Here is a 72,089-nt window from a genome sequence, read left to right as displayed (position 1 = left end):
TATCAATGTGTATACACATATAATTCTAATATCTGGACATAGAAAATAAAAAAGACCAGAGAAAAATCCAAGCTTTTAATAGCAATGTCTCTGTGTCATGATGTTACTTTCCTTCTTTCATTCTGATTTTCTATGGGGAACATATCTAACTTTCAAAATCAGGAGAAAATTTATTTCAAAAATACTCATAACAACAAGAGCCCTGGGTTTGAGTCTCCACTCTTAACAAAAGTTTGATCTCGGGAAACCTCAGTCAGGTCTTCATAGCCCCTTCACTAGATACAGGGACAAGGACACCTGCCCTGACTCCCTATAGAAGAAGTAATGGGATAATGTACTTGTGAAGTTTTGCACCTGTTGCGATATTTCCCCTGGGTGCTTCGGGGTGTGAGATGGACCCACTGTGTAAGGCGACGGGCATTTGCCCAACGGTTGCGTAATTTGCAAATCCACAAGGAGATGACAGTTGGGTAACTGGAACCTGTGCCTTTGGACTGGCACATGGATGGCTGTCACCACCCAGTGAGGTGAGGCTCGGGCTTTGGGAATGCAGGAGGAGAGCCACCATGTGGAGAGAAGTGGGAGGAATGTCACAGAACAGGGACATCACCTCTCATTTCCCCAAGACCAAATGCAGAGGAAACAGGTGGCCTCCCAGCACTGGCTCCCAGCAGGGGTGAGAAAGACACAAATGCAAACACGAAGTTCTTGGGAGAGACAGCATTTTTGGTACTGAATAACTCAACTTGGTGGACTCTTTCTGCGGTCTCTTGGTAAGAATCCAGTGATTATGGGCATCCTTTTGGGGTTCTTTCTCTTCAGTCTTTTGCTTGTTGAATGCAACTTCAAAGAAGAGCTGCTCTGGCTCTGAGGAAGGACAGCAGCTTATTCAACTTATTCCATAAACATTTATCGAGCATGTGCAATTGGTGAGGCACTATGCTAGGAGCGGAGGATAATGTGGATGAACAAGGCACTGTCCCTGATTTCAAATAGCACACCATCTAGTCATGATGACCTCCCCGTCGTCAGTTCCTTAACCTCCCCTAGAACTGCCCACTTCCTGCCTCCTTGCTGTGTCCCCACCACCCCATTCCAGCATTTATCCCACTGAACTGTCCTCAGGCGCCTTGGAGCCCATCTCAGTTAGCCTGTAATCCCTTGAGGACACGGACGCCATTGTGAACCTGCATTTACAGCTCCGGTCTGCTATGTATGGTGCTCACGGAAGCAGCAAGGGAACAAATGACTTAATTGCCTGAATAATTTCACAAGCAAATGCCAGTAAAACAGGGAAGATTATCTAGAAAATAAATGTCCAGCAAGGCTTCACACTTTGCAAACTGAATAGAGACGTCCACTACTTTTGCGCGTGTGTCCTTCCTACAGGAAACAGACAGGAGGTGAAAGGGGACGGGGAATAGGGAGCTGTTTCTTCAAAGCTCTCTCTATCCCAGATGTACCTCTGATCCAGGTGCTTCAGGGTCCCTGGAGAAGCTCACAGCTCACAGGGTTCCAACAGACTAAGAGTTCTTCCTAAGAGAAGTCATTGCATTTACCGAAGGCTACCAAACACGTAGGTCATCCCTACCCCCCATTATCTTACCACAAGGTATAAAACTGGATAAAACCATGTAATAGCTTGAGGGCCATACTCAGAAACACAGGGAGGAGCTGGAGATGATTAGCTCAGAAGAAACAAAGTTCAGGGAAGATGTAATACTAACTTCAAACATCAGAATGACCAACGTTAGAAAATAAATGATACTTTTTCCTTAATGCCTCCCAAGGTCAAAGCTAGGTCCCCCACAGGTGAGTATTAGAAATAGGTGGGTTCCTGGCTCAATGGAAGAGGGACAAGTCAGGAAATCACTATAAAGGACACAAGTTTGTAACTCAAGGTCAAAGGCAGTAACACAAACCAGAACTTCCTTTGAAATGCTGCTTTCCATGTTTACAAATACAACGCTGGATACGTGTGCTAAGGATGCTTAACTGAATCATTTAGTTCCCTTCTACTAGCAAAGAATGCCAAAGCTAACATCCTGTGAGTGTTCTTCTCATATTGTTGGACTCGTGGCCCTTTGAATGACTCTTGGCTTTTCGGCAATTCGCCCCGTTCATAACAGCTCTACTTACTTTGAGTGTACTTTTGACCTATTCAAGTCCACGAGGCCCAGTTAATGTCTCTATGATGAAACGTCCATGGATCGCTGTGGGCCACGATTATCCCTTCATTCTTCTAAACTCATCGCCGAGGTCCCTCTGCTTTGACCTCTTTGGACTTGTCATTTCAGCTGTTCAAGTACTTACGTTTTGCTCTCCAGTTAGAGTCTATCTCCTTAAAGGAAGGCGCTATATGCTTTTAATTCACAGGAACTAGCACAGTTTCTCGCATTGAACAGGCCCTTACTAGATGTCCACAGATCCAGTGCTGCTGGATTCAAGCCAGAGAATGGAGGGAACCCATTCTGTCAAGGTCTTGGAAAACATCTGTGTTTTTTCAGCACAGCATTTGCCATCCATCATAGAGAAGACTGAAACAGAAAGAAGTCAAGCAAAGTACAAGGTCATTTGCAGGAGCCCCAGCAACTCCGTTCTCCAAGGTTGGAATGTTCTCTCCCTCTCTCCAAACAGCAGACCAGATGGTCTCCTAAATCTTGGCTTTCATGGTTTAACTCTAATTACAATGTTAGTTAGCAATGAGCTCGGTGATTCAAAATCACTAGTAGATTCTTTCCAGGCAGTCGAGCTTTTTTTCTGCTCTCACTACCAACGGGGTGGCTTTGCCATCAGCCTTGCTTTTGCCTCCTGTATTATAATTGTCTCGCTGTTTAGAAAACGAAATGAGCTCAAGACTACCAAACCTAGCTGAAAACAGCGAGCGCTCCAGGAGACAGAGGTAGCGGCAGCCAGATGGCTAAGTAGCCTCTGATGATATTGCAGTCAAATTGGGAGACACAAATCAGGGAATGCTCCTCGGTTGTGCAAATGCCACGTACCAGGTGTGGGACTCCGAGGTGCACGTGTGTTTGCCTTGTCGCTTGCAAATCTGGGTGGGTAGAACCCTTACAAGTGAGGCCTTGGAATTGTAAAGGTTGGAAAGAACTTTTCAAGGTCATCTCATCTAGACCTTTCCAAATACACAAATGCCCCATCAAAAGGGCACATTCTGTTTCAAACTTCCCATAAAGGGAACTCATGACCTGGAGAAGCGGTCCATTTTGGGAGTTGTCGTCAGAGTTTCTTCTATCCTATATGCTCAGTTCCTTACTTCACTCCCACTTACTGGTTCCCACTTACTGGTTATACTCTCTGGTTTTATATATACGTATTTGTATATGTTTATGTATATATGTATATTATACATTTATGTGTATATATTTTTAGATGTATGTATACATGTATAATGTATATAACTTATAACTGGTTATACATAACTTATTGGTTATCCTCTCTGGAGTTAAGCAAATGGGCCTCCTCATCCATTGGATAAAACTTTCCAAATAATTAAAGAAGCTCTCAAGCCCCCCCCCCAATTCTTTATTTCTTTAAATATCCCCCAAGTACTTATCTACTCACTACTTGATTTAATCTCAAATTTCTGCTCTTAGCATACCCATGTCTTTCCCTTGGGGAATCTGTTCCCCACCAGAGCCCTGCTGAGGTGGCTTGAGCAGGTTCCATACCACGTGACCCCACTCCTGGTCATGTTTAATTGGTCCAGGGGTGGACCCCTGGCATAAGCACAGCCACCCACCCGCATCCTGCATCATCAGTCTGGCAAGAAAAGATGAGCTGGGCCGATCTGGTTACCCTCCTGAAAACTGGGACCCTGGTAGCTGAGAGATTGTTGTCATTCCACTGTGGGCTGCCAAGCTGGAGGGTTATGCAGTCAGGGAAGGAGTGGCCATTTGAGGTCAGGATCAGGATGACAAAGCAAAGAAAGGAAGCATTTTAGGAAAGACAGTATACTGGAACAGATACAGAGAGAGAAGCAGGGGCCCCAGCAAGAAAGATTGAGGTGAGAGAAAGACCATTCCTGCCTACCCTAAGACTTGAGTTGTAGTTTTCTGGGATCTCAGGTCTCTTCAGCCTTTCAATAAAGGATGAGGAAAACTGAGAGAATCTCTATTCCTTGAAACCCTAAGATGCAGGGCTAGAAACTCTCTTTTCTAGTGGCTTTCCTCTTGAGGGGCAGTCCTACATTCCCAGGCTACTCCAAGCATAGACTTTTTATTTGGGTTTGCCACATGTGTATGTGCGTATATGTGCACATACGTATATGATAGATGCCATATGCATTATAAAGTCTGTCTACGTGAAACAACTGAGAGACGATGGCATGTGACAACAACAATGCAAACATTGTCTGCTCACTGCCTACAAGGGACAGCACTGGACACAAAGCTGTAGTGGCAACACTAAGGGAGGGTAAAAGTCCAGTAGTGAAGGAAACATGTCACATAAAACACAGCAGATTCATAAGCTGCAGTTAAAGATACTGGGGGGAGGGGTATTTTTTCTTTCATTCCTTTCTTTACGATCAGACTTTTGCAACAAAATACATGCGTGGTTTTGGATCTCAAGAAAAATGATCTGAGCAAGGAAATTATAGGCCCTTTTTTTTTGCCTTCTTCCATTTACTTTTGAATATGAAAAAAAAGATCTTTAGACTTTTTAATCAATGAGAAAATAAAATAAAGGAGAAATTTAAGATAAATAATTTCATGAGAAATTTAAGATAAAATATGGACAGCAACACATCTGGAAATACAGGCGAGCGAAAATCTCTGACTGGGGAGATCCAGGAAGATGTGGTGATGACGCCATTTCAGTAGCGCTGTGATAGATGGAAAAATAAAATAGGAGGTTATGTGAAAAGAAGATCCTCCAGGGAGATGCAAAAGAAATAGCTAAGGCAGAAAGGCGTGATCCAAGGTGGCAGGTTCAGGGTGAGCAATCCAGCATGGCTGAACGACGACTGTAGGGCAGGGAACACTACACGGTTGTTTGGCCCCATTTGTGGAAGGTCTTGAATGCCCAGCGAAGGACAGACATGGCCAGAGTTTTGCTTAAGAGGGCAGCAAAGAGAATGGAAATGAAGAGAAAGTGCTTAGAGGCAGAGTCAGTGGTTGAGAAGTCATTGCAATACCACTTCCCAAAAAGTGACCCTTCATTCATGCTAAGCTGCCAGCATGAAAGTTACGTTGTGTGATGAGTATGTTTGCAATCACCTTGAACTGTGTTTCAAGGCACCTGTGACTACATATCTTTTCTATCCATTTCACTTATTTTAAACTAACTGTGGCATCCAGATTGCCTGATGGCAAAATTGAACTCAAATCCTTCTGTCGTTTCCTTGGAGGATGCAGGGAAGCATGGGGAGGGCTTGTATGAGAAGCCAGTAACCAAATAAGTCTGTGAAGAGGAAGGTGAAAGTAGGGTCAAAACGCAGACAGTGTCAAAAACTTTACAGTTTGACCAGGAAGACGGTGATGGTGGCCACGTGTCAGAACATTAAGCAGGTTCTCCAGCTTAAGCTTGCTCCGTGTGGTTGGGTTGTCAATACTACACTCTTCCCTGAACCAGCAGTTTTGCAATATTGCTACGTGGCTTTGAGCAACTAAAAAAATGTACTTCTTCAATGTAGCAATGCCCCCCATGAACTTACAGAAAATTCAGGAATCGAAGTTCAGCCTCATCCAGCCTAGAACCCAGACCTAGCACCAACAAACCAGTTTATTCTAATTCTGGGCAACTTTCTATTCACTTGGGTGGCAGTTTGAGGCATTCGGTGAGGTTGTAACACCCTATCAGACAGTCTTTACCTCCAGATTCAAAGATTACTTATAGAAAGGTGAGCCACAGTCACTGAAAGGGATCAACCTTATTTCACAGAATAATCTTACTGTTTTATCATGTAATAAACTGTTTCTTTGCAGTAACAAATGCTTGAGAACCTTACTGCCCACACAGGAAGATCATGAAGCAGAGCTATGAGAGGCAAGGAAATGGGAGGTGTGCATTGGGATGGGGAGAGAAGGCACTTGGAAGGTAGGAATTACAATATCTGATGAATACGTATAGAGATTAAGAAAGAGAGAAAAAACAAAGATGGTGCCTTTCGTCAGTCAACAGTGATGCACGTGTGCCCACTATGTCCTCCACATTGTCCTGGGTGTGGAGGTTACAAATGTGAGGGAGACCCCATGTTGCTCGCTCTCTGGTAACCATGACAGACAACCACAACAAAGTGGGAAGAACAAGATGGTGCTGTGGAGACAGCCAGTGGAGAATCTAACACAGTGAAGAGGCATCAGAAAAGATTTGCAAGTAGAGTCAATAATAAGAGTGAAATCTAAGAGGTACTATATAAAAGTAAGCCATGTGGGGATGCCTGGATGGCGCAGTCGTTAGGCGTGGTCCCGGCATTCCGGGATCGAGTCCCACATCAGGCTCCTCCACTGGGAGCCTGCTTCTTCCTCTCCCACTCCCCCTGCTTGTGTTCCCTCTATCGCTGGCTGTCTCTATCTCTGTCAAATAAATAAATAAATAAATAAATAAATAAATAAATAAATATCTTTAAAAAAAAAGAAAAGTAAGCCATGTGGATGGGAGATCACAAGAGGAAGTGATTCAAGGCACATACCCTGAGTCAGATGTTACAGATTCAAATCCTGGCTCTGACATTGGCCAGCGGTGTGACAAGTTACTAATTCACTTTGTGTCTCATTGTCCTTACATATTAAGTGGGCATAATAATTCCTCCCTGTAGAGCTGTGGTAAGGACCAAATTAAATAAACTAACAAAGCTCTTGGCACAGTGACTGGCACGTGGTAAGTGCTAAGTGAAAGGTAACACTATTTCTGAGAAGAAACAGCATGTGCAAAGGCTGTAAGGTAGGAAAGAACACGATAAGTTCAAGGGAAGTAGTTCAGTGTTGCCGGAGTGAACAATGTGTGTCAGAGGAACCGGAAATGCTGAGCATGGAGAGGGAAGCAAAGGTGAGATGGGGAGGCTCTTCTAATATTACCTAGATGGCCAGTAGGATGCACAGTAATGTTACTTGACAAGACACAGACTTGGAGAGAAATCCAGAGCATTCTTCAGGGCATTATAGTCTCAGAGATTACTTGACAACCATTTTATAACTACTTCCTTGAGGAGCATGCATTTCCCCAAGGGGAAAACAATGGAGATGAGACTGAACTAAGAGCTATAAATGCCAGGTCAGTGGGTGGGAAGCAGCTAGGGTGTCAGAAGTGGTAGGAAACAAGAAGGTAGCCAAGCCCTTGGACCTAAGCTCTCAGAGAAGGAATTGGGCCCTTCTGAATAATGTGGCAGAAGGAAAAGTTACCTTATCAAGACTGTTTCTGACCTGGCACCTTACACACATGTGACAAAACCACTCCCTTTCTCCATGTCTTAGTAAATGGGGGAGTGGCCTAGCTTGATCCTTTTCAACCTAGGAACCACAGACACCTAGGTATCCATGAAGATGCTAAGAGAGGTTCACACCCTACTGTCAACACACTTTTTCAAGACCCCAAGACAATGCTACTTCTTTCAAAGCTCCAGTAGGCATGGTACATCTTTAATAGATTCATAACCACTGGGAGACCACATTATTTGTTTGTTCTTCCAAAAAAAAAATTGAAAAATATATAATAAAAGGGGGACTGGTAGTGAAGAAGTTTGACAACACTGGACCAAATGCTTTCAAAAGGCCATTCCAGCTCTAATATTCCAGAATCCTACTTTCATCTACAGTCAGATATCTGGCCTCTAAAGGTCTATGTCCTTGAGGTTAAAAACATGGGATTCAGAGTCAGACAGACCTGGGTTTAAATCTCAGCTCTGGGACTTGCTAAATGAATGCCCACAGCCCAATTACTTAAACTCTATAAATCACAATTTTGTAATAACTAAATTGAGAGTAAAATAACATTTTCCTGACAAAGCTGTTGGAAGGAATGAAATAATACAAACTTTAGTCATTGGCATACTCCTTCCTGATCTTTGCTATATCTGCATAAAAGCTGAAATATTAGTCAGGTAATATTTTTCTTTAAATCAATCTATGTTTTCACTTAAATGAATGTACTATCACAGGAAACTTTAAATTGCTACCATAAACAGAAAACCAGTATCACCATAAAATGATAGTAACCGTAAGAATAATGTCAATAAAAATCATATTGAAAAATTTGTCTCAGTAAATAACAATTAAATTTTGTGAAATTCTAGCTAAGTACTGTTTCCTGCTGAGGGCTCTGGGCCTGAGGCTGTCCTCTCTTTGTTAAAATGGAGATTAGCATGCATAAGAATAGAGTTAAAAACACAGCAATTTGAGAAAGCTCCAAAGAGAATTAAAAAGGAAACTTTCTATGTGATTCAGTGTTTTTCAGTGCTTCAACTGGGGATCACCTAAAATAATCTCTCCTAACACATATGCCACACTCGAGGTACCCTGAGATAATGCGTTCAGAGCTCTCGTCACTAGGCTTGTCATGAAGTAACTGGGTAAGTGTTCATTTTATTGCTCTCGTTCGCAGACCCAAGCCACTTGGCCCTGACACAGGCCCCTCCCCGCCCCACCCCACACTGGACACAGACGGCCTGGCCACATCACTGCAGAAGCCTCTGCAAGGCGCATGCCCATTCATTCCTCCTGTCTTTCAAGTTCACTTAGTCAGTTTCTCCTCCAGAGCACATCTTTGATTTACCCCTTTCTGTCCACTTCCATGATGATTGTGCATCATATAAACCTGGTTCTTTGATACCCTGCCTCCTTACCCTTCGAGATTCAGCTGGAAACATTGCTCTGAGAAGACTTTCCTGGCCTTCAAACCCCATGCCAGACTGAGGCAAGAGCCCTCTTTACTATGCTCCCTGGACTGGTGTTCAAACCTCTGTTGTAACAACAACCTTGCTCTATTGCAGTGTCCTGTTTGTGTCTGTCTTCCCCATTCAATCATAAATTTCTGGAAGCCAGGCACTGTGTTTAGTTCACCTTTGTGTTACTTAGCTTATAATAGATGCTGAAGTTAGTTTTCATATATGGATAGACGAAAGGATGGATGGATGGATGGATGGATGGATGGATGGATGGATGGATAGATGGATGGATGGATGGATGGATAGATGGATGGATAGATGGATGGATGGATGGATGGATGGATGGATGGATGGATGGATAGATGGATGGATGGATGGATGGATGGATGGATGGATAGATGGATGGATGGATGGATGGATGGATGGAAGGAAGGAAGGAAAGAAGAAAAAAGAGATGGAGGGAGGGAGGGAATGAGGGAGGGAGAGAAGGAAGGAAGGAAGGAAGGAAGGAAGGAAGGAAGGAAGGAAGGAAGGAAAAGGGGAATAGTGGGTCTGACAATGATAGAACACATTGTTTCTGACTTTCTGATTTCCTAAAACAGAAGAAAAACAAGGTAATTCAGGCAGAGTTGGCTTAATTCCCTCTTGTCCAATTTCTGTACATCCCCTTCACACACCATTCGTGGCATTTCCCTCGTCTTACAAATACCTAAGGACTGTAGCCTTCACAGAAACTACCTTGGCTTCCTGCCAGAAAACAAACAAGCTTAAGAATAAAGAAAAATAAATAAATAACAACAGTGACATCTCGTACTTTGAGGTCTGGGAAATGAATTCCAAATGGGAGCTGAACTCAAAACCAAATGTTTGGCTTTCAGTGACAACCAGCTACTTGGCTGAAAGCCTCAGCCCCCTCCTGAGACCACTTAGAAAATGTTGGCCCAGAGCTCTTCCTGAGAACTGCTGTCTCCTCTACACCTTTCTCAGGCAAGGAAGAAACTACTGCCAAGAGAAAACAATCAAACTTTTCTACCAACTTCCTCAAGGCTGTTGTTTGTGGTTGATCTTTTTCTACCTTGGGAACTTTCCAAATAGTTCCTCAGCAATTAGACTGTGTTTGGAAAAGTTTACTCAAATCGACAGATCAATGCCTCTCTCTCTCTCTCTCTCTCACACACACACACACACACCACACACATACACATGCACACGTGCTCACACACATGCGTGTGCACACACACACACACACACACACACACCAGAAATTAGACCCTTAATCTGGTGACTCTGTGCTGGTGTCCTGGTGACCCAGGAATTTATGTCTGACAGCGTGTAGCTACTTACACACCCTGAGCCTGGAAACAAGATGAGCTTCCAAAGAGTGGATGAAATTGAGAAGAGAGACCAAGAAGGCTCTGAGGCATGCCAGGGGGGCACTGGAGAAAATGCACACAGTAAAAGAAAACATTTCCCATGCACCTGACTCAACTAGACTGAGCTTCTGGAAAGGTGTTAGTAATGCTCTTCCTGAACAAAATCATGGAGTTATTTATCTGCTCCCATCTTCTCTTTAAGAACCTCTCCTCAGACCACACATTGAAAAGCCAGGTTCGTGGCCTTAGTTCTCATTTCCAAGGTTACAACATTTGGCCTTAGCTCTTTTCTTTCCACTGATGTCCCCAGTGGCCAGGTATCCATGACAACGCAGGCAGGCCCACTGCCCTGACTACTATGCTCCGGTCTTACCTCAGTGTAAGGGAAGCATTGAGCTCTAACGTGACACAAGGAGGCCAGTGGAGACCTAGAGAGTCACTGACCAGATACACATGGGAGCGATTCAGACCCAAGCGCAACTGTGCAAAGCACTCCACGTCTCTGAGCTTGAATTCCTCTTCTCCAGGAATGTCGCGTGGACGATTAAATTAAATGATGTTACGTATGTAATGCACAGGGTCTGTTATTAAGTAGGTGCTCAGCAGATACTGTTGAATGTTCAAAGAATGATGGATTCCTTGTTCAGACTCCTAGTTAAGAAATCCAGGCAGATCCTGGAGTCTCTGAGGGCAGCTTGCTCAGTCCCCGGATCCCATAAACAACTCCTCGTTGCTCCTATTCCCCAAGCCCCAGGACACAGATCCTGGGCCTGTGTCTAGAGGCATTCAAGGGAGGGCAGGCGGGAGGAGCAGTTAGCCCTATGCAGGAATTAAAGGGGAGCATTATCTTTAGAGAATTTATTTATTTATTTATTTTTTTAAAGATTTTATTTATTTATTCGACAGAGATAGAGACAGCCAGCGAGAGAGGGAACACAAGCAGGGGGAGTGGGAGAGGAAGAAGCAGGCTCATAGCGGAGGAGCCTGATGTGGGGCTCGATCCCAGAACGCCGGGATCACGCCCTGAGCCAAAGGCAGACGCTTAACCGCTGTGCCACCCAGGCGCCCCATCTTTAGAGAATTTAAAACCAGTAAAAGTCCGTCACTGTGCACCAGTGATTCTGAACAGTGTCCTGATAAAATAGTCCTCCCCACCCCCACCACTCACCTGCATCACTAAAGGATTATGTACCACATCTGGGCTCCGTCTTTGCCTGGCCTCACACTCCAGGGGGATGGGTCAGAAGCCAACCTCCTGGATTCATCCAGGGACCAGAGATACTCTTAGATCTTTGTCTGAAACTATCTATCCTTAAGCCTTTTGGTTTCAAACCATCTTGAGAAGAATACAGTGTGAGAATAAGAGAGAACGTTATTCTAGGCCAGCAAGTATGTAAACAGGCCCAGACCAGAATGACGGGCCCAATTATCAGACAGAAGTCTCTCCTTCTCTTCCATTGCCCCTTGTTTGGTGTCACTCAATGGGCCTACTTCCTTGAAAATTGAAGCTTGATGCCTAGGCCTCTATTTGGTTTTTATATGTAGTTAAAGGGGGGGAAGCGGAGGGGAAGGAAAGTCACATGACTAAGCTGGAGGAGCTATCTAGTTCAATTCTTTTAAATGAGGATACTGATGCTCAGAGAGGCAAAGGGACCAGTCCAAAGTCACACAGCAAAGAGAGCGGCAAAGGGGGGAAATGAACTGTGCCTTTGTAAAGAGTGAGGTGGTGCATATAAAATGGCGTCCTCCCTGCCATTACTGGCACACAGTAAGCAATTGGTAAGAATTAACTGCTACTTTCGTGTTGTCGTTGTTTTCATTAAAATAAGACTAGAACCCACACCTCCAGGGTCTTCCCAGCACCTCGCTCAGCGACCATCCAGCCTCTGCGTGAACTTCTTCAGTATAAAACATAGCCCCCCACCTCCAGAGACACCCCATCCCAGCTCCAGGCCCCTCTATGAAACAGCTCTACTTTATAAAGAGTCACTATAAATCAACTGTCTCCTGTCCCTTGTACCCATTGGTTAGTCCTGGATTTAATCTCAGCAGCATTGAGCCTTTTACAAAGAGAGTTTGATATTAAATCAGAACATGCTGGTCTCTGGGTAGAAACCATCCAGTTAACCTGACGGGGCGGTAAAAAAAATTATCTTTTATCAGTCATTCACCTCAAGAAAGAAAAGGTCGGTCTTTATCTTAATAACAAAGAGGACACCTTCATCATGGCAAGCCTGCTGGATAAATCAAAACAATAAGTTTGCAGGAGGCAAATGCCCTCTATTAGATAAATTAAGATGAGCGCCTCAGTAGGTGCCCATTACCCTGACAGGAGCAGAGAGGAGAGCTTGTCTCCACCAATCTTCCCTCTGAAAAGGCAGCACTGAGTAGACGCTGACACGTAGCTGTGTCTGAAGAGCAGGAACGGACAACAAACAAAAGGGGCGCCTCAGACATCATCTTTCCACTTGGCGTCACACAGAACAGTTAACCCAACCTTACAGCTTTACACAGCCTTTTGTACCCTTCAAAAGAAGGTTTCTCCCTTTATATGGCCCTCAAGGAAATTCTGTGATATGAATAAAGAAAGTGCTTGATTTTACAGATGAGGAAGTGAAACAGACCATGGCTGGCCACGGAATGGGCAGGCCACGGATGCATTCACTTGTAGTGCAAGTGAGTGAACGCCAAGCACTGGGCCGGGCTCTGCAGAGGCGATGGGGAGCAAGACACAACTCTGCTTCCACAACCCTTCGACAGGGAGGAGAAAACAGAAGATTAACAAACTGTGTGGGGTCAGTGCTCGGCTGAGGGAAACAGAGTGGGAGAAGGAGAAACCTGGTTGAGGGTCCCAAGGGACGACTAGGAGGCAGCCAAGCTGAGGCTCTGACCCTAGGAGGGTAGGCCTCACAGGGAGACCCAAGGACGTAAGGCAGGCAATGTGAGGAGAAATACCAGCAAGGATGTGCAAGCAAACACAGCAGGATACAGGAGACCGCTAAACAAGGAGACGGGCAACAGTTTGTTGAATCCAAACACTTTCATACCTCACAGGCTCCTGGGGCTTCAGAATGTTCTGGAGTTTCAGAGTGTTGGGGTGAGATGTAATAAGATTTGACCACATTTGAAAGGTAAGGGAAAGCCAGAATAGCTGCTCCTTTTTCCTCCTGTCAGGCGCCTCCCGCTGACCCTCTGGTTTGCCTCGCCTGGCAGGCCAGACAAGCCTGAATGCACAAGGCCCAAGAGCTCACTGCCAGCCCCCCTGCATGTACGACAGCCACCGGGACATGTCAGGATTGAGGGGGCCTTGCGGCTGGCCGGACTGACAGGAAGAGGAAAAAGGCGTCCATCTCTTGTCTTCCTTCTCAGCTGAAGGCCTGGACCTACAGACACACACCCGGGCCGGGAAGAAAAGGATGGCGGCCAGACACCACAGGAATACTTCGCAGCTCTGTAACATCGTCTCTGTGGACACTACCAGTTGATTTTTCAAAGAGGACAAACGAGAAATGCCTCAACTGTAAGGCATCTCTTTTGGGTCAGACTGATGGTTCTTTTTGTGAACTCTGCGTTTCTGACACAGATTTCCTGAGGGGTGTTTTATTTCCACTTTCACTCCCACAGGAGCCGGGGAGGCGATCCCTGTCCAAATGAATCCAGCTTTGCGTCCTCTGTTTGGCTCCTTGAGCCTCTCTGTCTGTCTGACTGCTACTCACCCTTCCCTACTTGTCAAATTTGAGTTCTCTCCTGTAACCGCCTTCTCCCCGCTCTGAGTCCTACCCATTCTGATTTGTTTTCTAGTTCCGTAAAGTGCTTTGCCTTTCCTCAGTCAAAAAAATTTATTAAAGTTATTTTGTTATAAGTTGGCTATTTCGGTGCCCCTTCTCCAGCGGCCATAAATTCCTGAGGCAACTCCTCCGTGCTCCGTTACCGTGAAGACTTAGGAGCTTTTACGACATTGCTATAGGTGCAGAAACATTGCCAAGGAGCTCTGAAACATAAGGACATAAAAAGCTCTAGCCACAATCCTCTGAGCCAAACTCCCATTCAATCAGGCAAATGAAGTTTCTCTTGTGCCTCATGGGAACACTAAGATTACAATTGATCTGGTTCTGTTCTTTATATCCTTAAGAGTATCTACTGTCAACCTGTGGTCTAGGGCCACTGGTGACCAATAAAAAGGCCTTATTGATTCATTTAACAAATATGGAGCACTTGCTATCTATAAGCCCTACCCTCAGTTCCTTTGGATGAAAACACTTTTCTCATCACACATATCACCGCCTGAAATTATGTTTTTATCTTTGTTTATTTGGTCTCCCAACAAAATATATGTTCCATGAAAACAAGAACCTCATTGGTTTTGCGCAGAATTATATCCCCAGTGTAGAATGCCTGATAGACAGTAGATGCTCAATATACACTTGTTGGATGGATGAATGGATAGTGTTAAGGACTAAGGTGCCCTAAGAACAAGTCAATCTACTCAAGGCTTTTACAAATACAACAGCTGATTTTTATGCGCTCGTGTTTATAATCCAGTTATGAGTGGCCTTCCTCTCACACATAAATCTTTTTTTCCCCCACACCAGGCATTCTCAGTCAAACAAGTACCTCTGTTTCTTGCCTCAACAAGGGGAATTTGGTCACATACACACTGGAGGTCAAGGCCCAAGACACCACTGGTAAGGCTGGGAAATTTTTAATGACTGCATTCTGAAGATATATGGGGCACCTACTGAATTCAAACATATTTGATAGCACTCACTCCACACCGAGAATCGGGGAAGCCTTGTGAGAAATAAGGAGCTTCAAAGAGAATATCACCACTTATTGGTTTATTGTGTCGGGTACCATAAAGGATTGTGGAAAAGGGAGTTCCTCAGATTTTAAAAAAATTTGAACCTGCTTTTCTAGATAATATCTAAGGCCCTTCCATTTCTAAGCTTTTACAGCTCTCCACTTCCATTCAAGGACTCCAAACTCTCCTTTCCTTATTCCTTCCACACTTGTAAGATGAATAGATAAATATATTTACAGTAGAGCTCTGAATCTAATTTACATAGATCTATATATCCTTCAGAATGGGAAAGTAACAATATATTATAGAGATTTCTGTTCTTCTAAATCTTCTTTGATCTTATGACAGACTTGTGAACTTTGTATGATAGACTATGTATCTCCCTTCCCCCAAAGTGGCATTTAAGAAAACCGTAACACTGGGGTTTGTCCAAAGTCTCATAGTACATTATGGCTCAGGCAGCGCCAGACCCAATTCCTAATCTTGTAGTCTTCGCCCTGGTTGAGGATGGCAGAGTGAATGACACTCTGCCCCCTCTAACCCTTGGCAGGCATTACTAATCAACCACTGCCTTCCTTCCCCCTCTCACCCTGCCTCCAAGCCTTGCCTCGAGGAAACTTGATTTAGAAGCCACTACCAATCAATGTCAAGTTGAAACCTGAGAGTTGAAACCTATTTGCTTTCAGTGCGCTAACCAAGTTCCCTCTGTAAATTAGGGAGCCCCTGGTGAAAAGCAATGCAGAGTGAAAACTGCTGCTTGAAACAGGAGGGTGAGTATTAGAGGAACACAGGAAGGTGAGCTAGTGGGACAGTCGATGGGATGAATTGTGAATCGTATGTTCTATTGTTGCCTGGGAGTCATAAGACCTGGGCTTAATTTTCCTCTAGTTGCTGTAGGAAGGAGGGATGAATCATTGTCACCACCATGAAATATTCAACCATTACATGCAAATGGTTGTTAATTACATTCCCTGCTTCCATCAAAAAGGCAAATGACTATATCAACCTCTCCCTGGGTGACCAGTATGTATACATTCCGCCTTTAATCCCTCCATGGAAACATCTAAATGGTGCTTTTTACAGTCAACCCGGCTTTAAGCCCAGCACCTTTGGAGATGATGTGCTAACTCTGAAATAACATCTTACATAAGCTCAAATGATCCTCAGTTACGGGGAAGCAAATGTAGGTGCATCTCTTAGAATCTCTCTTTCCTTTTAGGGTGATTCATTCTCATTCCTAATTTAGAAAAAAAAAACACTAAATAATAATAAAACTGACAGCATAGCTGAAGAGGTGAGTCATCTAACACCAACAGATCATTTCCTATTAGATACGTTGTCTGTATCTTTCGTATTTTCACCCAATAAATAGCTTTTAAAAGAGATGCTTCTTAAATTAGCACTTAGCAGAAATAGAACTCTATTTATTATTTGCTGGATAACTGGAACAAAAATAGAAGTATGCACGGATCCAAAGCTTGATGACTTTCCCAGAATTCCAACCTAAATAAAGGTTGTTGAGATCATCTGTATCTGAGAACATCCTCCTTTTGAGTTCTGCAAAGAAGTTCCCCCGCAAAAAGTCTGTAAACTGGAAACAAACACTTTCCCCTGTACTGCCTACTCTCTAATCTGTTCCTAAACTGAGCAGATGGGGCCTCAAGGTGGGTCTACAACTGAAGGTCTCTGGGTCTTTCCCTATCTAATTGCACTTTGAAAGCAGATTGTATTCTCTGGCACCTGTGGCCGGGTGCATTTGGGAATTCGCCCATTTGTTTGATGGAGGTCACGTACTCAGCTTTCATTATAACCTCCTTCCCCCGGGTTAGCCTTGAAAGCACGTGTCTGGTACATTCTGGACATCAGCAGGACTTGCATTTTGACTCTTCTGGCCAGTCCTCAAGCTCAAGTTTCTCTAAGTTGGCCGTGATAGCTACCACTTATTAAGGACTATTATAAGCTTAGCACGATCCCAAGAGATTTACAGATGTCGTCTCATAAGAACCCAAAATATGAGGTATATGATAAGGTAATATCCATTTTACAAATGAGGACACTGAGGTTGAAAGAGATTAAATACTGTCTTGCAAGTCTAGCAAGTGGCAAAGCCTGAATTAAAACCTTTTGCCCTAAGTTCTATATAACCGTGTCTTGTAGCCAAGGACATTTCATTCAGATACTCAAGGACGTGATAGGGTGGATTCCATCAGGGTCCTCCTTCCATCCATGCGGTCGTGTTGAACCAACAAAACATTTTAATAGCAGAATCAAAAACATCAAGGAGATGATTTTTTTGTTGTCGTTATTACCAAAAAGGGCTTAAAATGACAATGCCATAAGCATTTGTATTTTGGTGACCCAGCAGATGAAATTCTCTTCCTTGTTTGGGGAATTCCCTCCACCATAAGCATCTTGTTAGGAGGCAGAGCCTGGAAATGTGGGTATGTTTGCCTTCCCAGCCTTCCTTGAAGGTAGGGTATGGGATATGGCCAAGGCCCATCTGCTCAGACGGTCCCACCCAGGACTTTGAAACAGCAGCTACAGATGGAGAAAAGCAGAGATGTGAAAAAATCCCTCCTGAAGGCAAGTGGTAACAAAAAAAACACCGTGAGTGGTGTCAGTGTCCTGGCTGTAACCCTGTGGTCTGTGGTGTCCAGGGTCAGGGGCAGCAGCCATGGGGACCTCACAGTCCAGTTCTATGGCTGGGGTCTGTCTGCAGTTCTAGCCTTAGTCCTGGCTCCCCAGTTCTGCAGGCTTTCAAGCCATTGTGGGGGTTGCCCTGTATTCTTTCAACACGTTTCTTCACTGCTTGTAACAGTCAGTCGGTTTTCATTGCCTGCTCTGCCTAGAACAAGGAGGCAGAAGTCAAGGATCACCAGGGTCTCCATTCTCCATAATCCTTTGCCAATCATATCACTAAAGAGGAAGGGAAGGGGGATGGGAGAATCTAACTTTATGATAAAATCCAGAATCTGAAATTTCTGCACCTAGCTAGGAATAAAAGTCGACTCTGAAATAACTCATTTGTACTTGGCCATTGCAGCTAAATTCACCAGGTCTGCAGATGCCCCAACAATTTGAGTTTCTTCTTAAAAGCATGGAGCTGGACCCCGGCAAAGACCACAGGGTTTGCAAAAATACAAAATATCCTGGGGAGCAGGATAATGTGTCCCCAGATTAATGAGAAAATATTTGACCGAGACTAAGCAAGGCAGAGAACTTTCCTATGCGAAGAAGGTGTTTGTGGCAGAAAACATTCTTCAGTCATCAAGTGAATAAAAGCAGACATACGCAGGGTGCATAAGTCCCAGTGCTTTACTCTCTGTGCCTGCACTTTCAAAGCTGCACGCTCTCGTGGAGTGGGTTTTAAACACGCACAATCTACGAAATGATGTTTAAATATTTTCCACCCAAAAACGTACCCCTTAAAATTCCTAGCTGCTTATGATCGTCTTCCCAGTAAGACATTCACATGTACTTATTTCAGTGAACTATAATGCATCAAATGCTTTCTATGTGTTGAGCACTTTGCCAGACCTAAGAATGCAGACATGCATCAGGTCAGTCCTTATCCTGGAGAACTCTCGGGCTATTTCAGAAATGGCTTCATGAACACGCAATGCAGTGTGAAAGAGCTAACGAAGAGAAACAAAGCATGACAGGAGCACAGATGATGGAGGAGCTGCCTGGGAGATCCCAGAACGGCAAAGCATATTTAAACAAACCCCAAAGGAAAAAAATAGTATAAAGTTGGCTCTTCACTAATAAGTATCTAACTTTTCATTTTATATACTACAAGTGCCTACATGCTTCCCCCATCTTAACAAGTCGAATTTCCTTTTGGGGATTTACCACCACACAACCATGTATAATGGAGGGAAGGCAATTCCAGGTGCCCACCTCCCAGTACAAAAGCTGAAGTCACCAGAACCTTCCTCTCTCCACTCTCAAAGCTGCCAAGGAGGAGAACTACATCCTATGCTCAACCAGCTGGATCTTCTTCTGGGACTCCGAGTCTGAAACAACATCTGGACTTTTGAGTCCTTCCCTTCCTACAGAGAAAGAAGAGCTGCTGGTCAATCAGCCAGTAGACAAGCCAGCCTCTTACTGCCACAAAGCTGTGCTGTTGTTCCTACTGCACAGTCTTCCTGAGTCTTGTTTGGTTCCTGCCCTTTCCCAAAGCTGTTCCAACAGCCTGTCTCAAAACCTGAGAACCTCCCAATATCTCACTGTGGGATTCAGTTCCCATTTCTTCCATTAAATTCCCACTTGCTTAGTAACCAAAGTCTTTACCACCAGAATCCTTTGTACCTGGATCTGTTGTGACAGGCTATACAGCCCCCCAAAGGTCTCTCTAGTTCAGGTTACATCCTCCATGCCAAAGACTACCAAGCATTTTTCCTTCCACTGCCACCTTCACACTTATCTTTTGTCTTCCTCCTCAAGATTTCAGCAGTTCAGTTTCTCATCTGAAAATCTACAGCCTGCTAAGTGAAATAAGTCAAGAAGAGAAAGGCAATTATCATATGGTTTCCCTCATATGTGGAACATAAGGAATAGCATGGAGGACATTAGGAGAAGGAAGGGAATAATGAAAGGGGGGTGGGAATCAGGGGGGAGAAGAACCATGAGAGACTATGGACTCCGGGAAACAAACTGAGGGTTTCAGAGGGGAGGGGAGTGGGGGGATGAGTTAGCCCAGTGATGGGTATTAAGGAGGGCACATATTGCGTGGTGCACTGGGTGTTATACGCAAACAATGAATCATGGAACACTACATCAAAAACTAATGATGTACTGTATGGTGACTAACATAATATAATACAATCTTTTAAAAAAGAAAAAAAAATCTACAGCCTCAAAACCCAAGAAATTATTTCGCATGGGTATTTGGGACCATATCTAGCCACTGGATAAGGATGAGCCATGCATACACCCTCCCAAGCCTTTGAAAGCTGTTAAATGTAACGTTGCAGGATTAGTCCCATATAGATTACTGAGCTGGAAAATGATGTCAGACTTCAAGTATCCTTGCTTCAGTGTTGTGGGTGATTAAGCTGAAAGTGCTGCCAGGGCTTGAAAGATCAACTAAATTGAATGTATGGAATAGAGTGTCCATCTCCACAACTTGTTCTAGAAGGTGCTGAGGACTTACTGTCCAGACGAATCACTGCTGGAGCTTCATGTTCAGGCTCCATGCTCAAAACGAATGGACTAACAGCAGAGAGTTATTGCTGAGAATAATAAGTAGTTACTACGACAATGTCTCAAGTGTCCCACGAGGGCAGGGACCAAATCTACGTTGTCCATTGCTGAATCCCCAAAGCCTAGCATGCTGGAGCAAGGGCTCGCTGTGTATTTCTGGAATCAGTGAGTGTCAGGCATAGGGCTAAGCACTTTATCTACATTATCTCATTTTATCCTCTTAACAACATGGCAGGTATTATTCTCCATCTGCAGTAGATGTGGCCTCGGAGTCTCTGAGAGGGTAAGCAACTAGGAAGTAATGGAGTTAGGACTTGAATCTAGACTCAGCTGAGCCCAAGGCTTATGTTGAGCACTGTGCTGTCTGCCATGCCCTGCGCTGCCGAAAGCGCACCACAAAGGAGCCACTGCCCGATGGAGGAGGCAGAGATGGACAGCACTATTACTACAGGCAGCTGAGCAGGACGGGGTCAAGGAATGAGTCACAGGCAATGTCCACATGCCCGCTGGCACTACCTTACTTGAGAGGTGTCCCATGACCGCTCACATGACTTCCTACCATCGCCACCATTTCACTGATACCCATTTTCCACTCATCACACTGCTGGAAATGGGGTATTCCTACCACCCAAGGGGGCCATTTCATTCTCCCACCTAAAACTTGAACATGATTTTGCCATTGCCCTGTGGATAGCCTCAGAAGCCTTGCTAGTCAAAGTGTGGTCCATGGGCCAGCAGCATCGTTATCACCTGAGAGCCTGTTAGAAACACAGAATCTCAGGTTTCACCCCAGACCTTCTGAATCTAAATCTGCATTTTAACAAGATCTCCGGGTGATTCATAAGCACCCGGATCTAAAGTCTTCCAGGAATCCGTCAAGGTCATATGACCTGGTTACCTCTACAGCCAGATTTCCCTCTATCACACCTCACACTCAAGCCTCTCTGAATATGTCCCTTACATGTGCCAACTCTCTCCACGCTCCAGTGCTTTGCATGTGCTGTTTCTGCCCTTCTGTCCTATGCTCCTTTTGCATTAGCAATGCCTTCATCATGGCTTCAGCCATAGCTGAAACATGACTCTTCTCCAGAAGCCATCCTTGCCCATCACCCATGCCCCCAGCCTTAGCTATTTTATACGCCCCTGCTGCGCATGCTCATAGCCCAACACCATATCCATTTGCAGCTGTGTGTTAAGTTGTATCTCTCTCCATTAAAACAAGGAAAGGGGTCAGGTTTGTCCATGTTCTCATCATACCCTTAGTGCCTAGAGAAGTGCCCAGCACAAAGTACTGAATAAAATCAATCACTCTATTAAAAAACAATGTCTAACTTCCTAATCATACCATCATCGGCCCACATTTCTGCTTCTAATTCCCCAAAATTGAAAAAAAAAAAAAGATGCATGAAACTTGTTTAAGCAGCATTTCTCTCCTTATCGACTTTTGTGAGGAATCAACAGTAGAGGTAACTGATGGCTGAGGCCAACACACACACTCATGCACGCTCACCTATACAAAATAACAGCAATTATTCATTCAGAAAAAGGGAGAAGGAATGTATACACTCGAGCCAAAAGGGCTAGGTGAAGGAGCATTAGAAAAGAAAATTAAGTCCTGCAACCCGTGCTGAGTCATGAAGCTATCATGGGAAGACCTATGAAGCTTCTGGAAGTAAGGAATGAGAAGGCAAGGAAATATTTAACAGACAGGGCACAAAAACAGAAGTGTTAGGGATTTCTCCAGAGCCATTTGTCTCTAACTTTCTTAAGAGCTCAGCTGGACCCAGGAGCAAGGGAAAAACGAGAGAATTTTTTTTAACTTGTGACAAAACCCAGCCAGAGGGAGGTGACATTAAAGTGGCAGAGTATGGGAGAGACCTCACACTCATGGTGACAACTTAAACCATCTCTTTTTCCCCAATTCCAGTAAGGCAGTAAGGCCCTGACTTTACACCATTTTGCCTAAATCTACACATGAATTAACATAAAGTTACTGACACTTTCATGTAATGGAAATAAATGAAATTTTCATCACATCCAACTAGGAAGGGACACCAAGGGGGCATGAGGGAAGGGCAGCCAACTAACCTCAAAACTTACAGAGATTTTACTTTCAGCAAGTCCAAGACACCAGCCCGTGTCAGGCTCCGAGTCTGATACAGATTCCCCCCAGCGCTGGAAGGGGTGACAAGCCCGTGGCCAGCACGCTGCATGTCCCTCTTCCTCAGGCACCATGGGTGCTCTTGTCACTCTTACCAGGATGTGACTTCTGAAGGCTCACCTACATCACGTCCCAGGCAGCCACCATTAACTGACCAGGACCAGCAGCCACAATGAGCCATCTTTGCCTTTGCTCATCTAGACCACAATGGTCTTCTTAAATTCAGCACTCTTCTCCCTTCTTCCCATGTAGCTGCGCATTTGGTTCAAGTCCTGTGATCTACCAACCAATGATTTAGATTTGAATCAAAGTACCCTTTCCATGCACATCTTGAACACAGAGGCCTTCTCTAAGTCGAGTCAAACGTTAAGCCATTAATGCAGTTCTTTTTATTGTACTTTTAACTTTTTCGAAAGCATTCTAAATTACATTACTATTTCATTTTCAGAAAATCCCTGGGAGCTAGGTTAAGCAGTGTATTATCTCCAAGAGAACTAAGGCCCAGAGAGTTGAAATGAATCACAGAAAATCACCCAGGGAGTGAGAGAAAAAAACCTGGGTTGAACGTCCAGGTTGCCTAGCTGCCATTCCACACCCTTCTCACAACACCACCCTGCCTCATGTTCCTCTACATCTCCCAGGGTGACAGAGCCTTAGCTTCAAGAAGTAATGCTCCCTCCCTTAGCCCCGCTGGAGCTCACACACACGCCCCCACACACATGCATGCCTACGTACTCATACCAAGTCGTGCTGACCAGGACACCTACATGCACACGGAAAGAGATACCCACACACATGTGCACGTGCATACGTATTTCCATGCAGCCCAGGATGTACCGACACACAGGAAGAGATATCCACATAGAAAGAGATACACACACATGCTAAGAGAGACAAAGAGACATGCAAAGAGACATACAGAGGCACAGACTCAGAAGGAAACACAGACACACAAAGAGACACACACAGGAACATATACATACACAGCGCCCCACACACAGACACATACAAACACAAACACAGAGGCAGACACATACACACACACACACACACACACACACAACTGTCATTTCATAGGCCCAGGGTGGAAAATCCCATTTTCCTGGGCGACTTTATCAATGTGAGTCGTGAAGAACATCACAGCCCCTGACCTTGTTCCATAAAGAATAGGCCTCCCTCCGTGAGCTCAGTGATAAGAGCATGTTAGATGGGACATTACGGCTCCTAGCAGAACTTAGCAGTGGCATGTGGAGATCTGTACAGCACTCATCCACTTATTAATCAATCATTTATAACCTAGTCTGTGTTGAGATATTCTCAGAGGCTGTTATGCTTATTATGGGGAATCAGGGTTGCATTGTAGCTGTCACATTGGGTTCTCATGACCCCATCTGGGGGCCGAATCCCTATTGAAGCTGTCACATTTGCTTTAAGAACACGCTATTTGTGCCATCATCTGGTTTCCCAAGAACAGAGTCATTTGCTCTTGGTACTAAAAATTGTAATGGATCTCTGTGGAGTGGTAAGGAGAGAGAAGGACCAAATACAAGAGTGAGAAAATGGGAGAGTGGGTACGAGTAATAAAGAACTCAAAGGGCGGTCTTTTTCGGGGTCGTAAGCTATGGAAACAATGAAAGCCATCGTTATTTTCTTTCTCTCATGCTTCCTAACTGGGCCAGACTCTCCTTACCAGAAGTTTACACTATCACGCACCCATCCAAATCCATTCTCCCTCGAGGCCCTTCTGTGGTGGCAGAGCCCCCAGTTGAGGAATATTTGCAACATCCTTAGAACCTGATGCTCAAAAAAAGTCATCTCATCTTTAGCCCAAGAGGGGTATACCTGGATTTGGCTGAGCCGATCCCAGTTAATTACATTCTTTCTGGCAATGACTAACCTGGGAAGGGACACTTGATCCAATTCTGGCCACGAGACATGAGGAGAAGCCTGTTGATGAAGTTGCTGGGAAACCCTTTATTTCTCTATGTCTAGAGGTTGATGCACGAGGTCATCATGCACGGAGCTGGGCGGTCCTCTTACCAGCCATCCGGGGAGCTAGCTCACATGCTGATTGTGAAGTGGAAGTTTTTTTAAACGGCTGAAGATTCTTTGACACTCTTCTCAGAAGAGATGATATCTATGTCCTCTCTTCCGGAATCTGGGGGGCTTTTGAGTACTTCAGTCAATAGAACATGACAGAAGGGACACCAGGTCATAAAAGGCCATGCAACTTCCGCCTGCTTCTCTTGAAATAGCCTCTTGGCATGCTCATTCTGAGGAAAGCCATCCACTGCATAAGATATCTGGCTACTCTGAGGCCATCATTCTAAAGAAGCCAAGTGTACGTTTTCCAACTGACAGTCTCAGCGAAGGTGTCCTCCAGCATCCCAAGGTTCCAGACATGTGAGTGCAAAAGCCAGCTCAGAAATGGAGTTTCCAACCCCTGCTGTTTCAGTTCCCAGCTGTGAGAGTCACTTTCCATTGTTTGAGTCACCTCCAGCCTTTCAAGGGACCCAGCTAAGGACCCAGAATCATGAAGCAGAAACAAACCATTCCTGCCATGCCTTCTCAAAAGTCTCAACCCACAGAATCCTTGAGTATAATAAAATGGATTTATACACCACTACATTTTGAAGTACGTTGTTTCGGCAGCAAAAGTAACTGGAAAAAAATGGCCAAGTAAAAAGACAGAAAAACCTGTCTCCTTGAATGGCAACACCAAGTGGCTAAATTAACCAACCCTGGAGCTGCCTCATCTCTGGGCTGCTGGTTATGTAAGCCAATTAATTTATTTAGTGCTTAAGCCCTTTTGAAATGCTGTATTAGCCTGCTGGGGCAGCCATAATAAAATACCACAGACTGGGTGTCTTAAACAACAGAAATTTATCTTCTCATAGTTCTGAAGGCTAGAAGTCCAAGATCCAGATATTGGCAGGGTTCGTTTCTTCTGAGACCTCTCTCATTTGCTTACACATGGCCACCTTCTTGCTATGTCCTCACATTGCCTTTCCTCTATGCACACTCATCCCTGGTGTCTCTCTCTGTGTCCAATTTCCTCTTTTTACAAGGACACCAATCAGACTGGATTCGGGCACACCCTAACAACCTCAATTTAACTTAGCTCTTCAAAGACTGTCTCCAAATAGAGTCATGGTCCAAGGTATTGAGGGTTTGACCTTCAACATATTAATTTGGGGGGATACAATCCAGACCATAATAGATGGGTTCTTACTGCTGAAATCATCCTTAGAAATAAAATGAGATAAAAATGAATTAAACTAACTTAAATGCTGAATAGCTCAAGAATTAAAGAAAGAGCAACATTACAGAGCAACTCCAAGAATGTCAGTGACTAGAATTGGGGTTCAATGACATCCAAACACACCTCACTTCTCTCACACATCTCTGACTCTCTCTGGGGTTTGCCTTCACTCTCTCCAAAGCCACCACACTGAGCATTATCTTACCTCTCTCACGCTGAAATACATCAGTCTCCCAGTGAATTATGGGAATGTTGAGGGGAAAGAGCTAGAACTGGCCGAGTTCCACACACCTGCTTAGGGAGAGCAGTAAGACTCTCAGTGCTATATGAAAAGAGTAATCAGTGCTTCTCAGCTTCCAGAGTTGCCTACCATATGCCTGCCCACCTTTTGTTCCAGCCTACGACATGCTCCACTTTATGATACCAAGAGAAAAATGAACCATGAAATAATCCGATGAGAGCAGACATATGGTAGCCTCCTTGGAACCCATGGTAGAAAAGGAGCTAAAAACTACTGAAACTGAGGTTTCTGCTACTAATGAGCCTAAAAGTTCACCTCGCATATGGACTTGAAAATAATTCTGTCTCTTAAAAGCAAACAAAAACAAAACAAAACAACCAACCAACCAGGGAGTAACCTACAACCTGGAATGCAAATAAATTATGACGTGCCCACAAAAGAAATATTATACAGTCATTTAAAAAGAATGCAGCCTCTCTAGGTGGAAACATCTTTAAGTACCCTGAAAAGATGAAAGCAAGGTACACAGTAGTTATATGTAGTATGCTACTATGGGAGGAGGGGAGAAATGTTTATCTATATCTTTTTAAATGTATATATCATCACCGAAAAAGTACCCAATAAACTGGTAACAGTAGTTGCCTTAGCACAGGGGACCTGGAAGACTGAGTTAGAAGAGGGATTGTTATATATCATTCTGCAAGTAGATTAGACACTGCAGAAGAAAGTATCCATGAACTTAAAGACTTAGCAAAAGAAATTATTCCAAATGAAGCACAGACATCATACTGGGAGAAATAAACGAACAGAGCATCAGTGAACCCTGAGATAAATTTAAGCAGCATAATGTATGTGTAACTGGAGTTTCAGAAAGAAGGAGAGAAGAAAAAGTTAGTTAAAGAAAAACAACCACAAATTTTCCAAATTTGAGGAAAACAATAAACCCACAGATCCAACAAGTTCAATGAACCCCAAACAAGAACACCAAGGCACATCATAACCAAACTCTCCAAAACCAATGATAAGGGGAAAAACTTAAAAGCTTCCAGAGAACAAAAAACACATAAAGTACAAAGGAAGAAAAATTAAAATGGTGGTTGACAGATCTTGGGGGAAGTCACTGAAAAGACCTCACCACTGGTTGACTCTTGAGCAGGATCCCAATAGTTGGAGGCCTCTCACCTCTTCCCCTATCCTTTGAATGTGGGTTCCACTTGCCTTCCCTGCTCCCGGAGTTTACCCCAAGGACACAGCCTTGAGAGAGTGATATGGTGCTGAGACCATCTAGATGGTGACTGAACCCAGTTAAGACCTCTATCGAAACTTTTAAGATTTGGCAAGTGGGCACGGGGATCTACTCGCCTTGCGGCTGCCCAAGACAAACTTTAAATGTAAGCTCCCTTTGCATGTTAAAACTTCCACCCACCAATCTGGAGTGGCATGCCTATTTATTTCCTCTCTAGGCCTCCATGTATGTGGGCCAGTTTCAGATTATAGCCAGGAAGCTCCTGAGAGGGCTGCAAACCAAAAACAGAAAACTAGAACACAGGGAAAAACATCTTTCAGGCACTGAAAGCAGAAAAGTCAATCTTGACTTCCATACCCAGTGAAGATATCTTTTGAAAACAAAGACAAAATAAAGACTTTATTCAATGTAAAAAAAATAATAATAAAATTTAAAAACCTGAAAGAATTCATTCACTATAAGAAATGTAGAATGAAGTCCATCAGGTAGAAGGAAAATGTGCCAAATGGATATCATGAACTACACAAGGGAATGGAAGGCATTGGAAATGGCAAATATGTAGTGATTTGTTCTTATTTATAAATCACTTTAAAATATTTAAATAATAAAAAAGTATGAGATGCATTTCACTATAAAAGTATTATGCAAATATATGTGATGGCAATATATAAACAATGAACCAATTAACTGAAAAGACACACTAAAAAGCAACTGAATTCAGCAACAGTTTTCAATGGATGTTTTTTAATTTGATCATAATATTATCCATGTATGTTTTAAACAACCATGCATTTACATGTAAATACATTTATGTTTATTACTTATTCTCGGTGAACATGTGGATTTGTGGATTTCTTGCAACAACTCACTGTCCAGGGTATTCTGCAAGCCACAGACAGGAAATCACAGGACTGAGATTCTTTTGTAAAGCAAATGAGAATCAAATGACAGTGTAACATGGACACTTTCCCTCTTGTTAGCACCTTCATAATAGTCCATTTTATGGCAAAAATTAACAAGACAGGAAACAACAAATGTAGGCGAGAATGTGGAGAAAGCGAAACCCTCTAACACTGTAAGTGGGAATGCAAGCCCGTACAGCCACTTTGGAAAACAGTATAGAAGTTCCTCAAAAAGTTAAAACTAGAGCTACCCTATGACCCAGCAATCGCACTATTGGGTATTTACCCGAAAGATACAGATGTAGTGAAAAGAAGGGGCACCTGAACCCCAGTGTTAACAGCAGCAATATCCACAATAGCCAAACTTTGGAAGGACCCAAGATGTCCTTCAATGAATGAATGGATAAAGAAGATGTGGTTTGTATATACAATGGAATATTAGCCATCAGAAAGGTTGAATACCTATCATTTACATCGATGTGGATGGAACTGGAGGGTATTATGCTAAGTGAAATAAGTCAATCAGAGGAAGACAATTATCATATGGTTTTACTCATATGTGGAATATAAGAGATAGCACAGAGGATCATAGGGGAAGAGAGGAAAAACTGAATGGTAAGAAATCAGAGAGGGAGACAAACCATGAAAGACTTTTGACTCTGGGAAACAAACAGAGGGTTGCAGAAGGGGAGGTGGGTGAGAGGATGGGATGGTTGGGTGATGGGTATTAAGGAGGGCATGTGACGTGATGAGCACTGGGTGTTATATGCTACTGACGAATCACTGAACACTACATCAGAAACTAATGGTATACACCATGTTGGCTAATTGAATTTAAATTAAAAACACATACACAAGAAAAATAGTCCGTTTTACATGTTTGGATTTCCAAAACATACTCTAGCCACCGTATTTGCTGTACCATAAAATGGAGCCTTGCACATAGCAGGCACTCAATAAATAATTGACCAAAAATTCATGGCATCTCCAACATCACCAATATATGGCTACTATTTTCTGATGGCTAGCAAAAAAGAGAATCATACGTCCTAAGTCACAGTACCAGTATTTAAACTTGGTATCTAAACCTGAATATCTCTTCTCAATTTACTCTGCCTTTCCCACTGCAAATCTTCAAGCTCTTCATGCCATGTCTCCAATATTCCAGCCACATTCCCTGAAGCTATGCAACATTGGCAGGACCCTACATAGCAAATCAGTCTTCAGAGGGGGGACTCAAAAGGATACATTTAAATCATTAAATCATAAAAGAACCAGGCAGGAGTTGCAATTATGATCAGTAAAAACAGACCTCGGTGTGTTGTGCAGGATTTAAGTGACGGTAGGACGGCTCTGTACGTATCAGCTGGAAAAAACACCTCTTTCTATATGGGCATAAAAATGAGACATGAGCAGCCTGTTGTACCTAGGTGAAAACCTCACCTCGAAATAACTTTACCACTCCCAGACCCTCATCATGAAGACTGTACCTGCCAACCTGTTCTCCTTAGTCTTGACAAGTTCAAAGCTCTGGAAATGCTACAAGTCATAAACCACTCAAAGAGTCAAAGATTTTGGTCTACTCAAAATGCAAAAAGTCACTTTCTTAAAAACCAAAGGGGGTTTGAGAAGAAGATCTCGCTTTTCCTCTGGAAGTCCCCAGGGCTTACAATCTAAAACATGCCTGCAATAAACAATGGATTCCCACCCAAGCTTTATCTCATTCACACCTACTTTACTTACCGCTTGTCGCTTTCCCTCAGTGGTGTCCCACTCAATCCCACGGCTCAGACGGAACTGAAGGAATTCTCACACCGCTGGCTCCGTTAGCTTCATGCGAACGAGGAAATATTATCCACACTCTGCCTAAAACGACAGCTCAGGCAGAGTGGGAGCAGTCAGCGAGCCTCGTTTTCCTAATTTCATATTTGATTGAACATTATTAAAAGAACGGTTAAAGTTATGAAATTCTGCGCTCATATTAGGTTTAGGATGGGGTGGCTAAGGACACATATAAAAAGAGTTATTCTCCTTTTCTTAGTAATAACACTTAGCACTCAGATATTGCTTTTCATCTCCATCACTCTTTAGGAACATTAACTATACAATTTTGCTACGTTAACTGCAAAGAGAGAGAGTCAGAAATGGCCCCATAATTTTGTAGTCACTTTGGTAGCGTTCATTGTCTCTCAAAATGATCTGCTACACTCCAGAGCCTGTGTTTTAACCTGGTTTAAGGTAGGAAGGTAAGGGAGGGGGGAAGGAGGGGAAAATGTCACATTCTAAAGTAACAGGGATCTCAGAAGCCTAGCTAGGACTCCAAGGATTCAGCCTGTGGATTTATACACGGAATAGTTAGTGAACCGAAGGACATAACTACATTTTGAATAGTGCTGTTCTACTTAGCATATAATGGTTTGTTTTGTTTTGTTTTAAAGGCAAAAGTTTCCAAATCCCTCCTAGCAGAGAAAAGCTCCTCCAAATTGAAAGAAAAATTTTCGGAGCACAACGAGTGTATGAATTTAATATAAAAAAAAGGTATGCTACTATTGATATCACTTTTGGTAATACTTTCATAGCTGTCATTTCTAGAAAAGATACTGTGGGAGAGCCACCATCCTAAGTACTTCAAATATACTCATTTGACTCAGGTTTCCCACTTGCAAAATGAAGAAACTTATGTAGAGCAAAGATCGGCCCGGTGCAGTCCATGGGCTAAATCCAAATACTATTTTTGTAAATGAGGTTTTATTGGAACATAGCCAAGCCCGTTCATTTACAAATTGTGTATGACCGCTTTCCCACTACAGGACAGAGCCGCAGAGCTGCTACGAAAACAATATGGCCCGAAAACCTTAAAATATTTACTCTCTGATCTTTTGCAGAAAAGGTTTGCCATCTTCTGGTCTAGAAGATGGCCTCACAGGACCTTCGAATACTAACATCTCGGATGCCTCCCACTCTGGGTACTGAGAACTCTTTCTCTACGTTGTCCACCGTGTCACCAGTAGCATCAAGCAGCAAAAACAGTATATTGCCCTGACTTTGCCTATGTGTTGTTAGGTAAACCTCTATGTCAGTTCTTTAGAAAAATATGTTTCCAATTCTATAAGAATTGACTTATCAGCCCATTGTTGCAAGCTAACAACTTCAGTTAATCCTATTTTAAACTGTATGCTGTGGATAACACCCACATCAACTATCAAAAAGTAAAACGATAGGAGCACCTGGGTGGCTCAGTCAGTTAAGCATCTGCCTTTGGCTCAGGTTGTGACCCCAGGGTCAAGGTCTGGGGATCGAGCCCTGAGTTGGGCTCCTGGTTCTAAGGGGGGTCTGCTCCTCCCTCTCCCTCTGACCCTCCCCTCATTGGTTCTCTCTCTCTCTCTTTCTCTCTCTCTTTCTCAAATAAATAAAATCTTTGGAAAAAAAGTAAAATTATAGAATTCTAATAAATTTCACCAATAAAAAAAGAACATCAAATTCTGTCATTTCTTCCCTCATTCTCTCAATCCGTTGCTTCTTCTCCCTCTTCTCTGACAGGAGGGAGCCCCACTGCCTGTTGCCACATCACCTCGTACTTGAATCATCGCTCGAGCAGCATTCAGCCCAATCCGAGGCACAAAGTAGAAGTCTACACATCTGAAATCCAAGACTCACCTTTTGAAAGAATCAGAGCTGGGGTCCCAAAAATTTTTCTCAAGTGTTCTCATTTATTTCCATAACCAGAAGTAGTGAAGGGCTACCCTATTGTTTTCATATCCTCTCATATTTATAATTTTCACAGAGGGTCTAAGAAGTAACACTCTGATAGAATACATGATTAGGATGGAAATCGAGAAGGCTTTAAGCAACTTTTATTACCACAGCTGTCGTTTCACAAAGGCCTGGGAATGCCACAAGTTCATAAAGAATTTGGTTTCCTATACTGCAGCTTAGGTTCTGCAAAGACCATTCTGAAACAGCCAAAGTGACGGTGTAGAGAGGACACGAGCACATTGCGTTACGGAAGACTGCCAAGTTAGTGTCAGTACGTACAGGGCACAGTTTCAAGGACCTATTTCTAGCCTCAGTAAAGATCAGGTGCTGCATTTTAGTATTTGTCATGAGCACCTTTTCCTGTTCACCCTAAAATATTAATCAGTTCAGTTGACTGAATCACTAACTTTTCCATCCAATTTGTTAGTAGGCTCATTGGGCTCACTCTAAAATACTTCAGTACTGACCCAGTGATCGTCTAGGCTCAGTTATTAATTGCAGCTTAAGTATTAGAAGAAAAAGAAGGGAAAGTATCGTTTTTACCTCTCCGAGTATCAACTTCCGATTGTATCACCAAAGTATCTGTTAATACCACCCTCACCCCTTGAAGTAAAAGATCGGACATTAAAGAGAAAGACTGTAAAAAAATCCAAATTTGGCCCATCTTGAAATCTTCTCATGGAATTTAAGTTATTTTATTCTATACTAATCCTTCTCCTGGGTCTCCAGAAGTAGCGACAGAACCGAAACAGCTTCCTTAATGAACTAGTTACAACCTCCGTGGTATTGCTTGCCCTTGTCCTTTCTTCCCCCCAACCCCCATCTGGTCCTGGGCTTTTCTCTGTCAGGAGGCTTTTGATTACTAATCCAATCTCCTTACTCGTTATTGGTCTGCTTAGATTTTCTCTATCACGATAAACTCCTCATAGAACTACTTCTGCTACATCCCATAAATTTGGGTATGTTGGGTTTCCATTTTCAGCTGTCGCAAGATACTTTCTTATTTCCTTTTTGATACATTGGTTGCTCGGGAGCGTATTAATTTTCACCTGTTTGTGAATTTGGCTATTTTCTTCCTGCTGTTGATTTCTAGTTTCAGACCAGGGTGGTCACAAAAGATACTTGATATAATAATGCATAAATTGTTTCACTTGAACTTGTTAAGACATTTTTGTGGCCTAAAATATGATCTATCCTAAAGAATATTTCATGTGTATTTGAGAAGAATGTGTATTTTGCTGTTGTTGGATGGAATGTTCTGTGTATGTCTGTTAGGTCCATTTGGTCTATAGCGTTTTTCAAGATCACCATTTCCCTGTTGATTTTCTGTCCCAATGATCTACCCTTCATTGGCAGTAGGGTGTTAAAGTCCCCTACTCTTAATGTGTTGCTGTTTATTTCTCCTTTCAGTTCTATTAATATTTGCTTTATATATAAAGGTGCTCTGATGTTGGGTATGTAAATATTTACAATTATTAGATCGTCTTGGAAGAATTGGCCCCATTATCATTATGTAATGACCTTCTTTGTCCCTTGTGACAGTTTTCGACTTACAGTCTATTTTTTCTGATAGAAATATAGCCACCTTGTGGTTACCATTTGCATGGAATATCTCTTTACTTTCAGCCTATGTAGGTCCTTAAAATTAAAGTGAGTCTCTTAGTGGCAGCATAGACAAATCTTTTTTCTAATCCACTCAGTTGCTGCATGCCTTTTGATTGGAGAATTTAATTCATTTACACTTAAGTATTGATAGGTAAAGACTCACTATTGCCATTTTGTTGATTGCTTTCTGACTTTTATAGTTCCTTTGCTCCTTTCTTGCTATAGTTCTTCATGACTTTATGACTTTTTGTGGTGGTATGCTTTGATTCCTTTCTCTTTATCTTTCCTATATATACTACAGGATTTCATCTGTGATTACCCTGAGGCTTACATTAAACATCTTATGGGGCGCCTGGGTGGCTCAGTTGATTAAGCGTCTGACTCTTGATTTTGGCTCAGGTCATGACCTCAGGGTCCTGAGATTAAGCCCCACTTGGTGCTCCGCACTTAGTGCAGAGTCTGCTTGGGATCCTCTCCCTCTGCCCCTTCCTCCCCCCCGTCTCTCTCTCTAAAATAAATTAATAAAAGAAATCTTTTTTTAAAAAATCTTATAGCTACAGTAGTCTACTTTAAGCTGATAACTTAAGTTTGAACACATACAAAAACCATACCCTTTTATCTCCCCACCTGTTATGTTTTTGATGCCATAATTTACCTCTTTTATACTATGTCTCCATTAACAAATTATTATAGTTATAATTATTTTTAGTATGTTTTCTTTTAACTTTTACGCCAGAGTTAAAAAGTGATTTATGTACCATCATTACAATATTAAAGAATTCTGATTTTGACTATGTATTTACCTCTATTAGTGAGTTTTACATATTCATTTGTTTTAATGCTGTTATTGGCATCCTTTCATTTCAGCTTAAAGAACTCCCTTTAAGATTTCTTGTTGGGCAGGTCTAGTGTTGATAAATCCCCTCATCTTTTGTTTGTTTAGGAAAATCTTTTCTCTCTCCTTCTTTTATGAAGGAGAGCTTTGCCAAGTATAGTGTTCTGGATTGGCAGTTTTTTCTTTCAATACTTTGCATAGATCATCCCACTGTCTCCTGGACTACCAGTTTTCTCCTGAGAAGTCTGCCTACAGACTTTCAGGGTTTCCCTTATGACAAGTCTCTATGATAAGATAGGGTTTCCCCTGTGACAAGTCATTTTTCTCTTACTGCTTTTAAAAATCACTGTCTTTAATATTTTACATTTTAATTACAGCATGTCTTACTGAGGTCCTTTTTGGGTTCAATATATTTGGGGTCCTTTGTGTCTCATGTACCTGCATGACCGTATCTCTCCCCAGATTTAGGGAGTTTCAGCCATTATTTTTCAAAATAGAATTTCTTCCCCTTTTTCACTCTCTTCTCCTTCTGGAACTCCCATAATGCATAAATTGTTTCACTGTATGATTAACCATAAGTCTGATTGGCTTACCTCAGCCTGTCTTTCTTTCTTTCTTTTCTTTTTGTGCTTCTCTGACTGGATAATTTCAAATGACTTGCCTTTGATTTCATCGACTTTTTCTTCTGCTTGATCAAGTCTGTTGTTGAAGTTCTCTATAAATTTTTCAGTTCAGTGGTATTCTTCAGCTCTAGAATTTCTGTTTGGGTTTTTTTATAGTTTCTATTTTTTGTTGAATTTTATTTGTTCATGTGTTGTTTTTCTAATTTTGTTTACTTCTGTGTATTATTTTGTGGCTCGCTGAACTTCTTTAAGAGGATTTTTTCTGAATTCTTTTTCAGTCAGTTCATGCATATTCATTTCTTTACGGTCTGTTATTGGAACTTTATTAGTTTCCTTAGGTAGTTCTTTGTTTCTCTGATTATTCACAATTTGGTGTTTGTACGTTTGAAGAAGTGGTCAGCTCTTCCAGTCTTAGGCAGGGAAAGACCTTCACCAATCACTCAGCCTGGGTTTCTGAACAGGCCCTTGGTAGCATCCATAGGCAGGCAGGGCTTATGACAGGGGTCTCTGTCGGGCAGGGCCACTGCCCAGGCTTGAGGATAAGTGAGGCGACTGGCTGGATTCTACAGTTGGGCAGGTCTGCTGGCTGGGTTTCACAGGTGGGCAGGGGTGCTGGCTGGGCTCCCAGTTTGGGTGGGGCTGTAGGCTGAGCTCCCTGGCTGAGCAGGGCAATGGCTGGACTCTGCAATCAGATGGGTCACAGGCTGGGCTCTGTAATCAGGTGGAGCTGCTGTCTGCTCTGCAATTGCCTTGCCAGGGGCTACAGGCTGTGCTCCCAGGCTAGACAATGGCACTGGCTAGACTGTGATTGGATGGGCCACAGGCTAGGTTCCATAATCATCCCTGGTTGGGTGGGGCCACAGGCTGAGTGTGACAGTTCAGCAGGGCTGCTGGCTTGTCTCTCTGCTCAGCTGGGGCCGCGTGCTGGTTGAGAACCCCAGACAGAACTACTGGCCATGCTCCACAATCAGATGGGGTCACTGACCTGGCACCATAGGTGGGCAGAACTGCTGGCTGGGCTCTCTGGTCACGTGAAGTCACAGGTAAGGAGGTGGTGCCTCCCGCAAGATCTTAGCACTGGTCTCCGTGAGTCCCACCCCCTTCTTTGTTCCTAGTTGACCCCAGGTGGTCTAGCCTGCCAAGTCCCCCAAAGTTACCTCTAAGTGCTCCAGAACACTGGGGAAGTGGATGTCTGCCTCAGGCTTTCTTTTCCCCACTGGAGAAACTGTAGACCAGGAAGCCCTTTCAGGGTGGTTCTGTGCGGGCCTGGCAGTGGCTGGTCAAAGTGAAACTGCTCGTCTTACCTTTCAATGCAGCTTTTCTCAGTGTCTCAGCCTCACTCTCAGGGTTCTGGGGCTTTCTACAAAGGCATTCTTGCTTGTAAATAGTCACTAATCCATATTTTTGTGAGGGAGCTAGAACCAGGGAACTTCTATTCTGCCATCTTGCTGATGTCACTCCTGTGCTTAGTTATTTCTAAATGTTACTGGAGAGAACTGCATGCTTGTTGTCTTAGACTATTTCTCATCTTTCCCTTGTAACACATGAGGAATCTACACAATTTTGGTGTCTTATCCTCTGATAGTAGACTCTTCAGAAGAGGTGGGCTCAGAATACTATCACTTATATCGACATCAGCCTGAAGGGCAAGAGCTCACAGAAAAAGACACTGGACAAGGTGAATACCTCCGCATTCGAGGCAAGGGGCCTAGTGGCCATCCAGCTCCTCCCAGTCTGAGCCCCTTGTTCTGGCAACGGGAGGAGGTTGAAACCAGGAGGGCTCTGAGAAAGGGCACAATGGGAAGAGGCAATCTCACCCTTTTTTATGTGAGCTTTATTTAGAATGTAATCACAAGAACAAATTGGTTGAAATACCGATTGCTCTGCTATGTGCTTTACATACATTATTTCATTTAATCCCTCAAGACCCATAGGGGGTAGGAAATATCACCTCCATATTCACACATATGGAGGGAACTTGGTGGTACATAGTAAGAAGTGAAGAACCAGGGCCTAACCAGTGATCTGGATGATTCTTTCAACTCTCTCAGTTTTGACTCCCATGACATGTCCCACATATCAAAGGTCAATAAAGCCTAAGGTGCAGAAAGTCAGATCCAAGTATGGCCTTTTTATGTTACTCTAGAACCCCAAAGTTCTCTATTTAAGATGGGGCCCTGGAGGGCTCAGTCATTTAAGTGTCCCACTTTTGGTTTCAGCTCAGGTCCTGATCTCATGCGTGCTGAGATCAAGCCCTGTATTGGGCTCTGCACTCAGTGGGGAGTCTGCTTGCAGATTCTCTCCCTCTGCCCTTCCCCCCATCCATGCATGCTGACTCTCTCTCCCTCTCAAATAAATAAATAAAATATTTAAAAATAAAATAAAGTAAAATAAAATAAAATGGGGTCCTGGAACTGGTACAAACACATACTTTGCAAAAAAAATGAATAATCTACTGATACTTGGTTTTTAAAAGTTACCAGAGATCATAGACAAGTATATTTCACATTCCCTCTGTCCCTTCTCCATGTATGTTAGACTTCCTAGGTCCCAGCCACATAAACAATCCTTAAGTGCACATACATACAGGCCAAACTCACACAGATTGTACCAACCCATCTTCCTGACGATGCGTGTGGCCGCGGGAGAAAGCGCATAGCTCCTGGGCCTTTGGTTAGGCAAACACTCCAGACCAAGTCTGGAGTCAGGAGCTAGAGAGGATCTAACTGCTGTGCATAATAAAGTGGAAGGAATTCTGTTATTGTTGAAGGAAGAGTGGAAATGAAGAGAAAGAGGGGCGCTGGAATCTCTGTGGACATACATGGTCCAGGGAATACTCTTAAAGAACAGAAATATGTCCATATTTACATATAAATCACATACAGTACTATAATTTTAAATGTTCCCACCTCCCCAAATCAAGTTAGCTTGATCTCCCTAAACCACTAAATCACTTTTCCCGCCCTAGAAAAAAGTAACTGAAAAGACTGGAAGAAAGGTCAGAAACAGCTTTCTTAACTCTTTCAAAATGGCGAAACTTCCCATTTTATAGGCTAAAAGAAATGTGGGAAGAGGATGGTGTCACCTCGGAAGCAAGAAAGGAAAACACCATTAGAGGACCCTGGCCACAAGTTAAAAAATCTCGTAAACCTATGCCATTGGTTTTCATTCCCTATATGGGAAGTTATTGCTTCTAGAAAAAGGGAAGAAGTATTCCTGAAACTTTCTGGAACCTGAAGAGCCAGCCCCCAGCTCTGACTCTGTTCTACCATCTGTCTCCCTGAGAGGGTGCAGAGAGCAAGGATCTCGGCTAGTAGACACCAGAGTTAAACTCCAGTGAACTTCTCAGCCCACATTTTCCACATGCTTACCCTCCTAATCTGATTCAGCGTCAGGATTCGGGCAGAGATTGACTCTTTTGAACTTATTTACAAGTTTTATCATTATGCTTGCCCACATTACGCAAGCAGTTTGCAATCTCCCCTAATTCTCTGCCTTTAATTATATAATTGAACAAGCCAAAAACTCATTTTTCCCAGGAAACATTAAACATTACCATCTTAATGAAATTCTTAATGAAATGGTCCACTCTGCATGCAAATGACCCATAGAGGCTGGGCCCCTAGCTTATCACTGGGCGAGGCAGTAGGACAAATACTCTTTCTTTTGTCAGTTACTGGGAATGGCAGTCCTCACCCACAAGACCAGAAGATGGGCCTCTGTAAGACACATGGATATAATTAAGATTGGATGAAAAGAGTTTAAATGAAGTTGGAACTGATCTTAACCTATACAAATCAAAACTTACTTTCAGAGCTGGAAGAGCTCACTTAAACTTGTCTTGCCAATTAAAAAATAAAAATTATCAACTTTACTTGCTTTCTCCAGAGACCAGAGGTCTGAGAGATTAACAGTTCTCAACTTATGTTCCAGGATAGAAGGCAGGAAATGGCAACAATACAAGAAACTTGGGGGAACTTCTGAAATTTTCAGCATAATTAATGGATGACTCTTCAAGTATCTGTTCCTTCCCAACTGCAGTTTTCAAATGCCCTTGTTGCATAAAACTCAAATCTTATGTATACCACACACCGTCGTCCTGCCAAAGTCACTGCCTGCCAAAGAGTAAAATGAAAGGAAGGCAGACCTGTTCACACTTTTGTTCAGATAGCATGGACAACAATGTCCTGTGCCAAGTAGACACCAAATTAAAGTATTTAATAATAGGTACTCTTTATGTAACAGATTCCCCGTTCTCAAACCTCGTCAAATCTTTCCAGTGCCAGAAAAATGGCAAGATGCCCAAAATGTCCAGCACAGAACCTTACCCTAAACATTCATGGTACTTTAGAGAAGAGAATGCGATTGACGTAGCGATCGCAGCGCCTGGCCGAGGAAGCATTATTTCCCTTCTTAAGTTTTTCCATTTTTCCAAAGAGGGACTTAAAGGGGAAGGAAAATTATATTTGTAAGCTTTTTAACAGCTTTATTGAAATATAGTTCACATATCATATAATTTACTCATTTAAAGTGTACAATTTCGTGGTTTATCGTATATTACTAATTTTTTAATTGTGGAAAAGTGTGTATCATAAAATTCGCCGTTTTTAAGTGGAATCGTACAGTGTTTGTCCTTTCGTGTCTGGCTCACTCCACTTAGTATCACGTCTTCAAGGTTCATCCACGTAGTAGCATGTATGACATTTCATTTCTTTTTATGGCTGAAAGCTATTCCATTCTGTATATGTATGTACATTTGGTTTATTCATTCATCTGTTGATTATAGGCTTGTGGTTGTTGTTTAATTCTCTGAATGCAGAGAATTGAGAAATCTCAACTCTCAATTCACAACACACTCGTCATCAGTCAAGATGTGTCTCTTGGGTTTTTTTCATGTCTTCATCTGTAAAACATATAACTGTTATTTTAACTTATATGAATGCATTTGATTTATATAAATCTTATTCTGTTTCTCACTTTTTCACTCAATTCTATGTTTTTCAGCTCTGCAAATATTACTATGTCTAGCTGTTATTTGTTTAACGTTTAGTCTCTCAACTGTGGCATAAGGAGACTAAATGGTCTCATTTTATTATATTTTCTCCACTGAGGAAGATGACTCGCAGGGTAAGTGCTGTCCTTCTCCGTGAACTGCTGAACAAATCTCTTAATCTCTCGGTTTCTTCATCTGTTTAGTGAGGGCATTGGCCAGATCAGAGATCCTCGATGGGTAGTATGCATCGAATGACCTGGGAAACTTTTCCAAAATAATGTGCCCAACCCAACAGCAAAATCTAAGGCAGTAAAACTCTGGCATAAATAAGTGTTGGGGAAAAAAAACTTGCCAGATGATTCTGATGTGCAGTCCTGCTAAACCGCCTGCACAGGATGGCTCTCTGAAGTCCCTTCCCGTTAATATACTAGGATTCTGTGGCTATAGGAAAAATCCCTTGGCAAAGGTCCTACAGCAAACCAAAGGCTAGAATCTGGCAATAAAAATGATGCCTGTGTCCCAGCTCTCTGTTTTCTAAATATAAAATCTATTTTAAAAGCATTTATGCTATTTTATTGCTACCTTCTATTGGTATATTCCAAGGATTAACTGTTCCCTGGTGAATGCACTCGTCCACAGCTCCTCGGGGCTCAATCCTTCCTTAGCTTGGATCGTGCCCTCTGGTTCTTATATTTGATAAAAGCTGAACGAGGCTGGGAACCTCTTTATTTCTATTCCCATCAGAAAGTTGTGTGGCTCAATAGGGTCACCTCTGAGTCTCTGCTTTTGCAAGGAATACAGATCTGGTGTCTACAGTCTGGGTTAAGAGGAAGTATCAGCCTCACTCTACACATACGCTGCTGCTCCTGCCTCATCCTCCACGTCTTGTTCCGAATTCAAGAACCAGAACTAACATTCACAGGTTTCTCTTTCTTGCCCCCAAATAACATTGTTTTAGAACTTGGAAATAGAGAGAATAGGAAGAAGAAAATAAAAATTACTATAATCCCCCTACTGAAATAATTTTTCTTCACAAATATGCCCCCCTACCCAATAGTCTTTGTTTGGGCTGCTCTAATCAAGTGTCATATGCTGGGTGGCTTATAAATAGGCACTTATTTTCTCAAGGTTCTAGAAGCTGGAAGTCCAAGATCAGGGGACCAGCATGGCCGGGTTCCGGTGAGGGCCCTCTTTGTAGGCTGTAAACTGCCAACTTCCTGTTGTAACCTCACCTGGCAGAGAGCAGAGAGAGGAGGCAAGCGCTCCATGACTCTTACCAAGGCACCAATCTCCCCATGAGGGCCCCACCCTCATGCTTTCATTTAATCTGAATCACTTCCCAAAGGTCTCAGCTTCTAATAAGATCACATTGGGGGATAGAATTTCAACATATGAAGTTGGAGGGGGCACAAACTTTCAGTCTATGACATTCTTACCTATTTCAGTTAGTGATACTGTGTTGGTCCCAATGCTGAGCCCTCAAGCCCAGGAATTATGCTTGGCTCCTCTCTTTTCCTTTCTACCTCCAACCCATCAGTTCGACTTCTAAATATATCCTCAACCCATCGTCATGTTTCTGTTGCCATTTCTACCACCTTACGCCAACCTGCCATCATCTCTTACCGGAGCTGCTGCTCACTTAGCCTCCCGGTAAATTGCTGAAAGAATAAAAAATATTGACTGACAGAACCAGGAGACAAAAATACCCAGACCAGCTTGAAGAATTAGGCCAAAAATAACAGGACTAAATTTAATACAAATAAATGTAAGCTGCTGCATTTACTTTCCAAAATTCCATGGCACCAGTTACAAGATATATAAAGGACTTGGGTGATTCATTTGACTGCAAGCCTAATTAAGAAAACAATGTGCTGCACCCAGCCAAAAAAAAAAAAAGTTCATCCTACTTTGGCTGAATGAATAAAAATGCTAAGTCCGGTATGAAGGGCATAATAGGGTCCCTTTACACTAGTCATACGCAATGTTGCATTCTGGGCCCAGATTTAAGATAGATAGATAGATCTTAATCGATAATCAATTCTGATTAAGAAGTATTTGAGCAAAGCTAAATTGGGTCACACGACAACAGCTGAAATAACTGGGGACACTTGTCTGAAGAAAAGAAGACTGAGGGTCTAAAGGGCACACCCACCGTGGAGGGTGGGACACGTGAAGGCCTTGCTCCTGCCAGGAGGAGATATTTCCATCAATGCAGCTCCAGAAAGAAGGGCAGACTTTGATTCAAAAGAAACCCTGACATCCTCCCTGCATCAGCTGAAGGGTTGCCTCCTCCTCCAGGCAGAAGCCTGCCCTGCTTATCCTGTCTGAACAGCCCGGTCACTCTCCCCCACATCACCCTATTGCATTTCTTTCCTTGCATTCATTGCCAGCTTTATCCTGGTTTTCACTGAAGTGTATCCACCTCCCAGGCTTCACTGCACCCTGTGTGAAAGGAGGGATCTCAGCGTCCTGTTCACCATACCATTCTGGGACTGAGAGAAGTGTCTGGCATGCAGTAAGAGCTCAATAAAGACTCTGTGATGAAAGGAGTGAATGGATAAATGAGTACCTTCCTCCCCACAGGAGCTTCCCACATGACAAGGTCGGGAAGAGCCATTCTCAAGGGGACCTGGTAAAGCCTTTGGAGTTCCTTCCAGGAAAAGCGGTTGCAGAGAGTTGAATTCATTATCTCCTGCCTCCTGGGCCTTCTCCTTCACTCAATATTTCTCACTCCATGACTCTGTCTGCAGAGCCACGACTGCAGGTTCCCTGGACGCTTCCCGGTCTCGGATTGCCCTTGGATCAGAACCTTATTCTGGTGTCTCCCCAGAGGGAGCTCCTGCTCTCCCTCCAGATTTGGCTGGCTGCGGCTTCCTCAAAGCCAGGACATTGCTGACCTTTGGCCTCCTTCATTCTAGATCCCACGGAGGTGTTTGGAGACCCAGGCTCGTGTAGAAACCAGGAGGAAGGCTCCAGAACACTGTTCTTCTCAGCCTGGCACATGCCTTCCTGAAAGGTGAACTGAATGCGGCAGGTGGATTTTGTCTCCAGTCCTGTCTTTAGAAGGCTGCTTTAAGTGTCCAGCCAGTAAAATAATAATAGTCATCTCTGCCTATACACACGGAAACCTACCAATGGTATACAGGTTCCCCCAATACCTAAAAGTAGGGTGTTCCCAAAAATAAACTCCAAATGGATGAAAGACCTCGATGTGAGACAGGAATCCATCAAAATCCTAGAGGAGAGCATAGGCAGCAACCTCTACGACATCGGCCAAAGCAACCTTTTTCATGACACATCTCCAAAGGCAAGAGAAACAAAAGATAAAATGAACTTATGGGACTTCATCAAGATAAAAAGCTTCTGCACAGCCAAGGAAACAGTCAAAAAAACTAAGAGGCAGCCCACGGAATGGGAGAATATATTTGCAAATGACACTACAGATAAAGGACTGGTATCCAAGATCTACAAAGAACTTCTCAAACTCAATACACGAGAAACAAATAAACAAATCAAAAAATGGGCAGAAGATATGAACAGACACTTTTCCAATGAAGACATACAAATGGCTAACAGACACATGAAAAAATGTTCAAAATCATTAGCCATCAGGGAAATTCAAATCAAAGCCACACTGAGATACCACCTTACGCCAGTTAGAATGGCAAAAATAGACAAGGCAAGAAACAACAACTGTTGGAGAGGATGTGGAGAAAGGGGATCCCTCTTACATTGTTGGTGGGAATGCAAGTTGGTACAGCCACTCTGGAAAACAGTGTGGAGGTCCCTTAAAAAGTTAAAAATTGAGCTAACCTATGACCCAGCCATTGCACTACTGGGTGTTTACCCCAAAGATACAGACGTAGTGAAGAGAAGGGCCATATGCACCCCAATGTTCATAGCAGCATTGTCCACAATAGCTAAATCGTGGAAGGAGCTGAGATGCCCTTCAACAGATGACTGGATTAAGAAGTTGTGGTCCATATATACAATGGAATATTACTGAGCTATCAGAAAGAACGAATTCTCAACATTTGCTGCAACATGGATGGCACTGGAGGAGATAATGCTAAGTGAAATAAGTCAAGCAGAGAAAGACAATTATCATATGATTTCTCTCATCTATGGAACATAAGAAATAGGATGATCGGTAGGGGAAGAAAGGGATAAAGAAAGGGGGGGTAATCAGAAGGGGGAATGAAGCATGAGAGACTATGGACTCTGGGAAACAAACTGAGGGCCTCAGAGGGGAGGGGCGTGGGGGAATGGGATAGACTGGTGATGGGTAGTAAGGAGGGCACGTATTGCATGGTGCACTGGGTGTTATACGCAACTAATGAATCATCGAACTTTACATTGGAAACTGGGGATGTACTGTATGGTGACTAACATAATATAATAAAAAATCATTAAAAAAAAAAAAGAAACAACCACTCTGAAAAAAAAAAAAGAAGTTGTGGTCCATATATACAACGGAACATTACTCAGCTATCAGAAAGAACGAATTCTCAACATTTGCTGCAACATGGACGGCACTGGAGGAGATAATGCTAAGTGAAATAAGTCAAGCAGAGAAAGACAATTATCATATGATTTCTCTCATCTATGGAACATAAGAACTAGGAAGATCGGTAGGGGAAGAAAGGGATAAAGAAAGGGGGGGTAATCAGAAGGGGGAATGAAGCATGAGAGACTATGGACTCTGAGAAACAAACTGAGGGCCTCAGAGGGGAGGGGCATGGGGGAATGGGACAGGCTGGTGATGGGTAGTAAGGAGGGCACGTATTGCATGGTGCACTGGGTGTTATACGCAACTAATGAATCATCGAACTTTATATCGGAAACCGGGGATGTACTGTACGGTGATTAACATAATATAATAAAAATAAATAAATAAATAAATAAATAAATAAATAAATAAATAAAAGTAGGGTGTTCCTATGAAACCTTTCCTTACTAAAGCGAGATGGTGTACAGCGAAGAGGCCATCGCCGTTTCAAAGAAGGAAAAATCCTCCTTGGATTTCTTTAAGTTAGAGAAAATGGGTACTAATGTTGTTCTTTTGTAAAAGCGAATTGGCATAAAGTGAACTTTTGGATAGCAGAGGAAACCTGTATTTTTTAATAAAAAGGCAGATTACAAAATAATATGTTGAATATGATTGCATTTTTGTTATAAAATATAATACATATAAAAAGTCTGGCAGGAAATATACGAAAATGTTAACTGTGTAATCGCTCGGTAGGAGGAACATAGGTATCTTTATTTTCTTTTCTATAATTAAAAAAAATTGCAAAGATGCAAAAGCAATTTTAATTTTTGTAACTTAAAAATGGTGCTTTGGGGTTAAAAGGTGGTTTGATTGCTTAAGAAAATTTTTTGACCTTCTGCTTGAGACCGATCAGGAAGTGGGGGAGACGACGGGTTACATTTTTTGGGGCGCCCACCTCATACCAGGGGCTGCAGTAAACACTTCTGTTTTCTCTCCTTTAATCCGCACAATCCTCCCATGAGATGACAGTCCCATTTTATAGCTTGGAAAACTGAGGCTCAGGGAAGCTTAGCAATTTGCTGAAGTCATACCACTTGGGAGAGATGAGATTTGAATCCAGCTCCGTTTAACCCTGCAGCGGTGCTTCTCCAGTTACAGCAGCCTTTCTCCTAAACTGAGCCTCGCTAAACTGGCCAGGCTGGGGCTGAGGCAAAGAGAAGCACCAGTTCTTGGGGTTTGATGAGTCTTCTCAAAGTTTTAGATTCCTCCATCTACTCTGAACTCGGTTCCTAGCGGAACGGTGCAGAGCAGCGCCGGCCCCCACAAGAAATGAAGGCTCTCAGGCACCACCCCAGGCTGACTGAATCAAAACCTGCATTTTCACAGGATGCCCAGGTGATTCACCTGCACCTTACAATTTGAGAAGTGCTGCTTTACAAATGACCCCTGCACCCCCCTCAACCCGTGTTGCTATGAAAACTTCCCCCACCTCCCGTCCCTTCCCCCAAAGCAAAGTGCTCTGCCATACACACAGGAGCCTTGGGGCCCAAGAGGAGAAAAGCGTTTTCCTTTTTTTTTTTTTTTTTTTTTTAAGATTTTATTTGTTTATTTGACAGAGAGAGACAGCCAGCGAGAGAGGGAACACAAGCAGGGGGAGTGGGAGAGGAAGAAGCAGGCTCCCAGCAGAGGAGCCTGATGCGGGGTTCGATCCCATAACGCCGGGTTCGATCCCATAACGCCGGGATCACTCCCTGAGCCGAAGGCAGACGCTTAACGACTAAGCCACTCAGGCGCCCCGTGAAAAGCTTTTTCCAAAGACACCTTCTTAATCAAAATAACGCCTGGCACTTGGTGGTTTCTATGTGTAAGCCTCAAGGGTAGCTGGACCCCGTCCCCCGACAGCAGAGCCGCGGTGTGTTGGTACACGTTTAACAAGCAGCTCGGGGTGGAGCCCTGATTTGCAGCCCTGGCCAATTCCCATGGAGTAAGTCCCCTGACCCGGGCCAAGTCCACGCCGCCAAGGCGGTGTCCCGGACCGTGGCGCGGGAACGGGTGGCTCCCATGAGCGGAGGCACCAGCTCCAGCGCGGCCCTCGGCCGGAGCCTCATTTCTCTGAGTCAGGATCCTTCGTCTGAGAGGGGAAGCCACAGAATTATTTCAGCTAATGAGGACATAATGTTTCGATGTTGGCTTCCACAACCATTTAAATTTATCCATCTCTAATTAGTTTTGGAAAACTGAAAATGACTCGCCAAGTATACTCCGCAACAGCCTGTCAGACTGTAAAATTGTCTGTGCTGCCTGTTCTCTTGGAAAACAGAGGGAGTCTTGGGTTTGCAACAGAGAAGGGCTGGGAAGCCTGGGATCAGCCTCATGAATAAAACATTTCCAGCAGCTTCTAGATGGAAAGAGAAAGGAGTTCAGGAAAAGCCTGCACCATGTATTCCCCCTAATTCTTCAGTGTCTATTCTTGCTCATCTCTCGAAAGGGACAGGCGAGGGCAGATGTGCAGTTCTGAGCTGGGAAGCTAGGAAGTCCACTTCGGAATCTGAGGAGGAGCTGGACTGACGGAGAGGAGAGGGAAGACGGCGTGGGCAAGGGGAAACTGGCAACAAACACAGAGGAAGGAAACAAAAACTATTGGACAAACATGGAGTCGGTCCATTTGGCTGTAGGAGAAGTTGTTGCTTCTTGTCATCATTATTAGCCACTACTCACGGAGCCCTTAGCATGGGCCAGGCTCCATGCTCAGCACTTTAAGTCAACTACCTTACTGACTCTTCACAGAAATCCTGTATCATTATCATTATCTCCCTTTCCCATGGGAGGAGACTGTGGTTTAAAAAAGTTGAAGACATTTGCTCAAGGTCACACAGCGGTAAGAAAAGGGGCCAGAACTCTAACGTGGGCCTGTCAGGTTCTGAAGCCCATGCTGTGAGTACTGCGATACATCACCTATAAGCCTGTGGGAGAGGCAGGGGCATGGCTGGCATGAAGATGTCCCTTCCTGAGGCAGGTTCCAAGAACCTCTGAGCAAGCAGAGAGGCCGAGGAAGGGAGAGGAGGTGGATCCCACCCCACCCCTCCCCCCAGGTCCTGAGGGCTGAGGGCTTAGTACCTCAGTTCAGACAGCCTCACCTACCAGTTCTAGCCAGCTCAGACCACTGCTGGGTGCCACACTCAGGCGCGTAAATGACATTTTTGAAGAAATATTGACAAATCGCTGCAAAGCCCAAGGGGATAACTAGACTATGAAGAGATTCAAAAGCTACCCTTGTATGACCAGGCCTGGTCCCTAAAAATCTCCCACGTGCAGTCCTTCATGCTCTTTTTCATTCCACAGGGACCGCAGAGGTCATTTGTCATAGAGGGCAGAGCCACAGGACAGAAGAAGCCGGGTCTCTGAATTACTGCTTGGGGACGAGCCCCCCAACTCATCAAAAACACTGAATTAAACTTTATGTGAGCAAGAAATAAACTTGTATTTAGCAAGCTTTTTTTTTGTTAAGATAGTCTTGCCAAAGCAACTGGAACCATTAGTCTTGAGAAAACTCAGAGGTAGAGGGCCATCATGATATCCGACCTCAAATATCTGATGGGCCAACATAAGTGACAAGATTTCTTGATGTTACTCCAAGGGAAGGAACTAAAACCAGGGCTAGTATCTGCAAGGAGACTGATCACAACCCAGGATAAGGATAAACATTCCTAAGAATCAGAGACGTTCAAAGATCTGGCTCCTACCCACCCTCTGACCTCCCCTCCCACCACCCTCGGCTTGGCTACCCACCCTTCCTTCTGACCCATGAGCATCATGGGCTCTCTCGTGCCTCTGAGCCAATAGGCATTAGATGCCTTTGCCTCAAACACTCTCCCTGACTCTTCCCAGGCCTTATTCATATATTTATTCAACAGCTGTGCATTGGTCCACACCGACTCCATGCCGGGCACTGTTCTGGGTGCTTGGGATACAAACCAGTGAACAAAACAGACAAAAATCACTGCTCTCATGGAACTTCATTTCTAACCAGAGATAAACACTGTGAAGAATGAACATAATAAATGAGTAAGAGCTCTGGAATAAAAAGAAAGCTGTAGCAAAGAAAGGAAGAGTGGGAGTTCTGGGATAAGAGGCAGGGGTGGTAATAGACAAGTTGCCATTTTAAGTAGGGTGGGCATGGCAATAGTAGGCCTCGTTGAGAAGTTGACAGTGAGCCAACAGTTGAAGGAGGTGAGAAAATTAGTCAAGGAATACCTGGGGGGAGAGCATTCCAGGCAGAGAGAAGGCCTTGAGGTGGAAGCATCTCCACTACGTTCCAAGAACAGTAAGGGGCCACCGCGGAGCACAGGTGAGTAAGAGGTGTTGTAGTCGGAGGGGGCATGAGAGAGGCACTGCGGGCAACTGTCACCTCCTCAGGGAGGAGGTCTTGGTGAATCCCCAAATCTGCACTACGTTTCTCTCCCTCTGTCCCAATACTTTCTCTCATACTACGGTTACCTTCCATGATGTATATTCATTTGCCAGGGCCGCCACAACAAACCACCACAACCATATCACCACCCACTTCTGAGGCCCGGAAGCCCGAGATCGAGGGGCCGGCAGCGTTGGTTCCTTGTGCGGGCTGTGAGGGAAAGACGTGTTCCAGTCTCTCTCCTTGGCTTGTAGATGACCATCTTCTCTGCTGTGTCTCTTCACATCCTCATCCTTCTGTGCCTGTCTCGGTGTCCACGTTTCCCCTCTTAAAGGTGGTCAGTCATACCGGATGAGGCCCATCCCAATGAGCTCACTTTCACTTGATTACCTCTGTAAAGACCCTGTCTCCAAATAAGGTCACATTCTGGGGTCCTGGGCGGGGGGCGGTTAGACCTTCAATATATGAATTTGGGGAAAGACAATCCAACCCACAGCAGACACTGTATGTTATACTTATTTGACAAATGCGTTGAGCACCTATAGTCCCCACTGGACTGTTGGTGCCACCAGAGCAGGGACCAAGTCAATGTCAGCCACCTCACTGCCCTCAGCGTCTAGTGCAGTGCCTGGCAGGTGCTCAACTGCTATTTGGTGCTTCATATTTGTTGATGAAATGAAAGGCTGTTGGAATAAGCTGCCTCCAGAGGCAGTGGGTGCCTGACCCTGGAGCCACTGGGACAGAAGTTTGGTGGCCATTTGGCGGTGATTCAGCCATCACAGGGCGTGGGTGGATGGAGCAAACTCAAAATCTTTCCTCCGCACTGCGAGCTGTAATTCCCTGGTGTTCCTGAACGAAAGCCCTAAACTCCTTCTGTTCTGTTGCAGACCAGGTGAGCCACCTCCTCTTGTCCTTCAGTTCTGCCGAGTTCTTTCTTTCCATTTAATATCCTCTTGCCTCAGGGCTACCCCTTGAGGCTGTGCTGTGTTCTGTTGACAAATTAGAAGTCCTGCTGGGTCTCCAGCTTGATACTGCCCGTGAGCCCTTTGAAAGAACAACCAGGTAATCATTCCTGTAGTTTCAATGAAGCTGGGTTTATGGGCTCTCTTGTCTCCCTCCTCTCTCATCTTTTGTTCTAATGAGGCTACTCTGGGTGAGCTCTTGGATGGGGGCTGGTCCCCAGAAAGACCAAGCCATGATTAGAGGCTTGGAATCTTCAGCCCCACCCCACCCCCATCCATTCTCCAGAGGAGAGGGGCTGCAAATCGATCATGCCTCCGTGAGGAAATCCCAACAGTGCGAGGTTCGCAGAGCTTCCACAGTGGCAAACACATCCACACCAGGAAGATGATACAGCCCAGCTCCCTGGGGACAGAAGCTGTTACACTCAGGACCCTCCCACATCTCACCCTATGTCTATCTTTATCTGCATCCTTTATCATGCCCTTTAATAAACTGGTAAACATAGTTTTTCCCTGAGTTCTGTTATAACTCTCTCCAGCTATGTGACCTTGAGCAAGCTTATTTACCTCTCTGAGCCTCAGTTTTTGTAAATTGGGAATAATAATTCCATCTCCTAGCATCCCGATACGGATAAAGAGGATAATTCACACAAAGCTCTTTGCAATAGGCTTGTTATACAGCATGCATGCAGCAAGTGTTAGCTAATTATAGCAGCCATAGTGCTGCTAAAAATTACTTGAAAAATCGTTCCAAAATGACCCAACACACTAGATGAACTCTGGTTCTGAATGATCTTGTTCCCAGAGTTTTGCTCAGACTTGAGACTTGGACAGTTGATACGATGAAGTTCAGGATGAAACTGGACCATTCCAGCAAAGATCTTGCCAATCTCTGTGGTGTTTCCTTATTGAGAATTAGACCCCATGGAGGGTGAAGAAGGAGAAAAGCTCAAAGAACCCATAAAGAGATATGTTGATAAATCTGGGGAGAGAACTTGGCATGCCCAGCAAACATTTGCAGGCAAAATAGACATCCAAATCTCTTTGGAAAGCTTCTGAAAGGAGGAAGGGGTTGGCCTTGAAGTCAAGGTAAGATTTGGGTGGGAGAGGCAGGGCAGAGCCAGGTGTGCAGGAAAAGGAGGGACCTGTGGCCGAAGGAGAGAGTGTGTACCAGGGAGCGGTGAGCAGAAGTTTCCTTGCCTTCCATTCCTAGCCTGTTCCGCCTTCCTCTTCCCTTCCCAAAATAACTCAGCCCTTTGGCTAAGCTATCAGGATGTTCCAAGTCGGTTCTGCTTGCAGTGTTTCCCCAGCTAGCTAATTAAACATAGCACATTTAATTGAATCATAGTGAAGCCCATAGCTGATGTCTCTACACCCGGAGGGGAAAAGGTGGATTGTGATGAAAACCAACTGAGTCTTACTGGTGCCAGCTAGCATTGTGTAGAGATTTTCAAACCTCAGCATAAAAAGCATGATATGGGAGGCAATATCATGTATAGATTAGAGTAATCTCCCAAACAAGAGAAGAGAAGATATCCCTTTTATACAACAACAGTTCAGTAAATTTTGTTTAGCTTGCGTAGGATACAGTTAATTACAGTAATTTATCAAAGTGGCATAAGGTGGTATTCACACACACAAAGAGTATTTTCCCACAGTTGAAAATCCTTAGTTTTATATAAGCTGGAGCTAGTACTAATTGCATTTTCACTTGGGTAGATAAAATCTTTAACAACTCCGGAATAACTAAATGCTCTTTGCTCAATGATGTGGATCAGGATGATTTACAACACCTTTCACACAATCATGCTAATTTTGCTTTCATATGATTAATTAAAACAATATGCTCACTCTTCCTCAAGTGGAGTTAGGGCACCCAAGGAGTTGGCTTTTATTACCAGCAATAAAAGCAATTTCCACACATTGTCGTCAAGAAAGTGGTAAGTACACGGGGCCCAATGGAGAGTCTTTGTCAAGTTCAACATTGTTCTTTGGAAGGCAACGGTGGTAGTCCGATGGGCAGATAAGAGGTTTCTAGGACTTTAGAGTTGGAACGGACTTAAGAGGCAATCTCATGAAACCCCCCATTTCACAGATGAGAAAACTGAGGTGGCCAACATGTGGTCCCTAGCTGATAAGGCTCCATTTGGGGCAGAACTGATATCAGTATCCAGCTACCCTGATATTTAACCCAGTCTTCTGGAGAAAGCACTGGACCGGGAGTCAGCAAACCTGGATTTAAGACCTGATTGTACTGCTGACTCACTGCAGGACCTTACAAGCACTGGGTCTCTCTCTCACTTTCCTCTTCTGTAGAATTGGGATGACAGTGCTTACACTAACAGTCTTCTAAGATAAGAGGGCCATGAGACAGGCGAAGTTCATGTGAGGCACTCCTCTGTGCCATTACCCCCATTTGCTCCTGAATTTGCCAGACCACTCTGCTTCAATGCCTTATCCCCCTCCGCTCCCCAGGCTCCTCAAAAGGGGCCAGCCCTCTTGTTTTCTCCTGCTGGGGGAAGCTGATGGCTGGGAGACAGAAGACCCCACAACTAATTAGTGGCGAAGTTGGTTTGGAGCCCCATCACTGCCACCTCTGGATGCTGCCTCCTCCCTATGCCCATTCCTCAGACCCCTGCCCCCTGGCATGAATGACAGTGGATGGCAACTATCTTGGGTAGCGATCCTTAACCCTGAGGAATCCCTACTCTACCCTGATGTTTTGGTTCATCTAGCCAGTCCCAAAAAGGGGACCCTTTTTCATCAGGACCTCTGATAGCAGATTCAAATTCTCAAACAGTTAAAGATATAAAGGACTTCAACCACCTTCGCTTTACGGATTGGAAAGCTGAGGCCCAGAAGGAAAGAAAAGAAAGCACGTCCGACATGCCAGACATCTCTTAGGATGCTTTCTCAGGTCACCACATTGTCTTCAAGGGCAGAAAAGACGTATGACTTGTCCAAGGTCACCTGGCTGCTAAGGGCTTAATCAAGACTCACTCAGGACTGCTCTGTTTTCCACGCAAATGCCAGCCCTCTCTGAGGCTTTCTCCCGACTATTTATGGAGCGTGAGTGTCCAGTGTGAACTAAGTGTTTTATGTGTATTAATTCATTGTATACTTTGAATAACCCTCAATGGCGGCGGGGGGAGGGGTATTACTATCACCCTTACTTTGGAGATGAGGGAAGGGAAACAAAGAGGTAAAGTCTCCTGCCTGAGCTCACATGACCAGTGAAGCCAAAGGCTAAGATTCAAATCCAGGCATGGTGTCTCTGGAGTGCACAATCTGAACCTCTGTACTCGACTGCCACCTCCAATACACTGGCTCTCCTGAAACTTCTGTTAGGTCTGCAAGGTGTTTGGACCTTAATGCAGCAATGCTCACCATACGAGCATAAAATAAAGTCACTTAGGAGATGCCAACTACAGGTGTCACAAGCCTTCAAACTGATAGCACAAAGACTTAAATGGACCTTCAAGAGTTCTTGCTTCCCTCCAAGGGTCACTGGCTCTGGCTTCACAAACGCCATTAGCATAATGACAACCATGCTAGCAGCCTCGGTCCCCATGCTGCCCGCGAGCCTGGCTGCCTCCCACGGCCTCCCCTCTGCTTCACGCTCCACTGGAGAGCGCAGACAGCTGTGTTCATCTACTGAAGAAGTCTTAGAAACCACTCCTTGTCCTGCGCCCTTGTCCTGTGGACTGCTCACCAGAAAGACCCATGGGTTTCTCCAAGCTGGCCTGACATTCAAAAGAAGTAAAAGCAATAGAGTAAAAGCCATGGGTGACGTGGGGTAATACAGCAGAAAAAAAATGGGCATTTTATGAAGTTAAAAACATTAGTTCATTCATTGAAGATGCTTATTATCACCGTTTCTCTCCTTCCCAACCTCAGTACTTCTAAGCAAAGATTCCAGAATTACACCAGATAACCAAATGTTTTTTCTAGATTCTTTAAAAATGAAAAAAAAAAAATTACAAGGATTTGTATTTCCTTTTTGCAAAAAAAGAAGGAATTATACATACTTCTACAAAACAGCCACAAATGATTTTGTCATCCTTTGAAGATGATGTCAGATAAAGAAAGAAAAAATAGAAAATACTTTCTATAAACCTTGATACTAAGACTCATGCTTGGGGCACCTGGGTGGCTCAGTTGGTTAAACATTTGACTCTTGATTTCAGCTCAGGTCATGATCTCAGGGTTGTGAGATCAAGTCCCAAGTCAGGCTCCGAGCTCAGTATGGATTCTGCTTGAGATTGTCTCTCTCCCTCTCCCTCTGCCCCTCCCCACCATGCGCTCATGCTCTCTCTCTCTCTCTCTCTCTCAAATAAATAATCTTTAAAAATAAAAAATAAAAAGACTCATGCTCGTGGAGAAATGCTAAGACTGTGTGCTTGGGAGTTGGGCTCCCTGGGTCTTATTCTCGTCCTACCACTTACAAATTGTGTGCCCTTGAGCAAGTGACCCGTCTTGGCCAGCTTTACTCTCTTCCTCTGTAAAGTGGGGATGATACTAAGAAGTTGACCAATGTCATGGGATTGTTATCAGGGTTAAATGAGATTATGTATATAAAGGTTTCAATAAATGTTGGTGGTTATCGGCACAAGATTATTTTTGTCAACAAATACAGTATTTGTTATATTCATGAGACTTCTACTGGAAGAGACAGAAACCAGCTGAAATTAGTTTAAACAAAAAAGAAAGGAAATGTAACGGCTGACTCATCGGAAGGCACACAGGTGGTGCTGGCCCCAGGCTAGCCAGGATCCAGGAGCTCAACCAGCATTAGAATCGCTCTCTATTCCACACTCTAGATTTCATGTCGGCTTTGGTCTATGAGTTGTCCTCAGTGTCTCAGGCTCCTCAGGGATCAATTCCTACAGCTTATGACACAGGGAGCAGGCGAGACCTACCACTTCCACCTTCAACTCAAAAAATTCCAGGGAAGAGGGGCGCCTGGGTGGCGCAGTCGTTAGGTGTCTGCCTTCAGCTCAGGGCGTCATCCCGGCGTTCCGGGATCGAGCCCCACATCAGGCTCCTCTGCTGGGAGCCTGCTTCTTCCTCTCCCACTCCCCCTGCTGTGTTCCCTCTCTCGCTGGCTGTCTCTCTCTCTGTCAAATAAATAAATAAAATCTTAAAAAAAAAAAATTCCAGGGAAGTGATATGCCTTTTCCAGTGGCTCGGGAAAGAGGGGGCTATAATTGTCTACCCCATCTGAACCGCATGGCGCACGAGAGAAGTTTTCCAAAGGAAGACAGCTGCACTATGCTGGGCAGAACTAGAACAACAGATGTTCGTTACACCTGTTATTAATATGTGACCTAGCTTGTCATGAACAAAGTCCCTTTAAAGAGTATACACTACCTATGCCTATTTATAATATTCCATATATACACGGGTTATCCAACAAACAATAGAAATGAACCATAAATTGTATAGATTTTGCAAACAGAGATTACATGTATCTTTCCTCTATCCTCCACATTGCCCAGCACAGAACAGGCTCTCTAAGAAGTATTTGTGAGGTAACTAGTCACTTAGCTCTGGAATTAAATTGCATACTGTACTATTTGGGATGAATTAGATTATGCTTCAGTTAAAAAAATACCCTCCCCCCATCTCAGTGATTTAGCATGAGTTGGCTTCTCACCCACACAAAGTCTACTGTAACACCGGTGACTTTACAGCGCAAATGTCCTAAGAAGATGCTCAGAGACCCAAGCTGACAGAGGCCCTATGGGCCTGCAGTGTACCCTTAATAACACAGGGCTCCTCAGTCAACATGGAGAAGACAGAGATCTGGTCGTCAGCTTGGTGGGGCAGGGGGTCTCTTACTGGCAATTAAGTCTTTCACTCCAGAAGTGGCCCATATCATTCTGCTCACAGCCCATGGGCTAGACCCAGTCACCAGCCCCACGTGCTGCAGAGAATTGGAGAATGTCCTCTTCCATATGCTTGGAAGGAGAAGAGAATCAGATATGGGTGACTTCTAGCCCAAATCAATTAAAATAAAACCATATTCTATAAAAATGATATCCCAATTTTTAAATATTAAGATCTCAAGAAAAGAAAGTAGCCTAGAACCGATTAATAGGGCTTTCCTGCTACTCCATCACTGAGCACCGTCCTCACATTTCTGACTAAACCCATGTTACAACCCAGCAGAGACTAATTCCATTTGAAAGTTCAAAGTTTATTTATTTTGCACGCTCCACTATTAGACAGAAATGACCTTCAAAATCCAACTGAGCATACAGTCTTACTAGAGGCAACTGACAGTTCTTTGCAAAAGTCTTTTAAAGAAAAAAAATATGCCTACTCTTTGACCCTGTAATTCCACTTCTGTGGTTGAACCTGAGGAAATAAGCATGGATGTGCACACAGATTTCGCTACAAGGATGTTCCTTGCAGCCCATTTTTAACAGGGAAACGTAAGAATTGACCTAAATGCAGCAACAATGTGTTGGTTAAATAAACTCAAGTGTGTCCTCACATCAGAATAATAGGCATCCATTAATAATCACACCATGAAGGTGTATTTATTAATATGAAAAGAGGTTTGTGGCACATTAGGGGGGGGGAAGCAGGTTATAAAATGGTACATGCACCACATATGCCTGGGAAAGGTTCTAGAAGAAAATATATCAAGGAATTAATAACATTTGCTCCTGTGTGGGTGGGATTATGAGTGTTTTTATTTTCTTCTTTGCTAGACTATTATTTTCTGCTCTTACGAGTAATGCTGTTGAAATAAGAAAAACAAGGTAGTTTAAATTATAAATAAATAATATGCTTGGGCCTATCACACACCCACTGCTCCTAATGGGGCTTTTATCTTAGAAACTGACTGCAGGCAATCAGGTTCTTTCTAGTCTTTACTGCTACTGTCACTCCCGGTGACAATAATAGCAAGAGAATTTGGGAGAGACAGCACTTCCCAGTTTATAAGCGCTTTCATTTTCACAACCCCCTCCCACAGGTATAAAGGGAGGGCGTATAGGTCTTGCTGTCCCCATTTGACAATTAAAGCTCGAAGCCATTAAGGGACTTGCCCAAGAATAGACTACACCAGAATCCAGGACTCTTCCAGCCACTACACTGTTCGTCACGGGATTCTAGTGGTGCCATTCACTTAGAATATACTGTGAAAAGCGCCCCCTGGAGTTGTGCAGTGTCCAGTCCTGCTCAAAACCTTCCTGGATGGCCACGGGTCTTCCTACACGAATTAGACAACCTGTGTCAATAGTGGATCACAGGTAAATAAGCAAATCTGTACTCTACAGATATTTCCTGAGCACCCCTCTAGGTTAGCATTGTTGAGGCACCTGAAGCTATTAAGCTTGGCCTGATTTAGGCAGTGAAGAGATAGTTGAGGGTCCTGAGTAGTAGAATGATGTGATCAGAGCTGTATCTTGGAAAGAAAATTTGGGTAAAAATAAGAGTCAGTGGAGGTGAGCAAGACCAGAGGAAGCAGGGAGACCAATGAGTTACGAGGCAATTACCATCATCTGGACAGGAAAAATAAACACCTAAACTAAGGCTGAGCCCTATGTTATCTTAGCGATTTACATAATGACCCCGTTGAATTTCAAACTAAGCCAATGAGGTAGGTACTGTTTTTACCCCCATTTCTGAGGTTAGGGTTCAGAAGAGTTAGGTCATCTGCCCAAGGTTGCCCAGCAACCATGTGGCTATGATTCCAACTTAAGCCCATGGCACTTCAAATCTCATCACTGAGCCATCATGCTAAAAATGAGAAAGAGAAAGTGGATGGCTTATCAACTTAACATGGACTGCTATATAAATAGGATATCACATAAAAACCTTATGGTCACCACAAATCAAAACCCTCTAATAGAGATGCAAAAAATAAAGATAAAGGAATTCAAGCACATCACTAAAGAAAGCCACCAAACCACAAAGAGGAGAGCAAAAGAATAAAAGAACAGAGAAGAGCTTCAAAAACAACCATAAAACAAGTAACAATAGCATAATAAGTACATACCTATCAGTAATTACTTTGAATGTAAATGGACTAACCAACCCCGCCAGTTAAAAGGCAGAGAATGACAGAATGGATAAAAAAAAAAAGTAAGACCCATTTATATGTAAGAATTTCAGACCTAAAGATACTTGCGGATTGAAAGTGAAGGGATAGAAAAGCATTCATCATGCAAATGGAAGTGAAAAGAAAGCCAGGGTAGCAATACTTGTAAAAGACAAAACAGACTTTAAAACAAAGACAAACAAGAGACAAAAAAGAACACTACATAATCATAAAGAGAACAATCCAACAAAAAAAAAATATAACAATTGTAAATATTTACACACCCAACATGGGAGCACCCGTGTATAAAAACAACTTTACACGAACATAAAGGAAGAAGTCAATTGTAATACAATAATAGTAGGGGACTTTAACACCCCACTTACGTCCCTGGATAGATTATTCGGACAGAAAATCAACAAGGAAATAGTGGCTTTGACTGACACATTGGACTAGATAGATCTAACAGATACACTCAGAACATTCCATCCAAAAACAGCAGAAGACACGTTCTTTTCAAGTGCACATGGAACATTCTCCAAAATAGATCACACGTTAGGCCACAAAACAAGTCTCAAAAAATTCAAAAACATTGAAATTATATCATGTATCTTTTCCAACCACAACTCTATAAAACTAGAAATCAACCACAAGCAAACATCTGGAAAGAGCACAAATACATGGAGGCTCCCAGCCTCTCTCTATGTCTACTGGATTCATCCATCTGGATATCCCATGGCAGTCCACATTTCTGGAAGTGAACTCATCGTCTCCCCCTGTCGTCATCATCATCCATTTAACTATCCATCTTCTTTAATTTGTTTATTTTAAATATTTATTTTCTTAAATTCCAGTACAGTTAACACACAGTGTTATATTAATTTCAGGGGCACAACATAGTGATGCAACAATTCTCTACATGACTCAGTACGCATCATGATAAATATACTCTTAATCTCCATCACCCACTTAACCCATCTCCCTACTCCCCTCTGGTGACCATCAGTTTGTTCTCTATAGTTAAGAGTCTGGTGTTTGGTTGTGGGGTCGTTGTGGTTTTTTGGTCTCTTTTTTTTTTTCTTTGCTTGTTTCCTTCAATTCCACAAATGAGTGAAATCATATGCTATCTGTGTTTCTCTGACTTATTTCACTTAGCATTATATCCTCTAGATCCATCCATATTGTTGCAAATGGCAAGATTTCATTTTTTATGGCTGAGTAATATTTCAGTGTGTGTGTGTGCACGCGGGTGCACACTACATCTTCTTTATCTGTTCATCTATTGATGGACGCTTAGGTTAGTCAGAGATAGTAGACCCATTCCCGAGGAAATTAAAGCATGATCAATCAGCACTTGGTGGATGAAGGCTGAGTGGACAGGACAGGAATCCTAATCAAAGTGAAATGTAGAAATAAAAAAATCATAGTTTGATGAAAACTAAAGAATTCTAAAACTTACTGTTGGAAGAGATCGGGACATTCATTAGTGCTGGGCACCAAATGCCAGGTGCGTGATACCACCAACCGCACTTTCTGGCCCCTGCGCTTGTGCAGGGCCAGAGGACGTGTGCTATCCAGTGAACTGTGAGAGCGCATGTCACCAATCACTTCTAGGCCACGCGACTGCCAGTGAGCAGACTGCCCACTCCCCACCCCAGCACTCTCCTCCGTCACTTCCGCCACAGCGATCTGCAGCAATTGAAACTGGCTGCTCCATCTCCCAGAGTCCCAGACCAAGGAGACACCGAAGCGAGCCTTAGCTGACCCACAGTGACCCTGTGGCACAAATGAGAAAGAAATCCGGCTGGTACAAAGCCTTCAGTGGGACCTGGATAGGGAAACTGAGGAGCCAAAAGGAAAGAGATCTGCCCAACATCATAGAGCTGGCTACCTAGAAGGAGGGGGCAAGATGCCCGGCCCCTGCGGGGCTCTTGTCGTTTAGACCTCACTGAGCGGGTCATACATCTTGCGGGCCGCTCTCCCTTCTAACCGGAAGCCTATTCTGCTTTTGTAAATTCAGGCAAAGTCTGAATTACACTCCTCATTGTCTAATTTTTACAGACTGTCTCCTAGTGCACCACACTTAGAACTCCATTTTCTAGGGAGATAGAGACATAGAGGGGGGTCTGGAGGGGTGGGAGAGGGAAACCTGCTCTATTATTTATAGAATCGAGGCTAATTTAATTAAGTTTTGACAGAAACTTACTCAATTCCACAGACAGTTGCCACCCGTTTCTCCCGCAGTCTGGATTTCCTCACAGTAACTGACTCCGCTCCATCTTCCTCTTTGATGTATGAGGCTATAAAACAGGGAGTGAGCAAGTCACCTTCAAAGAGGCCTTTTGTCATTGCAATAACTAGAAGTAATTTATGGGCACCTGGAATTTGGGTTCTCTGTCTCTGACTCGGCAACAGACTGAAATCACAATCTGAATGCTGGCAGCCAATCAGAAGGTCAAAGTGACTCTGAGATGTATCAGTCTTCTAGAATCTAGGGTAAGGAGACAGCAATGCCCACACACAGCAATGAAATCTCAGCAAAGATTTTAGACCCAGGCGGCCTTTGGGGTATTTGGAGTGTCCTCTGATACCCTCCCTTATCCTGATCACCAACCAAGTCCCTGCCATCCGTCAAGACCCAGTTTCATTACTGCCTCTTCTAGGAAGTCCTCCTTGACTACTCTAACCCAGACATGGACTGTATATATGTGACTGTACAATTATATTGGCACCTGTCACCCTCTCACTTGGTGCATGCTGTTTATGTATGCAGGTCCAGACTCTACAGGTCATTGTTCGTTCTGTAGACTAAGTTTCATCTCCCATGTCACTGACCAGTTAGTAGCAGCTGCCTCGAGTGCTGTAGGGAGAACTCTGAAGGTGCATCTGGCTTCCGTGGTTAAGAGCGTGATGACTGATTGGCAAAGTCTGCAATGGGCATCAGCTGAAAAAGGAGAAGGTATGCCCTTTGTTTGACCTCGGTGCTGTATATAGTAAATTCTTTAAAGATCAATTCCGTAATGTACACTTACTTATATTCCCAGGGACATTTGCCTAGGTACACAATGCATGCCCAAAAATTCTTTGATGAATAAGTATTTCCCATTTTAACAATGACCTAACTTTAATGCATTAATCATATGTATGCTAATTATAATCCTTTCAAACAGTCCGCACACATATGCGGAGACCGGCCTCCTCTCAGAAATGTTTGCAAAGCTAGATTTTCTGTGAGGGATGGCACTTGGCAGACCAGCCTCCTAACATTTCTGAATCTGAAAATATTAATACCTTTCAAACTCCTAGCCTCTGTACAGTAATTAATGATTTTCACAATTTTTGTATATCGCTCCTCATTTGATCACAACATAAGTTTCATGAGATAAAAATTACTTCTATTTTATAGCTTTGAAACAACTTATTTAGTAGCATAATGATTAGTCAGGACCAGAAAAGGTAACCCAGCAAACATGAATCAACTCCCCATAAACTAAAATAAGCATTTAAGGGCTAGGCCAGTGTTTCCTATAGTTTTTTTCCCCACAGAACACCATGGGTTTTTTGTGGTCAGATAAGGTTGGAAAACACAGCAGGTTTCCCTACGGCAGGACTCCTCAGAGCTGCTACCACATTAATGCACTTGGTGAATTGCACAGAGGACCCTCGACTTGAAATATTTCCCACCTATTTGACTCTAGAACCCCTTTAACAAAAAAGCATCTGAGTCCTACAAAACCTTTTGGGAAATGCTTGCCTGGGGTCATCAAACTCCTCTCCCCGGATTTATCTAAAGTTATCAGCCGGGGCACTGGAAGGAAGCAGAGTAGTTAAGAGCCCAGGCTCTAGAATGCAACTGGGTTCAAGTTCTGGCTCCAGCACTTCCCGGCCGTGACCTCGGATGATGCCCAGCCTTGCTTCCACGCGTGAACATGCAGATTCTAACAGAGCCTCTCCCCCAGGGTCCTCGGGAAGACTGAGTGAGAGGAGGCAGGTAAAGTGCCTACCTCAGAGGAGCACCGGATAAATGTCAGCTGATAGTATGGCCAATGAGGAGGAAGGTCAGAGTGGAAATCTACGTAAAAACAGGACAAAATGTTGCAGGTCGGGCTGCATGGGAAGCGTCTCCACAATGGAGTCTAGAGCGCAGGAGCTTTATTGAGGAGGGCTCCTGAGGTCGGCATCTGTGGAAGGGAAGGGCGGGGAAGGGGTGGAGGGAACGTGGAACTGTGATGCAGCCCAAAGACAGCCAAACCCACAGGGAGAGATGCAGAGCTAAAATGACCCTTCGGAACTGTCCCCAGTTGGGCTGAGAAGGCTGGGCCTTTATAACCCCATATGGATCAATTGCTGGACATGGGTCACCCCAGGAAGGCCTCACCTTGCGCATGATGACTCTCTGCAACTCAGGCAGTCCCCCCAGGGGCCACCAGCACTCCCAGCAGCTGGGACAGGTCCTCCAGCTCCCCAGAGGGGCATCTAAGCAGCACATGCATTGACCTGCACACAGCACAGTGTCCACCATGCAAAGAAAAAAAAATCAAAAACTAAAACAAAGCAAAAGCTTCCTCTGATCCTCTGGGAAGGAAAAAAGGGCAATCTGCAGACATCAACCAAATCTAGTCATTTATTCGTTCATCATTTATTAATGCCTACCATATGCCAGGCCCCAGGGCTTAGGGCTTATGAACCAGGTACTGATTCTATAGCAATAATAATAATAATGTTTTCTCCTGACTTTTTAAGGCATGAAAATAAAGACAGGGAAACAGAGAAGGAAGAGCTATCCAAATCACTTGAAGCCAGGATGTATTCTCAGGTGATCAGTCACCTGTCAGCCCGGTATGAAAAGGTGTTAATTTGAATGAAGAAAGGGACACGGCAATTTTTTTCCCCACAGCAATACATCAAGTTGTTCTCCCGGTGACTTAGCGTGCTTGGCAAACTGTGTGCGCTGCACAAAATTGAATTCCCAGGTTTGGGGAAGCCTGGGCAGGCTCGAGGTCCATGAGGATTTATCGCTTTAGGTACTTAAAATGCCTCTCACTAAATTTGTTGTGACCTTCTCCCCCTGCCCATGGCCCCAAGTTAAACACAGCCTGGGGCTGAGCAAAGGTTAACAGCACACCAAATCAAGCAAAAGCAGCCCCAAGGAGACAGGTCCCTGTGCAGCAGAGGAACGGAGAAAGTCCTTTGTGTCCCTGGAAGGTTCCGCCGCCTTCCTCTCCCCGCTGGCAGCTTCAGTGCCCACCCAGCCCTCCAGCCTCCTCTCAATCTCTCCATCTTTTTTTTTTTTTTAAGATTTTATTTATTTATTTGACAGAGACAGCCAGCGAGAGAGGGAACACAAGCAGGGGAGTGGGAGAGGAAGAAGCAGGCTCCCAGAGGAGGAGCCTGATGTGGGGCTCAATCCCAGAACGTCTGGGATCACGCCCTGAGCTGAAGGCAGACGCTCAACGACTGCGCCACCCAGGCGCCCCTCAATCTCTCCATCTTGTGTCTTCACTGTTCTCCCTAGTGGCCCCTGGAGCACCGTTCTCCTTTAGCATCAGAGGGCTCTTGCTTTTCCCTCTAAATGTCTTACCTGTTTAGGCCGAGTCTTCTCAAGGGGCCAGCAAGATAGCCTGCAACTCACAGTTTACGTTTGCACAGCACACTACCATTCTCAGCCTGCTTCTTGGCCTCACAACTACCCAAGAGGCAGGAACTGCTGAAATGATAACTCGTACTCCAGAAGTGAGGGCCCACAGAGGCAAGTCACTTGCCCAAGATCACAGGGCAAGAAAGGCAGGACATAAGCCAGGCCCGCTCTGCCACAAACCGGCCCCCACTCAGCCAAAGGGACCAGGCCATGCCTCGGCAGTGTGCCTTACACTTAGTAGGACGACTGACCCAGGTCATGCCCTGGGGGGATTACCTGGGAATCCACAGTGAGAATGGCCAGCCTCCCAGACGAGGCTCATGTCTACACTACTGTGCAAATGTATTATCCAAATCGAACACAGTTGGAGAAGCCAGAGTGGGGTTTTTCCCCCTCTTTGTATAACTATCAAGCCAATGCAACAGATTAGAATTTTGAAATAACGTAACGGATTTTTTTTTAACCTTCACCATCCCAAGGGAATTTAGGGAATTATCATTTTCCAAGCTAGAATATTTCTCTTGTCAGTTAAATTTCTTGTCTTAAAATTTTCCCAAGCATAATTTTCCGAATGAGTTCTTGGCAGGTATTTATTCTACACGTTCTCTTTCGCTGGCGCAAATACCCGCTGAGCATCCGCCGTAGGGAGGCGCTGTGCTAAGTGCGGAGGGCCAGGCTGGCGACTCCCCGTCCCCCCTCGCCGGGTCTCACAAGTTTGGTACGGTTATTAAACAGGTATGTACAATGCAGGATTTAGAAGCATTGCTCTTTGTGACTCTGCTGGTGGGAGTTTAAAATAGTACAACCTTTATGAAGAGCAATTCTGACAGTAGCTAGGGAAATTTTAAATGTGAATAACTTAGGACCCAGCCGATGGAAAAGTAAAACAAAGCAAACTACACTAAAACAACAGACGCTAATGCAAGGGCAGAAAGTTACAGGTATGAAAATATTCATTTCAACATTGTTAACATAGCCAAAAAAAAAAGAAAAAAAGGAGGAGGAGGAAGGTAAGGGAGAGAGGAAGAGAAGGGGAGAAAAGAAGGTGGAGAACTTAAAAATTGCAGTGTATTTATACCATAGATTGCTAGGGAGGCAATAACTATGAGGCATCTATCTACACTGACTTGAGAAAATGTGTATAAAGTATGCTAAGTGAAAACAAGCAAGCTGGAAGACAATGCATATGCCACACATATCCATGTTTGAGGATTCGTGGATCTACCAACACTGGCACGGGTATATACACGTGAGTGTGTATGTATTAAACTCAAAGGAAAACAAAAACAGGAAGCGTACAGACCAAACTGTTACCAGTGGATCTCTCCGAGGAGAGGAACAGGGGTGGTTTAAATGGACAAACTTCTAGGGCGCCTGGGTAGCTCAGTCGTTAAGCGTCTGCCTTCGGCTCAGGGCGTGATCCCGGCATTCTGGGGTCGAGCCCCACATCAGGCTCCTCCGCTGGGAGCCTGCTTCTTCCTCTCACACTCCCCCTGCTGTGTTCCCTCTCTCACTGGCTGTCTCTCTGTCAAATGAATAAATAAAATCTTTAAAAAAAAAAAAAAAAGGACAAACTTCTGAACTATTTGCAAAGTAACGACTTTTGTCATTTTAAAAACCCAGTTTAGCAAAATAAAGAGCACTAGATGCTCTGATGGTGGAACTTCTGACCGCCAAGGAGGAGGGAGTTCCCCTCACTGCTTGTCATTTCCATCCGCTTGTCCCACCATCTCCAGCAAGCCCTAGCAAGACCCCAAGCATCCTGCGATTTCTAACCCCACCTAGTGGCAGACAGGTGCCAGCCAGGCGCCCACGCCGGTAGGGAAATCCCTTTTTGTAAAAGGAGGGCGATGGGGCGGACTTCCTAGCTAAATGCCGCACAAAGATGAGTGACAAAATGGGCCCTGGAGAGCCCCACTTACTTCACGGGTCACTGAGCGCAGCAAATGAGCCAAGTCTGTGTAGAGGCTACGATTCCCAGTCCACACACTCATTTGTGCAAGAAACACAATTTCTTTTATTCTTATGACTCAGCTAAACTTGTATTTTGAGTTCTTATTGTGCCAGGAGGACAAAAACTTATTTTCAGTCAATATAGTACCTCTGGGTCCCCTACACACGTTTACCTACAAATAACACGAGGATCGTGTGAACGTTCACGGGTAGGGGAGTCTCTAGGGGCCTGTGTGCGGGGAGTGAGGTCAGGTCTGCACAGGATTCTTTGAGATGCCCCTGTGGCTTCGCACTGGGCTGCTTCAGGCCCAGCAACTCCCCTCGCTTCTGAGTGGGGCACTCTGTGCATGGCCTGCCCCGCCTCTCCAACAAGACTGGCTGCACCACATCGCTCTCCTGAGAGCCCAGGGGGCAGGATATGGGCCATCTCTCTCCCAGACCCACAGTGGACACAGCTCTCACCATCTCTCCACACCACGGGACAGCTTTCCAGTCCGGATAGGGCCATGGGGGGCTGTAAATCCCTCCATCTTCCAACCCTGCCGAAGTCAGTTGATAGCATGAAAAGCCTAGAAGCTCGGCCTCAACCTCCCCTGAGGCGAGGAAGCTCCAGTGTAGCGCAGAACAGAGCACGATGCAGGGATGGGGAGAAGGAAAAAACAGAAGGGAGGAAAGGAAGAGGCTAAGTGCCACGTGCAAATGTTGTAGCATTGTGGTTCAAGGTTTGGTTATTGGCATATGATCGTCTAGGTCTGAATTCCCATTTGAGCACTTGTGGGTCAAATAGTGGTCCAACTACTTCACTTTCCTCCAAGGGTTATAGTATCTACCTTTGTGGGCCATTGTGGGAATTCAGTGAGATAAAGGGATACAAATACTGAATCAGTCTTTTCCTTCCCTCTCCATTTACAAATAAAGACGGAAATTCGACATTGGTCCATTGCAATTCAGTTCAGAGAGCTTTACACACCACCTCTGCCTGAAAGTGGAAAATGTCCACTGTCTCAGCATGAACCTCGTGCTGACATCACTTATTCTTCTGAAAGGTAAATGGGTAGTGTCACCTTCTACAGGTGGGCTTCTAAAAGGAGTTTCCAGGGCAAGACCTCTTCAGGAATTATAACTTTTCCCAAGGCTGAGAGAAGCAATCGTTGGCACTTAATGGCAGTATCTATTCAAGCTTCCTGAGGCCTTAACCTCAAAGACTTTGCTCACAAAAGCCTTCACAGAGATAGAGCCCATGAAGCCTTGAACCAAGGGACAAGTCTCTCCCTAAAACGGCAGAGGTTTTCCTAGCCTCTAGATGCACGGGACTCACTGGGAGAGCTTCCATAGGCCTGGCATAGTGGCCATGAATCTGCATTTCTAACAAGTTCCCGGGTAATTCTGATGTGGTTGGTAGGAGACCGTTCTCTGAGAACCACTGGATTAATGAGAAACACAGCTCAATAGAAGGGCCAAACTTATTTTAGAACACTCAGACTGACGGGGATTTGCATATGTAACTCATTGTCCCTGGGGTAACATTACAGATATCTTACAGGAAAGAGTGCAATGATCTTCAGCACACCTTGCTCAAGAACAAAGGTCCTAGTTATTAACATTCATCATTCCCATTAGAACAGAAAATGTTACAAGGCTGGTACCCAGGAAATTTCAGGCCTCAAAAGGAAGAGTTTCTCCCAAGTACTCCCAAATACCACTCCATATAAACCACCCAGACAGGACCGTTTGTCCTATAATTCTACATACACACGTCCTCCCACTCATGCTCTGAAGTTCAAGATTATGCCCCCAGCCACTCTCATCTCTTCTGTGGATGGGTCCCTTCTTCCAGACTCAGCAGGGCAAGGCAACCACTGAACCAGTCATCTGCCAGCTCACAAGAGCCAGCTCATCTAGAAACTTCCCCCGATCCATGGGCCCTACTCTCTACTGTTTCTGATTAGACCAGGAATTAAAGGATCTGGCCCAAGCCCATCAGATCACTCCTGGGAATCTGAAATCAAGATTCAGAGACATCTAGTCAATATCCAAAATTAGCGGGACTGATCATTATGAGGGGGCCAGAATTCACCAGATAGCCCGAGGCGCAGAACAAACTATCCACGGGAGATAAAAGAACAAAGTAACTGTGCACAGGTGGAACGAGAATTGACAAGCCTGTCTCTGTGGCATTCAAGACCGCAGATTGTATCTCTTCCCGAGGCCTTCCTCGTCCCCACCCTGGGGCTCCATGTGACACCTGACGTCTTCTACATTATTTTCCCTTTCCTACTTAAGTTAGCTCCAGTCAGAATCCCTCATTGATTCAGTCACCAGCTCATTACTGAGCACCCCAGCTGAGCCAGGTGCTGTTCTTGGTGCTGGAGAAATGACGGTGAACCCGCAGACCCATTCCTGATCCCATGGAGCTGACCCGCAAACACTTCTATGCTCTGTAGCCCAGGGCACTTAGTACAGCCCCTACACTTGCCCCAGTAGAGAGAAACGCACACACAGAAAGAAAAGTTATCAGAAAATATACCGAGTTACAGAGCAGCTACTATGTGCCAGGCACCCTGCTAAGTGCTTCACGTGCACTTCCCCTCAATGAGGCAGGTACTGTTATCACCTGCATTTGCTCAAGGACACACGACATTCACACCTATGTGGTCTGAATCTTCAGAGCCATGAAGAGACAAGAGGGAGAGAAAGGGCCAGAACAAAAGCAGACATGGGGGGAAGACACACGCGCACACACGCACACACTTGCACTCACATACGCACGCACACACGGAATTCAGGCCAGCTACATCAGCACAGACTCAGGCATCGTCTTGTGCTTCATCAGGAGCTGGCCTCTCTGCTTCCTCTCCACCCTATTAGGAGACAAAAACCAACCCCTCCCTCTTCAGCAATCACCTTGAGGAGTAGTTGGGCTCTGTAATACTTTAATTGGACAAGAGCCTTCCAAATGTGCCCTCCTGAGAACAGCAGGGATGCATTTCCACCTGCCTTTTAGAAAATGTGCCCTCCCTGGATTGCATACGAATGCTCTTAGAGAAATGCCAGAGAATCATTTTGAATGCTTTCCACCAGCGGGTTGGCACTTACCCACTGGATGCCTCCCTGGGAGCCCCATTCAGGTTCCCTCTCACTTCCGACCCTGTCTGCTCCTTGCAGACCCAGGAGGGCAGAAAGTAGCTCTGACCCAGGTGGGCAGAAGGAGGGCTCTTTCTGCCAACAGCCCCTCCCTGCTCAGGGTGGTGAGCAAAACACGCAAGCCTGGCCAAGGCTTTAGGACCTGTTGAGCCTGGAAAGGACACGGGATCCTAAGAAGCAAGACAGAATGGGGGAAGCAGAGTGCAGAGACCCACTGTGTGCACCTCATCTTCCTCCTCTGTAAAGCTGAGGTCCTCCAATCTGCCCAGCCTAGAAACAGATACCATTCACTGAGCGCAGGCACTCTGCTAAACAACAGCAGCACAGTATTTTTAAAAACCCTAGTATGTAGGGGCACCTGGGTGGCTCAGTCGTTAAGCGTCTGCGTCTGCCTTCAGCTTAAGGCATGATCCCAGAGTCCCGGGATTGAGCCCGGCATCAGCATCGGGCTCCCTGCCCCGATGGGAGCCTGCCTCTTCCTCTCCCACTCCCCCTGCTTGTGTTCCCTCTCTCGCTGGCTATCTCTCTCTGTGTCAAATAAATAAATAAAATCTTAAAAAAACAAAAAACCGTAGTATGTAGAGATAACTGTCCCATTTTATGAATGACAAAACTGAAGTTCCAAAAGATACAGCTTTTTAAAACAAAAACAAAAACAAAAACAAAAACAGAGCGGGTTCACATGGCTAGTCCTGGTTCACATAACTAGCAAAGGCAGAACGGTCCCTTTCCAAATTCCACGCTATTAGCCACTAGCTGGCCTCCCTCAACGTGTGTTTAAGCGAGTAAAGCTGGCTGCTGAAAGAGGAAAGGGCCAAGCCACTGGCTGTCTTTGCCTTCATAACATGCCGGTATTGGACCTGATCAGCTAGGACCCGCCTTCCTTACCTCCCCTATCCCCCCATCCCTGAATTATCTCTTCACCCAGCTGTAGACTGCTTGGGACCATTTTCAGAATCCTAAGACAGGAGGCTTAACCCCAGAACACCTCAGCTGCCCCGCAGCCCGGCTAGTTCACAGAGCTCTGAAACAAACGCTGACAAATCCATAGCCCATCATCGTGGCTAGAGATTGTTAAAAACAGAACTTGGAGATGTGCTGAGGGAATTGGGACGTGGAAAGTGGTATCAGAGTTTAGGCTTCCAATGCTCTGGAATGAACACTAGGAAACATCTGCCTTAAAGACCCCTAGAGTGGAGCTTGAGGATACATTTGGGGAAACCTCTTCAAAATCCTTTGTCTCCCGTCCTCTCTGCTGGCAAATCCACTCACACTTTCCATTTAGTGTTTCCTGCTTGGCTCTCATATGGCCGCAGGGTGAGCCCTCTCTCCACTTGTCTGTCCTGAATTCTCAATGTTCTCAGCAAAGGAGAACAAAAACAAAAACAGCCAAATACTATCCAGTCCTCTATGCAAAAATAAATCCTCATTGACCCATGTATCAGAAACGGAAAGATATGCTTTTTTTTTTTCTGAGTATCTTCTTTATTTTCTTTCCAGATTTTACTGAGATGTACTTGGCATACAGCACAGTGTACGTGTAAGGTATACAGCGTACTGATTTGACTTCCACGTTGTGAAGCAATTACCGTGATACGTGTAGTTAACATCCATCACCCTACATAGATACAAAAAAAGAGACAGAAAAAGAGAAAAACATTTTTTGCCCTGTGATAAGAACTCTTAGGTTTTACTCTAACAACTTCCAAATATACCACACAGAGTGTTAACTGTAGTCATTATGTTGTATGTTATATCCCTAGTACTTATGTTATAATTGAAAATTTGCACCTTTGGACAAACTTCATCCAATCCCCCCCCCCAGCACCTCCCTAGAAAGACATGCTTTTATCTCATATCAGACATGGCATGTTTCCAGGTACAGAAGGGAACAATGAACATCTTAGAGCTAACTGTGACTCAGACGTCAGCTGGGGTCTCTCTGTTCATCATCCAGAGAAGACAGAACGGAAGCTCGGTAGGGCAGGCATTTTGCCCTTTTTTCCCCACTGCTGTACCCTCGTGTCTGGAGTAGTGAATCATCATTGTGCATCACATTTAGGTCTTCAATAAATATTTTTAAATAAATAAATAAGATTGCCTCAACACACACACATGCACACACATGCACACACATCCTCTGAGACAGGCAGACTTATCAAATGGCCCCAGGCCTCCCACTTCCTAGTAGTCTAGCCCCTGAATAATCAAGTAAATCTGTGAGGTATGGATGTGTTAATGAATGAGATGCAGGGAATCTTCCACAAGGTACAGGAACATTTATATCAACTCATCACAACGCACACCTTAAATATCTCAGAACTTTATGTGTTAAGTTTACCTCAATAAAACCGAAATTAAAAAAAAATTTTTTTTAATTTAAAGTTTTAACTTAGAAAAGTACAGCTTATATTTGCCCTCCTTTTACTGCCTCACTTCCCCACTCCCCTACTGGTGTTTCCTAGAATCACCTCCTAAATAAACTACATCCCTTCAAATTCTTGTCTCAAGTCCTATTTCTGGGAGTACAAATTAAGACGACATCTTTGTTCTTAAAAGTCCTCATGCACTCGTCTTCTAGAACATTCTAACTCTAGCTTTGTGCCACCTCTTGGCTTCCTTTCCTCTTCCCCCTCTGTGGCAGAGATGACTAGCTGCTCTCAATATTTGTTCTCTCCTCCTTCCTCACTTACAGAACACGTGGTTTTCACCTGGACACATGATCTGAGTAAAGACACATTTTCCAGCCGCCCTTGCAGTTAGTTAAGTGCAGCTACCTTCATTCTGGCCAATGAGATATAAGAGGAAATAATTTGTGTTTATGGTCCCTGGGAAATGTCCATCATGGGAGGGATGTGCTCTCCTCTGCCCTTCCTACTTCCTGCTGGCTAGAGTGTGGGTATCATGACTGAACTCCAAGAGTCACTTGGATAAGAGGTGACCTTGACACAAGATGGAAGGAGCATAGATCTCTGACAATACCCCCTAACTGCAACCATTGACCTATGAGAGAAATACCTTTCTACTTATTTAAATGGCTATTATTTTTATTTTCTATTACTTGTTGCTAATCCTAATTCAAACTGCTAAAGCCTCTGAAATCTCACCTCCACCCATTTCTATTAAATTTAAATGCAAAGCAGTTTACCCATCTTCTTCCGTGACCCATAACCTTAGAATCTCATGTTTCAAGTGGCTTTTTCAGGGTATTTCCCTAAAGTAAAATGAGGAACAATGGTGCCAACTAATAGGATAATATTTCACCACCCTATGCAATCATAATAACTTTACCACTCTACATGAGATTTATTCTAGGTACTGTGCCCAGTGCCTACATGATTAACTCATCTTTAAGAATCCATATTCTCATTTCGTAAAAATAACAACTTAGTATGTCTTTCCTTTATAAGTTATATCTCAGTATACTGAACTAGTTGATGAAGGAACATTTTCACCATACAAGAAGTTCAGTTATTAAACTGTGAAGAAATCTGGAATTTGAATATCACCATTTTGGCTCTAATGAATTATGGATCTATGAAATGATTTCTCAATGGGTACTAAAATCATAGGAAAGCAAGAAAGCAAGAA

Source organism: Ursus arctos, unplaced genomic scaffold, assembly GCF_023065955.2.
Source record: "Ursus arctos isolate Adak ecotype North America unplaced genomic scaffold, UrsArc2.0 scaffold_15, whole genome shotgun sequence".
Taxonomy (NCBI): Eukaryota; Metazoa; Chordata; class Mammalia; order Carnivora; family Ursidae; genus Ursus; species Ursus arctos.
This window is presented reverse-complemented; position numbering follows the sequence as displayed.